Raw genomic sequence first — 72089 nt, forward strand, 5'->3', positions numbered from 1 at the left:
TGTTTTTGTTAGTTAGGAGACTTAACAAAGTGCTTTAATAACTACAGTAATAATAATATAAATGTTAGTAACAACAATAATAGCAATTTTAGTAATAATAATATCAATAATACTAACAATAATAGTAGCAATAGTAATAATAATAATTCAATCACATCTGAAATTAAGAAAAAAAACCATAACAAACAATCAGCCAAACTGTCAGCAAATTCTTCTCCATGATAAACTGTGAGGAAAGCTGCTGGCTAAAGCCTTAGTGGAATTAAATCCTGGTGCTATCTTGAGTCACTTTGGGATGTCAGCATCTTGTCCTTAGTAATTAAGCATGTAGAAGAGAGAAGCTGTTCTTGGCATCACCCAAAAATGCATGGAAGCACTTGGACACAGCAGAAAGTCAAGAGCAGTGCAAGCCTGATGTGTTCTAAATTCATTAGGCAGAGGAGGAAACTGAGGCAGAGATGAGTTATGCATTGTAATCACTCTGCAAATCCACAGAGCTCAGACCTACATGTTCTCCAATAGCACCCCTTACAACAGAAACATCACTTCTCATGCAGAGCAGTATTTCCAAGTAAAAGCGAGAGATCAAAAGTAAAAGAGAGGCTTTCAGATATTCCATTTCATCTGTAAAGGCAAGCGTAGGAAGATTGAAATGATTTTTTTTTTTTCTTCTTGCCCATTCAATTAACATATGTTTGTCTGTGTTTCAGTATTTTACCACATATTTGTATGAAATCCCTCCACCTGTTTTTTTCTTGGCCTCTCACAGGATTTCACTTATGCTAGACAACTCCGAGAAACTTACCCACAGTACACCATCCTCATCTACGCAACCCTGAACCAGTTCCTACATCTCAGTCGTGTAGCATCCAAGTGCATCTTGGTTGTCTCCAAGAGGAGCAGATGCTCCTACTTTAAACAACTCCCAGATAATCCCCAATCTACTCAATGAGTTCAGGAGTGTTAGAAAGCATGTACCACTCAGATCAAAAGTGAACCCAATTACAACCATGCCACTGCCTTTTTTTCCCTTTGGGAAGGTGGAGTGAGTCACAGCAGATGACACTCGGTTCTTCTGGCTAGTTCTCAGAATTGCGGTTTCCAGTGATAAATTCAGCCTCTGGGCAATTTACTGAGGAATTACATCGTGTGGTATAGGCCTCCTTCCACCAGTATTCAAGCCCCAGGATTTGATGAGATTCAGTGCAGAGCATTCAGATTTGGTTTCTTTTTAATAACACTTACTGAACGTGAACGATTTTAATAATCCCCAGCAGTCATTAAAAGCTTTTCATCTTCAAAGTGCTCTACATATGCTAATTAATGCTCACAACCATCCTGTGATGGTATTATTATCCCCATGTGGCAGCAAGAGAAATGGAAGCAATGAGGTTAAGCAATTTGCCTGAGGTCAGAGGGACCTGATGATGAAGCCACAAGCAGAACACCTCACCCTCTGTTCCACTACGCATCTTTCTCCTGCAGCACTGTCATCTGGTTCCCAAAGCCCTGGCTCTGTTTTGTCTTATGTGAGCATGGGACAGGTACCAAGAAAGGGGTGAAAAATCACATTTTGCCTTGCATCCACACAAGCTCTGACTATGCCACCAAGCCTACATGTGTGCCAACCTATATGCCACATTACCAATGCACAAAAACCAGCATAGACCAACTCTCGGAATAAAATTCCTGCTGCAGCTCCACATGCCAGCACAGGCCCAAGGCCCTCCACACCTAGCAGCCACAACCTCACAACCTCAGGCATCCTACAGCTCAACGCACCAGCAAATAACCCCAGGTCACATCTTTCTAACCACTCTATGAACATTTTGACCACATCAGTTCTAATAACTAAACAGTGTCAGGGCCCATTCCCCACCGTTGAGACCAACTGGGACAAGCATGGCTGTAGCTTTGCTCCAAGTCTCAGCTCTCTAAGTGTACTGAACAGGGTGACTGTATCCAAAATGCCTATGGGGAGCTGTCCCTGGCCTGGCATAACTCCTTGACCATGGCTGGAAATGCTAACAGCACTTTTGGTCTGGGCCAAAAGTTTGACAGAGACAATGAGAACAAATTAATGGCACAAATATCAAAGTCACAGTGCTCAGGCCAAGGCTTGATAACATTTGATTTTCTAGTCCAGATTTAGCCTCTGTGGCCAAACTACAGCTAGAGTCAGCAATGTGGATACTTTGTCCTCAAGAGTTTTCAAAGACAAGCATCACTGTCTCTCAATGGCCAGCATATAGAAGAAAACAAGATTGAGAGTCATGATTTACTCAGGATCATGCACTATGTTTGTGCCACAAACATGACCATCACTTTGGTCCTCTGGCTCAAAAGTCAATACCTTATTATTTCATCAGCTTTGACTTTCCAAAACATAGATACCTGACTATTAACCTAAGCACACTAGCTTGTTTCACAGCCAGCTCCTTTATGGTGGGTTCAGCTGCCAAGGATTCACTTTTAGCCCACATGATTAGGAGCTGATGAACTTCTCCTTCTATTCTCTACCCATTCAAATAAACACTGAGCTGTGTTTTATTTTTAAAATAAACAAAGGCAGGCTGGACTGAAACCATGGTAGGAATGGCCCTAATTCTGTTCTTGGCTGATCTGCCACTCGTAGAAGGTTGTAGTACGCTTATAGGGAGAAATGACTTATTACTATTAGAATAATAAACTCCTTCCTTTTATGCTTCAAATCAAACTGCAATCTGGTCTGTGCAGAACACATTTCCCACTCCTCCTCCTCATTCTCTTCTTCCTTTACCATGGGCTTCAAACACAGAATCCAGATGCAAGCTATTTTTCCCCCAGCCGAAGGATCTGACTTTTTGGCAAGCTGTGCAAGCTGTTGTGTGGGTGGTTTAAAACTTCCCTCTGGGCTTGTCATGTGGTTAGGGCTGTCTGGGTTGCTCTGAACTTCTGGACACCATTTTCCTTTGACTCACCTTTTATTCCAGCGGAAGCTGGGACCAAGTCTGCCTAGCAAGCGGGACTACACAGAACTGCACTCTGGAGCCAGGACTTTGACGCTTGTTTTCACTCATGTTAAGTCCTTTGGCTGGGTTCACTAGACAATGCTGTCAAAAGGCAATCCCTGCAAATAGCTGTCTCCCTGACTTTGCTTTGAGGCACTTCCTACTCATTTTCTGAGCAGCTATTCCATGAAAATTCACGCTCTGTCATGTGTTACTAGTTAAGTCAGCAGCAAAGTCTATTCTGAGTCTATCGGGAAGCCTAATCCCAGCCGTCAGGGTTGCAGCACTGCCTTTCCTCTGCTGCCAGGCTGCCTTTCTTCAGATGATGTGCAAGCAGTGTTTTGCTTCTGCATCTTAAAACATATGGTGATATGGCCCCAGTGTCTCCAGAGCATCATGAGTCAGATAACCATGCCAGAATTTTCCCCTTTTTTTTTTTTTTTTTTTTTTTAATTTAAATAAAGATGGTGTTTTGCATCTTCCTGGTTAAGAGAAGATTCAACTCTGGTAAAGCACCACATCTGCCTGAGTCTACAAGCAATGTGCTCCAAGTTGAGCAAACCACCCCATACATCTCATCTGGACTCCATTTAACGTTGGCAAGCCAGAACGTTGGGTAGGTTCTCATCAACTGCATTTCATCAAAGACCTCTGAGGACATACTGTGCGTATGGATTCCTTAGCTGCTGTCTTCCCTATCACAGCTTTACAAAGACAGGCTCTACAAAACGATCTCTCTACACTCGGGGTCATCTCCTTTTTAAGTCTAACTGCTTCTGAAGGTGGACGAGATTATTTCTGTGTAGGTAAGTTTTGCTATTTCCCAAAGAAAAGCCACTGGATAACCCAGGAGTGTAAGGACAGGATGAATGGCACTGCCCTGGGAGGGTGCCCTGCACCCTGTGACAGGGATGGGAATTGTGACCCAATGCAGGGCTACACGTGCTAATACGTTAACTGTGTATCTGACTGACTCAGCAGTGAGAGTCAGATACAGAGAGAGTCAGAGATAAAAGCAGGCACAGATTGTATTTCATGAAATATCTCTTCTCTACAGTGTCCTGCCTCTAGACCCTCACAAACCTCTTCAGAAGCAAGCATAGGCACTTTTGAGGGCACTTCAAGTCCTCCATTATTTTTGGTCCAAATTGATCAGAGCTGGTCCTTGTGGTGCTTCCTATGGGGAAATGACTTGGTTTAAAACCTTGAAACCAGAACCACGAGTGTTATATACCACTGAGGGAGCAACGTCTACCTGAGCCTGCAAGCAGCATGTTTGGATAGGGTGACCAATCCCCACATTTGAAATTCGTTCAGTATACTCTTGTCTGGCAGTCTTGCAAAAGTGCTAACAGAGTCATCATAAATATGACAATAGTAAAATATTTAATTCCTTGAGATGGATTAGTGCATTCATATGGAGACAGCTAATTTTCTGAGAGAGGCTGACAACGTGCACTACAGAAATGAAAGAATCAAATTTACCAGATCACACAATCATTATAGGATAAGGAAGCATTGTAAATACTGGCAAACAGGCCATGACAAGTTATTCCTGCAACATGCATAAGCAGGAAAAGTTGTTATACTTTGGAATATCTCAGAAATTGTGGAGGTCAACTCAGGACATGGAATACAGAAATGAGGAGCTTCAACTCAAGTTTTGTTCAAGTGGAGCAGATAACTAACCTCAAATCTTTGCCCAGGGCTACTTAACTGGTGCCAAAACACTTTTTTAGAACTCTGGAAGTGTTTTGATTAACTTCCCCTGATCTTCAGAAAATACTCTGCCTATTCTTGAGCTTTGGGCTTCCAGGAACATGGTTCTTCCCAGGGTATTTTTATGCAGTTCAGAAGCAAGGTGGGCTTCCAGGGAGGTTTTCATTTCACTAAAGAGGCTTGCATGGTTCAGAGAACGTTCAAGCATACACCTGTATATTAGGATTCAACTGCCTGGTGTCCGGTGCTTGTCTCCACTGATTGCACATTTTTTGTATGAAAGTCCATGCCAAAGTTTTCAGAACTAGGTTGCTCAACAGGGAGCCTGGTTTTGGCTAAGGACATAGCCATTCCCTTCATATCAGCATGACTTGATAGATTGTGAATGCTGATTTCAGTGACTTGTTTTGGATTTAGAAGCTTAACTGTAGGCATTCAGGTTTGAAATCCGGCCTCGGCTCCCTCAGTACTTCCATTTCATCACCTATAAACTGGAGGATACCATTTCCCTACAGGTGTTTTATAAGGCTTAACTCGTTCATGCGTGCAAAGTGTTGAGATACTTGAATGAGCAGCACCACACCAGAACAATGTCTTATTTTGTGAATGTAACCTCCAAAATTTTCACACCCTCTTAGGCCTTCCAATACTTCCTGCTTCCCGCCAGGCTGGGACAACTCCTTTCAGGACACTTTTGTGCCCTATCCTGGCTGTGGAAACAGCAGGTGGTGAAAGGAATAAAAATGAATAGAGGTGGGAGGAAAAGTTATCCAAATATAGTGGAACCTCAGAAAAAATTTCAGCCAGAAGCGGAGCAAGATTGCAGAGGGTTTTTTTGGGTTCCCCCCCCCCCCAAAGCTGTCTACCAGTTCCCTTTGACATCTCGTTCCCCGTTGACTGTATCACTTTACAACTTGTTTTGGAGCGAGGTATGCTGCAGGAAGAGTCATCGGGCACTGTCACCACATTTCAGAGCATGGGGGGAAGAGGAGCTGCAGAGCTACTGAGATGATTTTGAGCCTCTGCTCCCTCCCAGAGGCACTGCAGGGAAGAGGGAGGTAGAGGCTGAGGCCCTCCTGCCGCAAGTCTCTCTGTTTTAAAGTTGTGTTAGCTGGTGGAGGGCTAAAACAGCCAAAGGACAGATGAGGAATTTGAAAGGCACAAATGTGCTTTCAATCTGCTTCGTCCTTTCTGCTGCTTTTGCACCAAATGCTTCTGGGGCGCAACAGCATCATCCCCCCTAACACCTCCCCTCGCCCAGACAACTTCTGCTCCTCCCCACTCGAACAATGTACGAGCAAGTCCGGAGCGGGAGACAGTGAGTGAATATAAGTACTTTCCCTCACCCCCCTTCCCAGCCCTGACATAATAACAAACAGCTCTCCAAAAAGCACTTAAATTTACGAACAGTTTATAAATTCACAGACGTTGATTTATAGATGTTGGCTTGACCCAATATTAGACGCTTTGGTTTCTTTTCTGTTTTCAAAGTGCTGCTGTTATGGCTTGGGTTCTGAGTACCGTCACACACCAAAAACAGCCTTCAGGTCCTCCCCATGGGCTTTGCTTTGCCCACAAGGACAGGCTGGAGCTGGGGCTGGGCTCCCACTCTTCGAGGGGTGGCTCTTCCCCTTGCTCAGCAGGACGGCTTCCAGCTGGTTAGCGAGCCGCGATGACAGGCTTTCTAGGCAGCTTCATTTCAGCTTCCTTGTCTGCAGGAATGGTGGCTGCAACATGGGGCGTGAGGAGGAGGCTGAGCCTGTGTGTGTGGTATTCCCTGCCTATGAGCAAGTAGGAGAACGGAATTAACCAGAACCCACACCGCACCACCAAAAAAGGAAAAAAAAAAGAAAAGAAAAAAAAAAGGAAAAGAAAAAAAACCCAAAACCTACCTGGAGCTAGTGTTAATTGGCTAAAAGGAATACAAATGAGCAAATTTGTACTCTAGGAAAGTCAAAATTCCACCCTGAAAAATCGCAGACCTGATGTGTCCAGGCTTATCATCCTATGGCCACCCAGGATGAAAAGAAAACCCCCCCCAATGTCTGCAGGTGAGACGAGGGTTAGGGATAACCGCTTTCCACTCTGTGGAACTTTGTGGTCATGTCTGGCTTGGAAACCCAAAATTTGTCGTAACATAAGGAGCTGTGGGCTTTGATGGGAGCCATGAGAGCCTGGCTGGGGGATCGCAACGTGTTGAAAGGCAACTGTGACCAGTTCCTCCCCACCTCCTCTACATACACACGCACACACAAATAAAAGATATGTTATCTACCAATTGCTTCCATTTGCTCTTCTTCTGCCTCTGGGCAAGTCACCCAAGTTTCTCCAGCTGTGAAAAAAGAAATGATGGGTTCAGCTCACATCCTGATCTCAGAGCTACTGAACTAGCAGAAAGAATTGCCCTCTTTGGAGAGACGGCACTGGGCTTGCAGGAAATCCTAATGGTGGATAAACAGTCTGTTAATGTCTGGCAAAGAAATAGTGGTCCCTCATATAAACGGACATTTGCTAAAACAATGTCCCAGTGATGATCGAGTGTATGAGACATCAGCCCTTCTTGACTCACACTGCTGGTGAGTATCTTTTCTAAAGCTGCACCAGCAGCCAGCAGAAGATGTCAGAATAAGGGCACTAAGAACTTTGTGGCCAGGCTTTGTAGGCACTTGCCTGGGGTCCACCATTTTACCCCGCTCCTTACAGTACCTCAAGCTGCTTGCCTTGATAAATTTCCTCTCATTCACCCACCAACAGACACTTTGCCACCCAGAGGAAAACCTGGTGGAGTCACTTGAGAGGTAGTGCTGTACCATTTCATAACTTTATCTTTGGGTATGAGGTCCGTATTACTTTATTTTGATTTCTTTTTTTTTCTCATGCAGATCTTCTAAAAAAGACTTTTGCTAATAATAATTATTCTAAATATATAAAAGCCTGAAGTTTGTCATCAAAATAAATTTTTTACCATCAAAATGAAATTAAAGTTAAGAAATTAGTCTAAGTTCTTCTTTGAGGAGTGCACATGTCTTTTAGAAATGGAAAGTCAGAACTCTTTTTTTCTTTTGCTTTTAATGGAACAACAGACCAGTCTACAAGTCTTTTATATCTCAGGGACCTTTTTTCCTTGAGGGAAAAACTGCTGGGGAAACTGAACATTTAAGAACACTTGATAAGTTCATCCTGTACAGGCATGAGTTGTTTGCAGGCAATTCTGCCTCTGCATAGTCCTTCATTGCTAATCCAGCCCTAGCCGTGTTGTAAAGACAGTCTGCCATCATGCTGCGGTTTTGTAACCGTTAACAAACTAGAGAGTAGGCACCGGCCACCCAATGCATTTTAACTTGTAATTTAATACAGGATCTGAACTCCAGGCCACAGTTTCCTCAAGAGTCAACAGGCTTGAAACCTTCACGTTCATGGGCTTTGCCAACTAGAATTTAAATCAAATATCATCCAGCCCACCTCAGGAACAGGATGATGGATCTGTGGCCAAGACAACGGACTGGGATCCAAGAGACCTGAAGGTTAAATCCAAATGTGCTAGTTCCTCCAGACTAAATTTTAGACCTGCTTGAGCCCTGAGGAAGCCACCCATTGGGAAGCCCAGTCCTGCCTTTAACATCTATTCAGTGTGGGGAAGACGGTGGATTCACTAATGGGGCAGAATCCAACTCAGTGCAATTTGGAGATCCAGCAGACCCACAGCAAAGAGACGCAGACATCAGCAGGCAGGGGCAAAGGGGCTTACCCCAACGCTTATTCAGGTGGTATGCACCCATGTGCCTTCCAGAAGGGGGAAAAAAAATATCCTTGTGAAAAAGTGTACATAAAATAAAATACAGCAACCTCCATTCCTAATTGAAATAACTCAGCTCTTCTTTTCGTGTGTGCCTGTGTTTAAAGAGAAATCTGAAAGGCACAAGTTCACATTATGGACTAATAGCCTGGAAAATTTCAGTTTAAAAAACAAAGCTGGCTTTGAGTTACACAGGAGAGGCCTGAAAAAAGCATCTGAAACCACTAACTTCTATTTTTTCCTGCACTTTTTACAACATAATATGGCTGAACGGATTTTATTTTATTTTATTTTATTTTAAAAACTTGCTTTAAAAAAATAATCAACACAAAAATCCTCTCTCTGGCCTTCATGTGCCAAGTTTCAGCCCAGGGCAAATTTTTTACAGCTGAATTATACACCCTGAAAAATAAGGGGCTTATAATGACAACATTGAGAGTCCCCTAACTATAGTGGTATGAATGGGGAGGGAGGTATAATAAGAATGGTCCATAGTGTGTAGCAGCAGCAATAAGTGAAGGAGCCCTTACTCAGCATGAAGAATTCTATATATCTTGGAAGGCTTTCATGAACCTAAACATTATTGCTAAGAAAGGAATAAACAGTTTGAACTGCTGTTGCCATTCATCCAGCGCTCACACACTGAGGAATACACAGAGTTGTTCTCTCAAAGCTGGAGTGAAATATTCCAGACATAACTCTTTCTTACTTTGGGGCTGGAGAGGATTTTGAGCCGCTGTTTGAAGGCAAGCTGGAGAAATACTCTTGCTCTGGGAGAATTATGATTTTTTTTTTTTTATAGCAACGATGATAATTGAATGTGTGCCTGCAGCTCTTGGAGCTGAGCTTGAGCTCGCCAACGTGAGCAGCGTCGGCTGAGGACACAAAGGATCATTATTGGCTGGGGGTGGTATCTGTAGGTGAAGTGAAACCAAAATAAGGAGGTTAGGAAAATGACTGCTTGCTGGGGATGATTCACTCCTGAAGGTGGACCAAATCTGGCAGCCCAGAAAAGGTATGGATCACACTGCCATTTTTAAAACTACTACTTCTAAAATCAGATCTTCCAGCAATTGGAGGCAGAAGTGGGATTTAGGCAGATGCGGGAACCAGGGTGCCTACACCATCAGAGCCTGGCCATCTCCTTACAAACTGAGATCAAATGTCAAAATTTCCACAGGGAGTAAATCCCTTCTCTGCACTGCCATTTTCCCTTCTCCCCTCTGAATACATCAGGTCAATCAAAGCATCGGGCTTCTGTCATTCCATAAATCTTTCATTGTAACTTCAGGACATCTATGCATGAATAGGCACACATAATCACACTTATAAACAGCTGTACTTACACATACCTATCTATTACGCATCTCCCCATTTTTTATTTTTATTTTCTATTGCATCACATTTCCTATATGAGGAATCATGTCAACATTAATAACAGAAATTTGCCATTTTCTGAAAGGAAAATTCAACTGAAAAATTTTCAGCTACCTCAGTGACCCTGGTCCTATTTGACCAATGGACATGACTCTAGCTCATGATTCTCATCTGAAAGTGGGCACCTACACCAGGCTGGAGGAATCATGTCTTTAAAATACACTCCCATTTCTATTGATTTCCCAAGAGCCTATGCATTACTAGCTCAGCTCTACATGTCTTCTTTGTACCCACCTTTAAATAAGAAAATTTCCACTCCAAAATGGCTTACTAGGGTGCCCATACCCCAACACCGCTGCTAGCTTTCCCCTCTCCCTGAGAAGGCGATAAGATAAGAGCCACAATTATCAGTAACTGCCAGATCAAAGGACTGATCTGGATTTCACAACATTTTCATACCAGTACAATACAATTTCAGAGTTGCAAGACTGTAATGTAGATTAAACTTGTGTCTGTTAGCACAGAAATTAAGATTACATAAATTTTCAACCTCTCTACCATACTTCTTTCTGTATTAGTTAAAGAACTGTTTCTTTTTTTAATTACTTCTGCTGTAAATCTAGCCCATGAGTATAAATTGAACTTGCAAATAAGAATTTTAACAGAGAAAGTAGTTCATAGTCTTAAATTCACACTACTCAAGTAAACCCAGTCTTTAATCTCTGGAACCCATCTTGGACAAACGTTTCTAGAGTAAAGTGTCAAGTTTCTGGCAGTAAATTTGGAATAACAAACAAAAACCTCAGGTGAAGAAACTTTCTAAGTCCCAAAACTGCATGAGTTACAAAGTTAATGTTATTAAGAAAAATTCCTGAGCATGATATTTTTTCCATACCTGTGAAAGGACTAAAGTCTAATGAGTTTGCAGAAAGTTTGGACATGGAAATTAGTAAAAATTACGCATGTGTATAATACTCAAAGTTTGGACATGGAAATTAGTAAAAATGACATATGTGAATAATCCTAAAAGTAATTTCCTTGAAAGAGCAGTGAAAGAGTAGCCAAGTATTTCACTCTTAATTTTGAGATTTAACAAGACACTGAAAACCTAAAAACCAACATAACTCTCTTGAAAGTTTTGGGTTTTACTTTGTGTCTTGTATCTCCCTGCAAGACTGTTAAAAGAAAACAAGGCTGGAGGGGGAAAATAGGACTTTTAATGCACTAGTGCAAGTGGAGACCTCCTGCAGTTGGGCTGCAAAGATGCTCCATGTCTGTAGGGCAAGAGTTGCCCAAAACCTTTCCCAGCTTTCTCTGTATTACTTCATATTGCAGTCTAACAAGTCCCTGCTGCAATAATTTTTTAAAGCTGGTGCCCAGGTCAAACTATCTAACTTCCCAAGGCCTCCCTGAGTGACGGTTGCCTTCTATCCAGACTCCAGAAAGATGGCCAGCAGATCAAAGCCAGCTTTTATTCCTCCGTAGCAATAGTATGGAAAAGGGAGGTTAAATATATGTATCTGAGTGTGTCAACAATGAAAAGTTATTTTACTAAAAGTCATCCTTAGGGCTTTTGTGTTACAAACATTGTCAGTTTGGTTATCCACCTTACCCTGGTTTTCACATGGTGCTGAACATCTAATCCCTAAAAATCGGGTCTTCTCCAAGCTGCTGCAAGCTGAGGACCCAAAGGCACTGATTCTTTTTCACAGTCTTGGCCTCATTTTGGAGCAGTGCATGTCCACAGTAGCTCATAGGAGCTACTCAATTTCCTTCAGCTCCTTTTCTTTACATAGGGACTTTGACTAGTCTCCTTCCTCTCCTTCACAAGAAAAGTGATTTTCCTAACGACAGAGGTTAGACAGATGACAAATTGTCAGGACACACAGCACATGTTTTCTTTAAGTGAGATTTTTATTTGTTATTTTAAGGTTATTTCCAGATCCCTGACACTTATTCCAAAAACTCAGGTAACCAAGAAGGAGCTCAGAAACTGAAGTCATTTTTAGACTAATCAGCCAGTGATCTAAATCCACAACACTAATCTCATAATTTGGCATCACAAACCTTAACCAGTCACATCTGGATAAGGTACTCCATGCTAACACCCTTATTTAGCCCCGCTGTTTTCAACGTGTTTACACTGGGAAGTAAAACACTCAGGCTGTTTTATTTTGAGCTCACATTAGCGAGATCTGCTTGGGTGGAGAGAAGGAGAATAATGATATTCAATGAGATAGAGCTGAAGTCATAGCTGCCCTAAGAGCACACAGCTCCATACTATTTTATAGTTTCATACTATTTTGTAGGATTTTGTAGACTACACTTGTCTCTTACAACCTTTTACACCCTGCAAGGAGGTGATAAAAGACATGACTAGTATCCGACAACCTCTGTTGGGTTCTCAGGTTCAGCAGAGCTGTGCATGATGGTGTCACCAACGGGCTGCCATGGCAGAAGAAAGGAAGCTCCCTCCTTCTGATTGCATCCACCAAAGACCCTAAAAGAAACCCCTTTATACCCCCCGCTCTGTTCTTTCAACACATAATCTTGAGGGAAAACATTATTACTATTATTGTTGCCATTATAGTAGAGCAAGAAGGCTGTGCCGAGACCAGGTCCCAGTTGTGCTAAGTGCTGTGCAAACAAACACGTGGTGCATTCATGCTCTAGGCAGCACGAGAGACAAAGGCAATATTATTAGCATGCCCGTGAACGGAGGTACACTGAGATTATCCAACTTGCCCAAGGTCACGCAGGAAGTAAGTGGCAGAGCTGGAAATTGAACCCAGATTTCTTGAATTGCAGGCCAGGATTTTAACCACAAGGCCATCTTTCGTCTCTCTTTTTCTTTCCCCTCCGATCTTTCTATTTTAGCACACTTTTGAAAAAAATTACTCTTAAAAATCCATTCGGCAATACTTTAGGTATGCTGTGGCCTCCACAACCGTATTTAGCACAATTATAGGCTAAAAGGAACTCTTGCAAATTATGTGCAAATAGATACGTCTTTATGTAAATCCAAGTTCTTGGAAAAAGAATAAATCTACAGCCAAAATAATACAAAAGTTTAAGCCAGGGAGGAATTAAAGTCCAAATTTTTTCCTCTTCAAAGACTGGTAACTGAGGTACAACACTCCCCAGCTAAAGAAAGGAGAATACAGCCTAGATGCCTGGGGACTAGTTAGCTAGTCATGCCAGCTCTAATAAACCTATGATTTCGTCTATAGAAATGTGAAGGCAACAGACACTTGGTCATTGTTTTAGAGGATTCTGTCATATATATGACTGGTTTTATATACATGCATTTTCTAAATCAGTTACTGTACCATAAGTGCAAGAATACTGAAAGCCAGGCAACTTTCTGATAGTGCACAGCCTCACAGCAGATACGGAAGCCTGAGCACAGGAGGCTAATTTGATGTTTGGCTAGGGATGTTGTACAAATTTAACCATCTGTGGACATTGTTTACTGAAATAAATGTGTAGGCAGAGCAAGGATCCTCTCTCCCAGGTGTGCCAAATGCCTGGTTGCTCCCAGACCAAAATATGGCAGCTTCTTTGCTGCTGTAATCCCAGGCACAGACCAGGAGACAAGCTATGGTGTTGCTCAACACAAATGCAAAAAGCAGAGCCAGATTAAGCTTATTCACCAGGATACACAAACGTGATTACTGATTCCCATGACAATGATGTGATAGCTCATGTGAAACAAAAGGGAGCTGGGTTTTGTGCTCCTGCTGCCAAGGGGAGGGTGTTTATGCCGAGTGCCACACTCAATGCACAGTTGTGCCTTGGCTGCAGTCCTGTCTTGGATCTGCAGCACCAGCTTTGTGTAGGCAGTCATTTACAAAGTCAATTTTAGGCACAGAACCTTATTTTTTCTCAAGGAAAGTCTTACAGATTTTTTTCATGAACTAGGTTTGGTTAAAATGGTGTAACACCTCTTCTCCTTCCCTCCTCCAGAGTTCAAAAGGGAATTAACTGTATATGGATACATTGTGCTATTTTACATATTATGGTAAGAGAAAATGAATCCATACAAATTTTCTATAAGAATAAGCTGTGCTGCGATGTACATGCTTTCATTTACTATATAGCTAGAGAACCAAACAGTAAATGAATCTGTTCATTAGTTTGGAGTCTAAAGGGCACTGCCCAGGCACATCCACACTATTCAGCTTTTTTAGTTTCTCAAACAGGACAGCCACATTCAAGCTACATATCAGGAACAGTCTCTGGTTTGTGCAAACTTCAGGAGGTGTTAGGTATCACCTACAGATGCCAGGGACTGCACCTGAGTCTCCATGCCTGAACCTCTGTCTCGGCAGTGTTAGATTTACTAGCTAGAAAGGAAACTTCTCCAAGACTATATATAAATTCAATGTCTTCTACTCAAAATGCTCAAGCTTTCAGAGCAAAGGCTGGAACGCTTAGTCCAAATGCTGGCTGCCCTCAGCCTCCGAGAATGGTTTCATTGATTTGTTTGAATAGAGATGGGTATGATTGGGGTGGCACCAGGGGCAATGGGGAAAGAGGGATATCATGAGGTTAAGTGGGTTATCTTGTAGGTAGGAAACAAAGATGGAAGGGCCAATAGCTCAAAAGTGCCCAGAGCACTTTTAACAATAGACCTATACTTGAATATACTGATGATTTTCTGGATCGTGTTGGAAACTAAATGAACAGAGGGAGAATCTGGTTGGGAGCTGGGGGGCAATTTTATTTCAGGACCACTTACTGGGGCCAACACTGGTAGGAGTGCAGGATCAGCGCCCACCTATGCTATGGAGTAGATACACAATTGCCAGCTTTCCCAGTTACATAGCCAGTTCAACTGAGCATCATGAACCATGTTTCTGAAGGGAGACGCATGTGCTATTCTGTGCATGCTGCACATGGTACCAGCAAACAGGACCAAGTAAGCAATATCCAGTTCTCTTCTCAACAGGCATCATTCAGAAATGGCACCAGTGGCTTTAGTAGAGGAATCCAGGCCTGTAATATGGTAGCCATTGGCAGTACTTGGCCTCTGTGTGAACACAGTCAAAGGCTGTGGAGTTTAATTTCAGACTAATCCAGCAGCAGACAGGAGCACCAGCAGTGCTGGCTCAGCACTTCCACCAGGACTGGTGCAACTTGCTATAACTCATTCCTTCTGGGCTCTTTTTTAAAGTGCCGTCTGGGACTGTGCTGCTAAGCTGTCCTCCGAAAAACAACACTGTTAATAATAATAACAATATTCAGGTCTTACATAGCATTTTTCACCTTTAGATCTCAAAGTGATTTACTATGGAAAGCTTTGGAGGGCTTTAAGAACAGATTATACAGACATCTGTCAGGAATAAACCAGATTTCCTGACCCTGCCACAAAGCAGGGGAATAGCTCGATGTTCTTTCTAGCCCAGAATTTCTATGATTACCTCCATTTTGTACAAGAGGACTTTGACTCATGGAGTAGCAAGATGACTTCAGTGGGTCACACAGTTACTGCTTCGAAGCCTCTGTGGCAGCCCAAGACATTATAAATGGTAAAAGAAAAGAGCTGAAGCTCTCCCCATCATAACACTGTAACCAGCAGTTGTGGGTGGTCTTTGTGGAAGTGCACCAATATAGCTCAGATTGGATAATAATAAAAAGTGTTACATCATAGATAACATTTGCAATGGTAGGAAACCTTATGTTGTGTTGAAGCCTTGAAGAAGGTCATAAGTCAATGGCAAAGGTAGGATTCATCCTTCAAGATGGGAATGAGTAGCCCTCCACCTCCCTCCACTGACAAAGGGGAGCTGGAGCAAGTAACTAGACTAGACACCTGATTTTCTGTTTGCTGATGTTAGATGAGAGACATTGCAGCCAGCCTGGAAAGAAGGAGAAGGATATTCTCATGATTTCTGTGCAGAAAGAGAGTTCCTATGAGCACCCACACAGCTCAAAGGGCTCATTTCAAAGTCAGGCTTAAATGAGTCTGAAACAACACTTTATCTGCAGCTTCATAAACATCAGCACAGACCAAAACTTCTGTCAAAGAAATTAATTAGCAAAAGAGTTTAAAAAATGATCCTTGGCAATGGCAGAGTGGAGAGCATGGCATTGCTTGTGACGATTTTGTCGCAGTGACCCTCTGATGGTCTTCAGCTGCAAGTGGGATAAAAGAACCAGATCTGAGTGCACTCCTGAAAACTACATCTTCCAGGTGAGGGGCAGTTGGACTGACCTTTAGCTGTTGAGAAAGGGCCCCAGGGATTCCCTCAATGCACAGCAGTGAAGAGGCAAGTGTCAGATTTTAAGGCTTATAATATTCTGTTGCAGTTTTTCTTCCTTTTTTGTAACCAACAACTTAACTCTTTTGCTTGACTACAACAAAACTTGACTCTGGTTTAAGTTTATCTGGTGTCTAAAGTGGTCTCAAGTACATGACACAGCCACTGAGCCTCCTCAGGAGCAAGAGATCCAAGCACATTGGAGGTGCAAACCCACCCTGTGGAGACTCTGAAATGCAATACATATTTTGTGGCCCTCAGGGACTGGAATTTCTTTGCAAACATCAGTCTAAGAAGCAAAATCAGCAAGTGCCAAGAAAAAGAGGAGCCATTCTCAAGCCAGGCACGACCTCATGTTATTTTGCAAGGGACACAGAAAAGTGAAGGAAAATGAGAACATTCTGAACTGCAGGAATAAACTCCTCATTGTCACGGTTCACGGTTGGAGTTTAGTCATCAGAAATGCACTTTCATACCTGTATTCATAGAGCAGCGCGTAAAAGGCCCCTGTGACATGCAAACAGCAGCACAGACCTTAGCTGAGTGTCTGCTCCATGCAGATGCTACAATTTTAATAATAATTATTTGACATGGAAATAAATGTTTTAAATTATTTTTTCCTTATGAGTATTTTTATTAAATTTTTAGTTCTTATTCGAATTTGCTATGCTTTTTTTTTTTCTTGTTTTTCTCATTAAAGGAAATATAAAAAGAAGAAACACCAACCTCTTCCGTTCTGCAGGCTCTTCTTCTAGTTTTGGAAAAGTTTTTGATAAAAACATTCCATGCTCAATAAATATTTGATTTGGTGCATTTATATTTTTTTTTCCCAGGGAAAAATCTTGCATTTGTGATAAAAGCCCACCTTTGTGGAAATTGTGTTTTGGTGGAAAATTTTGACCACCTGCGGAAATGAAATCTGTGAACAGCATGTAATTTAGGAGTCGGATGAAGATAAATTCAGTGGACTGATTTTTAGTTTCTCATGTTTCGGCGTGAGGCAGGGATCCAGGTTCCACCATGCCAGCACGGCCGCAGGGTTGGCCGCTTATCAAAGCTGTTGCTTTCGGGGCTCTCACGAGATCAGGCTTTTACTCAGTGAGAGCTCTGCATCTTCAGAGGGATCAGCAAGGCCACAGGAACAGCCTCATTTCAGCATCTACCCCAAGGAAAACCAGGAATATGGAGGGACTTGAGAATTTTGAGAAACAGCAAACACAAAACTGATTCCGATTTTGCGCACAGATGCAGGAAAAAGATGTTCAGGCAGAGTTTAAAGTTTTATACGAGTTTAAAAAAAAATAAAAATCCACATGAACTTGTTCACTCATCACCCTGAATTAAAAAGGGCAAACCCTCTCCATTACATGAAGCTATTCTTGGCCACTGTGAGCTAAAAAGCAGGGAGGGCAGTTTAAAGGGGGCAAATACAATTAATGTTCCCGCTTTTGCCATATTTCTGGGCCCAGGGGACAAATCAGGAAACTTTATGTCAGCAGGAATGTGAACAATAAAGGCAAAGTGGGTTGCATGTTAGAAACCGTTTCACTCCCTTTTTATATTTTTTTATTTTATTTTTTTGCCCAGCAGTATGATGTGTTAACAATTTTGTTGGTTTAACAGTTCACACTTCCAGCACATTTATCCATTGGCACATGGGGGTTTTATGCATTTAACAGTTTTCTTCATTAAAGTGGGTTCCACTGTGTCTTAAAAATTGTTTTCCTTAGACTACGTGTTTGTTATTTTATATGGTGTGACTGAAAAGCAGGCCAAAATTTTGGCCTTGGAAAATGCGCACTGCAGAGAGCAGCCCGGTGCAGGCAGCAGGATTAGCCTCCCTCAAAGCCCAGCACATATTCTTTTAAGAACTGCTGATTGCACTTTGAAGCTTTTTCCCCTAATTACTGGGAGATTCTTAATTTGTCCTGTGCTTGGGAAAACGAATTGCAGATGTACATGCTGCAATCAAAACCCTCTCTGCACAGGATTTTTGCACGCTGTCATTGAGATGGCCTTCATCCCCTTCCGCAGCGCCCTCGAACCACCTGTTTTTTACAAAACCAGTGCCAGTATTTTTTTATTTATTTTTTTTTTATTATGAAGGGAGAGCAAGGGCTGGGGGAAGGGAGAGGGTGGCTGTTATTTCTACAGAAGCAGGACTGGTTCTTAGAGGCATAAGAGACACCCAGGTGTTTTCACAGTGAGCCCTGTGCAGGGCCCTTTTGGAGCTGAACTCGATTCCTGTTTGCCAAACTACACTTTCAAGAGGTGTCAGATATCGAGAACCTGTTTCAAATGCCAAGCCAAGCAATGGAGGGGAAAAAAAAACCAAGGGGAGGGAGGAGGGGAGAAGGGGGACGTGGGGAAAAAGGAAAAGGGGAAAATGTTCCTCCTCGAAGAAAAAGGCAGTTGTTCCAACTTGGCTGTTTCTTTATAAAATAATTAGTTAAGCAGTGCATAAAAACAGGTAAGTCTGTTCTGTATTGCTCATAGCCTTGGCAGGCCCTGTCCTTTCCCGTGTTAGAGGAATTTCTGTGAACCACCGCTGCACAGGAGAAGGGAGGGGAATTGTATCACTGTGACCTAAGGCAACCCAGCTTGTAAGGTTAACCATAATTTTTTAAACTAACATGACCTCTGTTAACCCCTCCACTCCAATCTTAAAAAAAAGAAAGAAAGGAAGAGAGAGAAACATGTTTAGAAAACCACCAGAAGGAGAAAGGAGGCAAGACACCGAGAGTCTTCTTCCTTCAATCTTCACCCACCCCTCACCTGCTCCTTTGTCCCCGTGCATCCCCACCAGTAACTGGTGTTTACTAGGTCTTGATGCAGCATGTCTAGGGACTTTGCTTTTTCTAATGAGTCACGGAATCATAAAATTAAGCCATTCTGCGAAGCCAAAAAAATTCGGTTCCATGTGTGCATTTGGGGCTTTGCAGGAATGTTCATGTCTGGATGTCTGAGTCACATGCTCTCACGGTAAACGTGATACATCCTCTTTTTAATGACACCATTGGCTTGCTTTATTTATTTTATTTCCCTCTACTCATCCGTCTCTCCTTATTCTGCAGAAGAACGCAGGCCATTTCCTCCAGCTGGGATGCCAGGTAAACCCACCTCAGGCACCCTTTGCCCTTCCCTCTTCTATAGCTGTCTCAAATCAAGTAACCAAAGCCAATGCCAGCACGGCCCTGGGCCAGCTGGAGGTGGCATGGGGCCATGGTATATGGTGTAGTCAGCTTTTGTGTCAACATTTGGATGCTGAGTTCATCTTAACCAGAATGTGCCAAGCTCAAAGGAATCCGAGTCTGCCTCAGAAAATATATATGCAATACGCAGCCCACACAAAGACACTGGCTCAGGGAAGGGACTTATTTCTGGGTCTCAAAATTTTTCCCTATGGCTTACTCCCACCTACATTCATTTCTGGTCACTCACAGACAGATGTGGCATGGGGAAAAAGGGTGTAGGTACAATATGTAGAGACCTGACCTCATGTCTCACCAATGCACAAGCTGTTAATACTGCCTAACTTCCCTTGAATATCCACCTCCGCTGTGCTCCACCACTTCACGTGGTAGACACAAACCTCTGATTTTATATGGGACCACAGTTAGGCCATTCTTAAAATGTCTTTTCTTTGAAACAGTTCCTTCCCTGCTTAAACAAGCATAAGAAAACACTCCTGCTTATATATTTATAATTATGAAGTGTGGAAAATCTACCAATTAAGTAAAGTTAATGTAAAAAATAAGGAGCAAGAGGCCAGATTCTCAAGTGGTATGAGCTGGCAGAGGTTCAAGACTTCATTGGAAAAATAGGCCTGAACTACCATTCATCTAATATGTAGTCCAGCCCTCCATCCTAGAATGAGCTCATGCACAATTAATTGTTTATATACATATATATTTGCAGTCCTGTTTGGCTGCAGTGAGCATGGGAAACACCAGATCTACCACAGACCGCTCACCAGCAGATGCACTGAGCTCAGCTTTCCCCGAACCCACCGTTTGGGCAGTATTTATACAGCACAGTGTAAAATGGCTACTGTGGCTGTCTATTCATGGTTGTCCTTCCTAAATGGTCCCTATAGTCCATGAGAAAACAGGCACCCTACTTCCAAGGATGAAGATGAGCATCCAGTTTCAGCACCTGCCACAGATGGTGCTTTCTGGAAGTAACTCCATCTACACTAACAGGGAGACCTGCATCCTTGTGAAGGCACTTAATCAATTTAAACATATTCCCCTTGCCCAGTAACTACAGTCAGTGATATAAGAGGGGAGTGCACATCTGAGAGCCTGCTTCTCAGCCAAGTGGAAATAGCCTGTGTAGCTATCATCTCAGAGAAAGGACAGGGGTTTAGGTGTGATGTCAGTATCTTGAGATATGAGGACCCATGGGCTTCAAGGAAGGCAGGTGGACTGTAAAGGCCTTGTAATTATCCTCACTACGCTGCTTCTGTATGTGTCAAGATGGTCCAATACTGGATGACTGAATGATCTGAAGGCAATTGCAGCTAGACATAGAGCAGCCAGCTGCGAGAGGGTTTTGGCCTTTGTCAAGTCTTGAGCTGTGTCTTGGGAATTGTCTGGGTGAGTAGTAGTTGTCCTAAGCCCTGCTGGGACTCTCCTAGCAGTTTAACAGTATAACCAGTCAAGTCTTAGTGAAAAGGACCAGGACTTAATACAGTAGTAGCGTGTCAGGTCACAGCTAAAATATCTCAGCAGGTCCCCCTGGACCACCTTGTAAGACAGTTCTAAGGATGGAGGTCCAGCCTGCTCATCTGTACTTGCATGTCAGCAACTCTTTTCATCGACCATGTGCTTATGATTTAATTGTCTGTTTTCTGGAAGAAAAGAAAACAAAACATTGGAGACTCATTTCCTAAACTAAGCAAGGAGGAAGAGAAACTGCTGATAGAGAAGAGCAAACTTGTCTCATGCTGAGAACTCTAGTTTCTCTAAAAAGGCATCGCTGGCACATGTGTATTTGTGCAAGTTTTTCTATTCCTACCCTTCCTCCAACCTGGTTTTTCCTATGCTAAAGCTGTTTGGAAAATACTGTAATTATGACTGTTCACAAATAATTAGTGTCTCCGAGTTTGAATGAACCTCTGCTACTTTTATGAATTAACTTTGAGTTGAAGAAAAATAAATAAATTTGTAACTTTTTTCTACCTCATTCCACTAGCTGACATCTAAGATTCACTTACAAAGTTAATTTAAAGTGGTCTTCTGTGGTAGGGAGTTGACTTCAGCATCTTAACCGATGATGAATCACAAGGCATCTCTGAGGCATCATGTTAACAGAGAAGAGTACTTCAGGCCACCTATCATCCAAAAAAACCGCAACAAACCTGGCCTCTGAAAGACGTAATGGAAAGAATACCAAAGTTCAGCATCTATCAGAACATGGCTCCCCAGTCTCCTCAAAAATAAAATTTCTGGTAATGATGTTTCACCCAGGCCTACCCAGATTTGCACTGGCTTTCAATGTTTATTTTTAGTTATTCCCAGACACTATTCACATTCTTATCCCTTAGTTTGCAGGCTCCATAGTATGGGCACATGTGTTCTATCACAGAAAATTTGCATTTAATTGCTTGCGCCAAGTAAGGGACTGGGAAAGCTGAGAAAGAACTTGCTGTCAGATTCCCATTTCTGGGCCACATCCTCTACCGCACTGTTTTCTGCCTTCTAACTTTCTCCTAAAATTTCTACTTAATTCGCATTCTTGTTTCTTGACATCATGTCTTGAGAAGGTTCTCTCAGCCAGAAGAGAGAGTAGTGCATGTTAAGAGATTCATTTGGTCTTAAAAGTATTGCTGTAATAAAAAAATATCTTCTTTTCCTGCCTGGCCTTGAACACCTTGAGATTACATCAGAGTCACAAGGGAAATGAGGAAGATCTGGGTCATGTTTCCTCATTCTCCCTTTTTCTAATTTTCTGGCTGATGAATTGAAGGCCTGATGATTTAGGTGAAACATCCAATATGAACGAGAAAACGTTGACATTCTCGTGCTTACTGCTCAGGCTCCAAATTGACAAGCAAAGAGTCCTGTAATATATACCAGGCCTTGATTTGGATTGGTACTGCATGTGCACATTTTGTAATTTCTTTATTTATGAAAAGGACATAAAATAAGATTTGGGTAACCTTAAAAGTACCCCAAACATTAACTATTCAAAACTTTAAGCTATTTTCTGAAGCTGCTGAAATTATTTCAAATTCCTAATACAATTTAAATCGGCCTCCTATAGTCCCTGCAAAAGCAGGCCACAGATAACAGGCGTCTGAAATGGCAGTCTACTTTGAGGCAGGTTTTTCTTTGCCCCAGTTTCTTCCCCCTCTTCACAGGAACCTTGTAGTCAGGACCTTAAAGTACTTCAATGTTAATGAAATATTTGGACACTAGTGTGATGGATATCACAGAAGGGGCTATAAGAGTGTGAAGTCTCTGACCCTGAAATAAATAAAACCTGATGTTATACGTCAGAGGAAACCAATCAGTTGGAGCAACTGAAGCACACAGAATAAATTGAGGACAATTATATCCATTACAGAGCTTTGTTTTCTTCTATAACACCAAGCATAGACCTTTCTACTGATCCCACTGGACTTTTTCACCCTAGTCACCTCCACCTTTCCTGGTTGCCACTCTTATCTGAAAGTCTGGAGCTCCATCCCTCTGTACTTCGCAGAACTTTTCTCCAAGTCCTGCAAGCGGTCCTTCCAGTCTCTTTCTTCATTATGTTGGCAGGATCCTCACCATTAGATTAAGGTGAATTACTGTGAGGCTGCTTCCTATCCTTGTGCTCTGTATGATAGTAGGATGGTGAGTATTTAAAGCATAGTAATTACAATCTTTCAGCTCTTCCACGTGTCACTGAAATGGACTCCATATGGGAGGTGTAACTTGTGAGAAAATCATGGTCATCCATTGTAGCTCTGGGCTGGATTATGGTCAATGCAGAGGCAGTCTGGAAAGACAAGTGCCTCAATTCTAATAAGCTTCTCCTGAACAGCTGAGCAGCCCCCAAATGCGATTTTCAGAGACATTTGCCAAACTTGGATGGATTTTCACCAGAACTGCCAAAGCCAAACTCTGACTTCAGGGCATCTCATTCCTCCCATTCCAAATCTTTGCTCTGCAAACCCAATCTACTAGATGGTTGACAAAATAGCTATTTAGATTCCCCCCCACCCACCCCCCCCAGGACACCATAACAATGTCTTTTTCCTCTGGCATTAAGAATAATTTTGGATAAAATTTGCAAAACAGCTCTGCTTATGGAGACAAACCAGTGATGTTATCTATACAACTGAGGGCAGGGTATTGTGTTAGAGCACATCAATCAAACTAAACTTCATTGGCCGATATTTCCATTTGAGTTTGTTTCAGTTCATACTTCATATTTCTGGATCATGATGCTTAATTTTAAATCTGAAATTTATCCACAGACACAAGAAAGGTTGAGGTCAGGTGCCATACTGAGACTTGGAAGATGTCCAGATGGGAGCTGTGCAGCAGACTTTCTGGGTGACATCGGCTTTATCAGTCAATCCAGGTCTCTGTGTCCACCTGTATTAAGGAGAATATACATTTTTTTCTCCGATTTCATATTTGACTTTTCTTTTGAAATTCTATTTTCTAAAGCAGAAATTGTATCTTTCAGTGTGTTGCCCTGTGAATACAGAGAGTTTCCAATCCCATTTGAGGTCCCAATATGCTGCTGTTAAAGAACTGGGAATAATAAAAATTCCTGAATTCACTGAATTAAGTGGTGGCAGGAGGAAGCAGACCCTATGAAAAACTAATAAAAATCAAGCTCTGATTCATCAGAGTGGAACTCCAATTTATGAAAAATGCAAAGGAGAGACATTGATCCCCCTGCACAGGAAAGGCAATTGGCAAAATCAAACATTTTGAGCTCACATTCAGCAGAAGCAAAGCAAAGAAATATATCTACATACCCACTAATGTGATTCCTCTGAATGAACTTGAGCCCAACAGTAGCATATAGGCAGAAGCCTACATCCAAAAATAGAAACCTCTTGGAATCCACAGCTCATCTGGACAGGATTAGGGAAACACTCCCTGAACATTTAGTGAGTGACACGTCAGAAAAGAATTGAACCAATTTACAGCAGTCCTGGAACGTCCCAAACACAGTAGCTCTGAAAACAATGGGATAAGAAGGAATTAATTGTCCACTGCAGCATAAAGCAACTATTTCAGGCAATAATATCAGTGACATTAATGACTGCAACACTATCTTTGGGTAGCTATGAAGGCTGTTAGAAACTGTGGCTGGTTCATGGGTACAATGCTGAAATTGTACCCAACTGAAATTTTTTTCACTGATTTCACAGTTTCAGGGGAGATTAGTCAGATTTGCCTCTGAATTGTTTTTTGGTCACCCTGAAGCAGAACAATGCATAACATGTTGACAGTGAGGTTTTCTGTGGGGAAATTAGGGTTTTCTTTCAATGGGGTAGCTGGAGGGGAAAGGAGAAAGAATTGTCAATACAGATGAGTAGCTTGAGTCAAAAAGCTCCTGAAAAAGTAGCTCAAATATTTTGGGGGCAAGATTTAAACACTGAGACAGACCAAAGTAACCAGTGCCTGTAAAGAATCTTAGACTTTGCCCTCTTTCCAAGGCATAAAGCAAGCTCGCTGCCCAGATCCTAGCTGACATGAATCAGGGACAGTGCATGGAGGAGCAGAGAAATGCTGTTCTATCAGTGTTATGCTTTCAGAAATTATCTTCTGTTTAAGTAGAGCGTACATGAAAAAGGGACTTTTCCTATGATATAAGTATTATTTCAATAAGGTGTTAATTGGCAGCTGTGCATCAAAATTAAATAATGAACTTCAACCCCTCTGTCCTCCAAACTTTGTCTCCAGGAGAAAGACAAGCATTACAGCCTTGCTTTTGAAGGAAACAAAACACACAGGAGGCACATTAGCAGCACTGGAAATGAATATGATATAAATGCTTAGAAAGGACAGATGAAAATATCTGGGATATATTTGATCCCAGGTGGCACAATAACATTCCAGATCATATCAAGTGGCCCAGTTGGGGTCTTAAGCCTCTGCCTTTTGGTGGGTTGACCCTGGCTGGAGGCCAGGTGCCCACCAAAGCCGCTCTATCACTGCCTTCCTCAGCTGGGCAAGGGAGAGAAAATAGAATGAAAGGCTCGTGGGTTGATATAAGGACAGGGAGAGATCACTCACCAGTTACCATCACAGGCAAAACAGACTCAACTCAGGAAAACTAATTTAATTTATTACCAATCAGATCAGAGTCAAGTAATGAGAAACAAAATCAAATCTTAAAAACACCTTCCCCCCACCCCTCCCTTCATCTCAGGCTCAGTTTCACTCCCGATTTCTCTACCTCCTCCCCTCTAGAGGACAGGGAATGAGGGTTGTGGTCAGTTCATCACATGATGTCTCTGCTGCTCCCTCCTCCTCAGAGGGAGGACTCCTCACACTCTTCCCCTGCTCCAGCATTGGGTCCCTCCCACAGGAGACAGTCCTCTGCCAACTTCTCCAATGTGAGTCCTTCCCATGAGAGACAGTCCTCCACGAACTGCTCCAGCGTGGGTCCTTTCCACAGGGTGAATCCTTCAGGAGCAGACTGCTCCAGCGTGGGTCCCCCATGGGGGCACAAGTCCTGCCAGCAAAACTGCTCCGGTGTGGGCTCCTCTCTCCGCGGGATCCCAGGTCTTGCCAGGACCCTGCTCTGGCTTGGGCTTCCCTCGGGTTCACAGCCTCCTTCAGGCATCCACCTGCTCTGGTGTGGGGTTCTCCACAGGCTGCAGGTGGAATCTCTGCTCCACCATCATCCTCCATGGACTGCAGGGGGACAGCCTGCCTCACCATGGTCTTCTCCACGGGCTGCAGGGTAATCTCTGCTCTGGCACCTAGAGCACCGCCTCCCCCTCCTTCTCCACTGCCCTTGGTGTCTGCAGAGTTGTTCCTCTCACATCTTCTCATTCCTCTCTCTGGCTGAATATTGCTCCTGGTTTTTTTCTCCTTCTTAACTTTGTTATCTCAGAGGCACTACCGCTCTTGCTGATTGGCTTGGCCTTAGCCAGCGGTTGGTCCATCTTGGAGCCGGCTGGCATTGGCTCTGTCGGACATGGGAGAAGCTTCTAGCAGCTTCTCACAGAAGCCACCCCTGTAGCTCCCCAGCTACCAAAACCTTGCCACACAAACCCAATACATGCCTCCATAACACTGGAGAGGTTAAAACCACTCCGCCCTGATCCCAGTTAAAATCTGTCCAGATTTATCTTGGTCCCTGGTGTTTTTAGATTGTATGTTCTTACCAAGAAGTCTTTGAAACAGACATTCAACAGAGTTACTCCTGGTTTATGTCAAAGCAGGGAAGATTCATCCCCTAAGAGATCCTCTTGCTCTTTTAAGCTTGTTTTGCTTAGGCTCTGGACAAGGAGCCAAATGCAGTGAGAGCAAGAGTTTAGTATGATAAAGAGAATATCCAGAGTTTGTATAATGGGCAATAGGAGCAACCAGAGACTTTTTAAGGGGATAAAATTAATTTAATTAGTAAAGGGGTTGAGAGCTTCCACATTTCAGATACCAAAAAGAAAATTGCAGTGCAAGGCAGTGCTTTGTAAGAGCTTCTACCTCAAAACTGGGGCTTGGATCCAGCTACCTGCAATTCTAGTAACAACCTTCCCGACTTAGACCTACCAGGCTGCAAAATGTCATAACTAACACCATGAGAGTTTTCCTCAGACAAAAACAATCCTTCCTTAGGGAAAGAGACTCACTCAGACACACTGAGTCATTGTCTGTGTTTCCCTACCCGACATTCTGCACATTGAGTTTTTTAACAATTTCAACCAAACTTTACAGCAAATTAAAGGTCTTAGATGTATTACATTCTTGCAATTTTTTAAAAATAAAAATAGGTGGCTAAGTGCAGAAGGAAAGGCCTCTTCACCTCCCAAAGAAGAAAAGAATGCATTGTAAGCTCAGCTTCTACTAGATACCTGAGACTCCATGCAGTGGATGGTAGATAGGGATGTCACAGCTGTGCAAAGGCTTCAGGCAGCACTCCTAACTCAGAAGACATCAGAAAACCTACATCCCACATCACTGGTTTGTTGTAGTATAGATTCTCTGATGTCTAATGCAGGATTAGATCATATGCATCCTCGGTGCAATTGAGTTTCAAAGTCAACATGAAATACAAACCCTTTGGGAACCAGGCTTAACTGGGGCAGGTAGCAGTGGAGTTGCTAACCTCAGTGCAAGTAATTGGACAAAGAGATGCAGGTTTTTGATCCTAGAAGGTTAACAGAAATTCCAGAAAAGCCCATCAAGTATACAGCAGATAGGAATAACATTCAAATCAAGCAAGATGTTTTTCAGGATTAGGTATTTCAATTACTGAACGCAATTATGGGGATAAATGCCACGGCTGATCTTATGCCTATTGACCCAAATACCCTTAAAAAATACAAATATGACTATAAAGTCAATATAATTCCACTGAATCACTGTGAGACTTTAAAGATACATGTAAGTCTCTGATGACCCAGATAAAGCAGCCACAGGAAACACAAAAGATCATTACAAACACATTACAGCTTTGAGTAATGCTTTCTCCCTAGCATGAATAAGAGGACACTAGATATCCATACAAAGGGTGCAATGCATCATTTCTCCTATGGAAGAAAGGCAGCCACCTCAGGGTTTAATTATGCATAACATTATTTAAAAAACAGTTGAAATATTTTGAAGTATAGTGTTTCTATGCAAAAATTTCAAGAGAGATGTTTTTATCTTCTTATTCTTTGTAGTCAGCTTAGAACTCAGAGTGGGAAAAGTATAACCTTCAGCGGAGACTGCAGGATTGATATAAATGACTAATGCAATGGATTATTTGTTACAGTTTTGCTTCATGCCCAAATCTCTTCCATGATTAGTGGATAATCCCTCAGATGTACACCGTATGGGAAAGGTATCCATCTTGTAAAAAAAAAACCCTACTCTGGTATTGATTTTGAGAGGGAGATTTAGTTTCCCAATTACAAGTACATCCGTTAGTATCCCAGTCTCAACAGGTCTTCAGCTCACCAGGCCCTACAATGCTTACCTCGCAAAATGTGATTTTTTTTCCCAAAAAAACAGCAGTCCGGAGATGGTCTCATCTTGGGACTTTCCATGTATCCTCTGCTCTGAGAGTCACATGAGCAGCTGTTTGTTTTAAGATGAATCATGTCATGTTTTTATGGTTTCTGACACTTAAAAATATTTTGTTTCCGCCTGGCGGTGAAGTCAACCACTTACTATTATTAAACATCATGCTGTGTTATTCCCCCTTATGGGTCATGATCTCAGTGGAGCCCTTACTGACTCCAGCTTTACACTCTCAGATCTTACATAGATGTTACTGGTACGTCTCCCGTTTGTAGTATCCCTGGTTACCAGCTGCAGTTGAAAGTCTATGCTAATATGTTGGATTTACTTGTCCTCTCTAGCTGATTCCAGCCTTGTGGTTTATGGGCTGCCTTTGTGGTTTGCTAAAGGTCAGGCCCTGGATGACTCTAAATTTTCTTAAGTGGAATTCAAACACCACAGATGAGTATGTGTTCAAAGTAGTTGTCTTGGGTGGTATGGATTCAGATTTGGTTACTTGTGCTCAGCATCGAAGCCTCTCCTCTTTGAGGCGATGATCAGACATAGGTGTCCCTACCTCTCAGCGCACTGTCCTCTATCATCTTTTGTTCAGACCCTGACTGTTTCCAAAATATCAGGCTCATGCTAGACCCCAAGTTGCATTTCAAATTGTGCACCCCCCACTTCCCCAAGCCAATGCCAAAGATGCTGATCCCTGCCTTTGGCTTGACTCAATAACTGTAATTCTCACTCTCCTTTTGCTGGCTTGCAGGCAGAGACTGCATCAGCCATAATTCAAAATTGCGAACAGATGACTAGATTACTTACTTGAACTGTACTCAATCATTACATCACCCTTGTACTGAAAATCGCAGCACTGGCTCCCCATATGATTTTGCATCCACTTTAGGGTTTGGCTCCAGAGCTACTGGACTTACTCACTTGCTCCAGCTTACCTAAAAGAGCTGCTTATGCTTCACAGACATCCTCAGACTCTGAGATCAGTCAGTGCCGATTTATTGATCATTCCAACGGGCTGACTAAAAACTGCTGGTATTGAAGTCTTGGCTCCTCCAAATGTATTTTGTGGAAATCTCTGCAACTTTCATCCAAGGAGGGGGAGGGAAAGGAGGGGGAAATAAATCTGTTAAACAGTCTAAACACAAAGAGAAAACATTTTCTTTAAGCTGACAACAGCTTGGCCTCAGCAAATGGAGAGCTCAATCTTTTTTTTTCTCTTTCTTTCATGAAACCCTTTAGGTGTAATCTTTGCATTCAGAAATTTTCCGGACTCAGGCATAGCTGTGCCTGCTAGACAGGGTGCAGATAAGAGTAGCGAGGAGCTGCAGGAGCATGGCAGGCAAGTCAGCATGCTCAGCTATGGGGGATAAGCCCCTGGGATGCCTGATGTGGCTCCTGCCTCCCCAAGACAGCTAGCCCCAGGTTGGGATGCTCAGATCCTTTCAACACCTCCTGCACAGACAAGAATTGGCACTGGGTAGTTTTTGCAGTGATCAAAACTGTGTTAGAAGTGCTGGCCTTTCCCCACACAGGGCCAGCACTGGCTGACTTAATTTGTCCCGCCGTCCATCAGCAGCTCTTTCGTTGCTGTTCACCCTGCGGTTGTCAGAGCGTTGGCCATGATCCCCGCCTGCCCTTCTCACCCTTGTGATGATGTTTGGAAGTGGAGCCTGAGCTACACTGAGCAGCATGTTTCCTCTCCCTTGGCAAAAAAAAAACAGCTCAGGACAAGATCAAGGTCATGCAAACCATGAGTCAGGGAACCAGCGAGGGCTTTCCAGCACTGTCATCGATGCACAGCCGTCCCTGCTGCAATGACAGAGCACTGCTGCCCACTCGATACTGGGTGAAATTATCCTATGAATTATCCTATGAAATGCTATGAGTTGGCAGCTTGAATCTCATTTCAAAAGAAGAAATACCCACATAATGAAAGCCAGCATTTATGACTAATTGGCCCCTTGCTAAGCAGGCTTACCAGCTGGGTCAAGGTCTGTCTGTGCAGGCACGGAGAAAGAGACAATTTTTCTGTCCACAAGTCAGGTCAGGTCAGTTCAGGACAATGGGTCAGCGTCTCATATGGTCCTCTCTTACTGTCAGACTCACATGCCATAAATTCTACAGCTTAAGGACCGCTAAGTTCAACAGAATGAAATGAAATGAAATGAAATGAAATGAAATGAAATGAAATGAAATGAAATGAAACGATGAAATTAAATGAGAGAAGACAGAAGAGAGGAGGAGAGAGAAGAGAGAAGAGAGAGAAGAGGGAGAAGAGAAGAGAAGAGAAGAGAAGAGAAGAGAAGAGAAGAGAAGAGAAGAGAAGAGAGAAGAGAGAAAAGAGAAGAGAGAAGAGAGAAAAGAGAAAAGAGAAAAGAGAAAAGAGAAAAGAGAAAAGAGAAAAGAGAAAAGAGAAAAGAAGAAAAGAACAGATTGCTTTCATGGGCAGATCTGAAAACATTCCCCAACCTTTTCTTTCCAGACTCCCACCACAAAAGAGGTGTCTTTCATCTTTGTAGTTGCAGTCAAGATTTTCTCTTTAGAAAAGCTTGCAAAAAGTACTTCCGGACACTATCAAATTCAGGAAAGGACACTGACATGCTGAAGACGCAAGGCCTCACTGACTGTGTGTAGCAATTCAGGCCAAACCTAGAGATTTCCTCTTGCAGTTGGGTGGTGCTATCCTTTTCTCTAATATATTAGATGTTAAAGGAGGAATCAAGCATACCTCCCGAGATGGAAACAGTTTCAAAGGGAAAAAAATATTGCAGCCACTTCTCCCACACAAATGCCCACCTATCATCTTTCCTGATCCCTGTGAGCAACATATGGCTGACAGCCATGGGACATATACCCATACATCAGAGAGCCGAGGGGGAGAGACCTCTGGCAGCAGTTCACAGGCAGAGGATGGCGGTGGCTTCCTAGCCATCATCTCACCACCCCCTGGGGACAAGGCTTGGCTTGGTCCTTGGTGGGGTCAGCGGTAGCAGCCTCAGCAGCCTGCCCTTTGCCTTGCTTCTTCCCAGGTGGGGTTTTGGGGCTTGCCAGCATCATACGCCAGCATGGTACAGCTTTGCCACAGGCTGCATGTGTCTCTGGACCAGCAGGTTGTCCACCCCGTTATTAGCTCTTCCCTCTTCTAAACACTGCCACATGTATTTTTGTATTCTCCCTTGAAGCTTTTATAATCACAGTAGGGCTACAGTGAAGCCTCAGGAATGGCTTCATAAGCTCAAGATGTCACACAATAAATGCCAAATGTTATTATCAAATGCAACTCATAGACACATGCTGGATTGGCAGAGGTGCCTAACTTTAGGGAGGGCCCCCAAACACACTCTAGACATGTTTGGCTACAAGACTCCAACACAATCCTGGCCAAAACTGCGATACCATCTCAGCCCATCCAGGGAAAGGCAGGTTTCGAGTTAACTGTTTGGGGCTTGCTGTGAGCATTCATGTGATCCCCAGCCCATCCAGATGTAGCTCTGTTCATTCCTACTCTACAGATGGCCAGAGCAATCAACTCCCTGTCATGTGTAATGAAGAGCAGGAAAGAGAGAGGATTTTTGACATGTTTAAATACTATCCAAAACAAAGAAATTGCTCAAAAGCCAGGGACACATTTAAATATATTAAATCTGCCAGCAAAATCCCGTATTTGTTACAGTTCATTCCATTTCATCCTCAGAGTCATCCTTCTGCAAAACATGGCAGATCCAGTAGTTTGGTGTCCAGATGTTCCCCGTCATATGCTCTGCACTGCGTCATGCTTTGTTTCTCTATGTGACTACTTAAAAAGAGTGAACTTGGATTCCAGGACAACCTGAGTACACTTTTCCATAATGAGGGGCGATTGAAAAAATATGGTTGTTGACTTGGCCAGTGAAACACGGGCTTTTTTGTTCTTCTCTTCATCACTCTCTCTCCCTCTCTTTTTTAATTCTCCAGCTGGCTGGTAATCCAACATCATCAACATCTTTTTGCATTTTATTCCTTAAGCCATTCATATTATACACATTCCAGTTTTTAAAATACAGATTTTAGGAGTGATTTGATGTGGCTTGGAATAGTGACATGCTTACATATTTATAAAAAATTCATTAACTTGGGGGGAGGAAAAAAAAAGATTGCATCTTTTATTTTATTTCCTTCCCTTCTCTTTTCTTCATTTCCAGCATATGAAATTATTTGCCGGTCATTTAGGAACCGCAATGTCAAAATGTGGTTGCCCCATAGGGAGGAAAAAAGACAGTTCATCTTTGCAGTTTTCAAGTCAGTTGTTAAGAAGTAGCTTTGGCAAAGGCCAAAGCCAATTTGATCTCTAAGCTGCGATGTTTAAAGGCACTGTTAGCAGTTCTGCTCGCTGTTATTGAGAACACCTCTTCCCACAGTCCTTAAATCTGCCAAATCATAACCAAAAGATGATGCTTTGTTCCAACCTTGTGAAATCCCAGTCTCCAAGTTACAATTGCCAATTACTCCTGTCTGTAGGCTCAGTCATTCCTGGACCTCCGGTGAGACCAGCAAAAAAAAAAAAAGCCAATTTGGAACCCTTCTCAGGAACACTGAAATATCTAATTCATCTAAGCTATAAGGTAATAACTTGGTGTCCAGTCCACAGAGGAATTTAAATGGCTAAACTCCCACTGAAGAACACTGTAGTTTAGGCACCTAAAGGGGAAATCTGTATTGTAGAAAAGAGTTGCAAAGAAGTCCTATGTTTCTTATGTAAGAGTTCCGCACAACTTTCTTTTGAAGTGTACTACATCCCTCTACCATCTCTTTCCTTGTGCTAAACTGTGCCTTATATGTAAATAAGATAAAATAGCATTTATGCTTTTTTTTGGGTGCAGGGACACTTTACAAATTGTCCACTATTTAACTTGAGAGAAAAAAGCAGTTCTTCTTAGAAGCCAAAAATATTAGTTCTGCTCAAATTATATTGTATACAGACATCTAGCAAAGACATCCCTCAAATGTGGGCCCATTTTCAGTATCAGTGGTGAAAACCCAATTCCAAGTTGCTGGTTTATGTGTAAAAGCTTTTAGCAGCTTATCTTATTACCACTATATTAAGTTCTATTCTCTCACCACTGCACACAAAGTAAGTATAAATTACTCCTCTCCCACAGCAGAGGAAATTGCTCTGATCGTGGAAGCAATGAGTGATGGAATCTTCTACTAGTTTCTTGATATGAAAATATTTTTTTATTTTCCAGGCTAATTCCAATTTCAGACAAAAAGTGCTAAATCCCAGATTTTTTCCTCCAGAAATATTTGAATCTGACAAATATTTTTAATTAAGTGTATTTTATTCATTATGACATAATTGCAATTCCCATGAGAGATTCGTATTTCTATCCAGAGTTATACTGAAAAGACAATCCATAGGACAAAAAAGAAATGCCATCTGAATTTTCCTGTTATTTGATCTCTTTTATTGGATTTCCTCTGTTCTCGATTTGTCATGACGCTGGATTTAAAGAGCTATGAAGTAGAAATTCAACCTCACCTCATTTTGATACCATGCTGCCTACAAATCTGGGGTACAAGCTTATGAGGAAGAGGGTTAAATCTGACTGCTTTGTCTCTGTGACATGAATTTCATACCAACATCAACTAAGAAGGCCAGGCAGACCATCACATTTAATAAAATACTTAAGCACATGCATCAGTTGAGACCTCAGGATCTCTAGATCATCCTTGTCTTCCACAAGACTTTAGCACATGCTTCAAGTTCTTTAGCAAATAATATAGCATAGGTAAAATGTTCCTTTTTCTCCTGCCTACATAGCAATCAAAATCAAAGGATTAAATATTACACTGTCCTGAACGAGCTGGAACTTTCCAGATTCAGGCCTGAACCAATGTTTTATGTAAAGATCTGATCTATAAGAGTTTGTCTTTAAAATTACAGGGATATTGCATGAAATACAACTTGCAGTCAAGCAATATTAAAGCTGAAAAAAAAGAATACAAACCAGTCCTAAAGTCTTATCCTTTTCATTTGCACACAAGACAGGATTTTCAGCAACTAGTTAGCACTAAAATGTATCATTTAATATCCAATATGTGTAATGATTTCAAGCTAACCTGAAGTACCAGAATCTGTCATTCACTATCTTTGAGCCCCCCAATCTATTGGGGAGAGTCCATTGATTTGCTTCCAGCCAGGATCTGTGGTTGTCTCACGCCTGTCTTTTAGTTCACAAGATGACAGTCTAAAGCCATAAGATTTTAATCTTTGAACTATCAAAAATGTGGAGCTGTCAATTTTTGTTTCAGCCTAAAATTGCCTTTGAGATTTTTATTTTTCAGTCCATCCAAAGATGACTTTGAAGATCACATGAAAGGGAAACTGAAAGGACCAACTTTGATCAGGATAATACAATGGAGCTATTAAGGACTGTGGACTGGGTGAATGACTCACATGCCCTGTAGTAGCGGTAACTAATACAAACAATTAATAATAATAAAGTCAGGGAGTCATGCAGCCAGTCAGTGGCTCATTGACCTCACATACGAGCAATCATCTGCTGGATTGATATTTTGGGCTGACTGGAGTATAAAGGCTGAAAAGAGATTATCACTAGATTCTTATAATTGTTTTATGAACCCCCTGGTGAATGCAAACAGGGACTAAACAAGAGCCTTTCTTACATAAGTTGACAATTAAAGCCTTGGCAGGCCAAACAGTAGTTTCTAGTCTTTCAGCAATGAAGTTTAATGCTCAAAGCAGATCTCTCTTTTTTTCACTATTTTGTCATGTTTTCTCCAGCTGGTAAACATGAGTCAAGAACAAAGTCTGGGGGAGGGGAGAACTGACTGCTAAGGAACCAGTTCACTCTAAAGTGGGACCTCTCCACACACATAAATGTCAAGAAATGTTCATGTTAGTTGGTGTTACCTCTGACTTTGCAGTACAGCTGGTCCTGGAATGGGATGCAGTCACCATCAGGCCAGCTCTGACAGCAATCAAGTAACACCCCAACAGTGACTTTTTCCACTTGATTAGCCCAGATGTTTGCAGCTACTGGAGCCTGGACTCCATTGTGGACCACACACCTACAGGAAAACTACCCCATCCCACCCACCTCCCTGTTTGCAACAAGTAGGAGCCTGGAATTGCAGTGGGGGCTGTATATGCTTCCTTCATCTTCACCTTCCTCCAAGTGAAGCACCTAAACTACTGAGCTTTTCTAATATGAAACCTTGAGTAACCTGGTTTTACCTCATAGCTGACCCTGCTTTGAGGAGACCTCTCGAAGTCCCTTCCAGCTGGAATTATTCTATGTTCCTATGATATTAAGCTAATTTGTCCTGGATAGCACTTTTCTTTTACTGTGCCAGACTAGAGAATACAAAATCCACCATGAACTCCTGTCTTACTCTTTCCTCCTGTAACTGTTGTACACCTTTCTTACAACATCATAGGAGAAATGAGTGTTTAGGCAGCATCTGAAATAGGAGAAGGTAAAGTAGCTGTACTACTTTAAGGGTCATCTGTTTGCCAGACAACAAATTTTCTGGGGTTCCCAAGGAACAGAATGAGGCCCTTCTGAAGGTTTCAGAGAAGGAGTTTGGCATAGGGATGGTCCCTCAGACCTTGGAGGAGTTTTCTGTCTTCATTAACTGTAGAAGCAGTGTGGAAAGACCTGTTGGCTGACTTGGGAGACTAAAGTTGGATATGGTAAACACCCTACTTGATTAAGTGTGCTGAGATCCCTTCCCAAACATTATCTGCAGGAAGGAAGAAGTGCTCAGAGGCAGGAGTGGGAGAAGGAAATGAAAAAATGCCTGAATAGGATGGCTGATGGAGGGAGGCTATGGAAAGCTATGACAAGAAAAGATATGGGAGATATGTAGATAAGAACCAGAGCTATGAAAGAGGAGATGGTAAGGTTGCTTATTTTCTTGAAGCAAGTGGAAAGTTTAGGAAGATATCAGACTTTTGTTATTAGCTGCTCCAGACTCTTGACTGGTGGATGACATATTCTGGAGGAAATTTCAAGTAAGAGCAGAAGCACTGAGACAGCTTGTACTTGCTAGGGTCTCCTAGATAAAGAGGAAATCTGGGGCTCTGCATCTTCTCCTGATCTGGTAAAGCTCACATTTGTACCACTGTGTTAGCATGAGCACCGATGCAGAGAATGGCCAAGAGGACACCTCACCTATTGGGTCAGCATCTCAAGACAAAGTCCACTGGTGGACAGGAAGCATGAGAGGGTCTGGGAACAACTACAGTCTACTGGGATAAAGAGAGGGAGCAAAAACCAGTCACAATGGGAGGAGAGAACTGTAACAGGGCAGGTTTGACCTTTCAAGAGGGAGAGAAGACCATCTAGGAGAGGACTAAGTCCTGCTCTTCATGCAGGTGCCAGATTTATAAAAATATCCGGTCAAGAAAGAAGAGAGTTTTAAATTCTTGTCACTCAGACAGCTCTGCCCCCAAAGGGACAGGTGGTTTTTGTGTCTGTTAATTGGGTGGAGTTGCTCTGCTCTTTTATTGGGTTGAAAATGAGATGGATTAAGAGGCTTTTACCCTGCCGTGCCTGTGGCACTCTTTGTCCTTCTCAGCAGGGGATGCAACTGGCTTGCAGGGAATTGGCAGGGAATGAGCATCTTTCTCGTCATTAGTTTTGTAAGCAGAACTGCAACTGATACAAACTCCCCAAGGGTGAGGTAACCTGGGCCAGAGTTACAGGAGGACGGTGAACGTGGAGACCTGTGAGGGAACTTTCCTGTTGCTCATTAATTACAGGAGTTGAAGATACTGTTTTTTTTCTCTTTCACTGAATGCTGAGTTACTAAAGCACACTGAAAAAACATTGCAAGGACTTGCCTTGAAGCAAGTGTTGGGGCAGGAGTAAGCGAAAGAAGCACACTACAAAACTAACAAGGAATTTATGCATCCACCATTTCAACGTGTAACATTCAAGTATTAACCATGTACCAAAAACGCCGGTCACTTACAGCCTTTCCCCAGCTATGATCACTCCAAGAAGCATTCAGTTAGGCTGAGCCAAACAAAAAACTTCATTCATTACAACCCGGTAGGATGCAAACACTTTCACAACTTGATAATCCCTTTCAGCCCTTATTAAATAAGCAACGCACTGCAGGTGGGAAGTCAGCCTGGAAAGGAGAGACGGCCCTTTACGCACTTTGCAATAAAGCATGGTTTTAGTCACCAAAAGAGATTTCCAGGGCTTTCCCTGCCTGCCTCCCCTCTCGGGAGGCAGATTCCCAGTGTCCCGCAGCAGATTACGAGAGCATCATGTTTGCATTATGTGGTGGTGATGATGTGTTTGTTCTTGGCACCGAGGGGCTCTGACTCCACAGAGCTCTAGCAGTGACAGTGGAAATCTTTCAAGCCTTGAGCTGGATTTGCAGCTTCCCCCCTTCCCGTTGCAAATCAGGCTCACAGCACAGAATACAAGACTCTTTTGTGTAAAAAAAAAAAAAAAAAAAAAAAAAAAAAAAAAAAAAAAAAGAAAAGAAAAAAGAAAGAAACCCGCTGAGATTTGTTTTCCATCAAAAAAGAATGGATTTACAGCCCTCAGGACATGGCTCTGCTTTTCAAACACAAGCCCCAAGCAGTGGTCAGATGCTTGTATCAGAAGTTAGACATGTATAGACTGACTTTATGTCCACATTTCTGGATTTGATGTTCCATTAATGAGCCCAGCATATGGGAAGGTAGGAAGCGAACAGCCCATGGATGGTTTTATTGACAGTGCAACTTTTCCCCAGTGCTGTGCAGCCCCTGGAGCCACCAACTTAGTATTGCCAGCCCCATCAGCTGTGCCTAGATGTTCTACTGTTTGATCAAAATATGGCAATTATTTTTAATTGAAGATATCATCATCTTTACATAAGCTTATTTTTTAATTTTCCCCACAAAGGTTTTCTAAGTTGATTCTACTTATCGCCTTGTAGTCTTTTCTTCCTTCCCAATTAAAACCTCTAAGAAACTTAAGCAGGTTCTTTTAAAAAATAAAGTTTCAGAGGGAAATATTTCATTTGAAAAAATCTCAAAAGGCTTTTTGATCTAAAGCCAGCATTTGTAGTGAGAATGTTTCCATGGTTGGTTTTTACCTTTTTTTTTTTTCCTAAAATAAATAAAATTTCAGATCGAATTAAAAATTTCCATTCTGGTTGAAAAGCCAGTCCTTTTCTGTTGGAAAAATACTTTGATGCATTAAAAGAAAAAGCCTTTTGAGAAACACCTGACTTCTATTTAGATGAAAACTACCCAGCTGAAAATCTCAAACCCCCAAAGCATAAGATACTAACCCTATATGCCGTTTGCATTCACACTGGCAGGCAGCAATATCTTTTTCTTCCAAAATGCCTTCAGCTTTCTGTCTGTTTGCAGACTTTCCTGCATATGGATTTAAGTTTCAGGGTTCCTAATTTATATATATACATACATACATACATGTGTCTATGTATATATAAAAGTCACTGTGGCTTCATATCCTCAGACTGTACGTAACTGTCTCCTCTCTTGTTCCTGGCCTTGATACTTAGGCCTTATTTGTATGGGGACATTGAGAAAAGTAGCTGGAACGAATTTGCCATAAAGTGTCTTGGGGCCTACAAACAACTACATATGTTTAAACTTGAATTATTTGTCATCTTAGGTCCAAAGAGGTAGCTCTGTCTGGAACAGAAGCAACTCTGTTTCTAAGTTGAAAAGGCACATTTGCACACCTTGTCGTTAATGTACCATGTTCAGTAAAGTTTATGTTTCGTGAGGTAAATCAGGAAACAATGACATTTCAAAGTCTACAGAGATTTGAAGAAGTGCTCATGTGCCCCAAAGCCCTTTTTCTCCTTCCCCACAACTTTATCAGCTGAAATCAGCTAATAGAAGATACCGTCCTTTCCTGCAGACTTTGCAGGCACTGAGATTTTAAGGACATTATGAAAGGATTTGGCTTTAAAGCAATTGCTTTAGCTTTCTATTACTGTTGTATCCTGTTTTCTCCCACCTTCAGATGTCATAAAAGAGAAGATAAAGCAAAAACACTACTCTCTTTTAACAGTGACAATGCAAGGTGAATCAACTCTTCTGGGAGTCCCATATCAGCGACCTTTTCTTTCCCTTTTCACACCAATGCAGGCAGGACACAGGTGTTTGTATTCCAATTTTCCTTTGGCTTTTTCAAACAGACCATTTTTGAAATCATCCTTTCCTTTGTGACCATGATTCAGATATAGACAAGGTCGGTGAGGCAGAGGGAGAAGAAAGCAAGTTGGAGGCTGATGTAGGTGTTGTCAAGAGTAGCTTGCCTTATGTCTGACGAGAGAGAAAAATATTGATAATACCAAGAATACCAGATAGGAAATGAAAATTGTGCAAGAGTAACTAAAAGTCTACCAGCAAGTAGAATAATCATGGGCAACTGTAGTCGCAAGACTGAGTGTCTTGCTCCAGTGTGAAGACCTCTCAGTGCTTTTCCGCCTCTGAGAACTAAGGGCAATGCTCTTACACCATGGCCCTGCTCAGTGACAGCTCCAACACAAACTGAAGTGAGGTGCAGCTTCACCGAAGCTCCAATACCTGCTGGGAAATTCTTTCTTTCCTGGATCAGACCTTCCATATTTGTTCTACATCCTAGAGGAAATAACTGTGGTAGGTTGTTGTGCCATTGACTTTTAGTTTCTCTCCCTCCATCTCTGATCTTCATGATAAGGGAACAAATTTTCCACTACTGCAGCTCTGCTGACTGTTGGTGATGAGTCGTGGAGAAATAATTCTGGTCGGAGTTTTTAGAGAGGAGTCTTTTCATGTGCTTTGCTCTCACACAAAAGCAGCATGCATAAAATGACGACTTATTGTCCCCATCTGGTCTGAGCTGCAATGGTCAAACTGTTTCTAAAACCCCATGGATGGCTTTCAAGCTGTGACAGAGGCTCTTCAGCTGGCATGGGAGCTGCTGCATAATCCAGATCACTGGCTGGGGAGAAAGCAATCAGCATGGGTCTTCCTCCAGTATGCAATGGTGGGATCAAATCCATCACTGAGCCCCTTCACAAGCCATCCATTACTCTCAGATGTCCAAGGTCATAGAATCATAGAATAGTTTAGGTTGGAAGGGACCTTTAAAGGTCGTCTAGTCCAACTCGCCTGCAATGACCAGGGACATCTTCAACTAGATCAGGTTGTTCAGACCCCAGTCCAATCTGACCTTGAACGTCTCCAGGTCCTATGGTCATGGTTCTCCATTTTCTCCTTTTGGCATTTGGACCACTCAGGGAGGCATGGTGTGAGATGATCCCACACCAAAAAGTGTTAGTCTTACTCTAGCTGCTCCAGGGGAAGACTCCCTGAGTGGTTCAGACCGGATGACCATGTTTTACTTGATTATAACTGGATGAGGCAAAAGTCAGTTCCAGACATGATGGTGATTCACCTGGCATAGAAACAGAGCAATGCCGACTTCTTACAGATGCTGCTCATAGTTTTTTGAGATTGCTTAGGAGCTGATTATAAAATTACTTTATTTAATTTTGGTTATCATTTTGTGGTTGGTTTTTTTTTTTTTTTTTTTTTTTTTAAAATTCTGTCTTTCTGGGAAATTGTACCTCCTTAGTTCTCAGCCAGCATCAAGTTTGTGCATCCATTGCCTCAGAAAGATCGAAGATATCTGAATGGATGCTGAAACAAAACTTGTCTCTTCTGTTTGTTCTCGGAAGAGAAGCTACATCAATATTGACAAGGTTTTCTAAAAACCACAATGCTTAGGGATTTGGGGTAGGGATTTTCTCAGCTGTTTTCTGCCTCTACTGCCATTCTGATGCTTTCCTCAGGGAGCGTAGGACATTTTGCCCAGTGAGGTTTGAACAACTTCTGCTTCTGTTGGGAGCCTCTCAGATGCTATTGCCCCTAGGCTGTTTGCTTAGAGCATTGAGTCAAGTTACTAGGAAAATGAAAGGCAGGAGCTGTGCTTTTGCTGAATTTTAGATGAAGATGAGCTGATTTTGTATGTGTGTAAAAAATTTGATCTGTTCCCCAGAAATAAATACTTTATTTTGTCAGGTTGGAGGGGAACCTCTATAAGTACATGCTGCACAAAAAAAGAAACAATGAAATTCAGACATTCCTCTAATAACTTGGGGGAGAATTTCTCCCATGCATAACCAGCTTAGCAAGTCTACAGAAATTATGGTAGGATTATGTAGGACTGCTGCATGGATCCTCAGCTGGGCAGATCAGCAGAGAACCCTCTTGAAATGTGTTTAGCAAGGTAGATATATACCAGCTGAGGACCTGCCCTGTTTTGTTCTCTTCCTCCATACAAATTTTGTTGATATGAGCTAAATTGGAATTGAGTGATTGGAAAAGGCATTTACAGTGGCAAGCAGAATGGAAAAATTCAAATTGGGGCCAACCACGGGAGGAAAAAATCACCTGCCAATAAAATTGACACACAATGGGAATAAGTGTGAGTTTGGGGAGAAAAATGCATTCTCACTCTGTTCTCCACAGCATGGTATCTTCTCTTAGAGCAGAACGAGTGAATTTATTGAGGTCATTCATCCCCTGGTAATTTGGCTACTGTAATATATTTCACAAGTGAGAGGGAAACAGCCTGAGGAGACAGCAGCATGCGAGAACCCAGAGCACTGGGGGAGGAGGCTTATCCAAATTTATAGCTGCCAGTAAGGATGTGGCTTTATAATTCACAGTCACTCTCTCTCCCTTTAGCATCGAGAAATCTGTCCTGTTAATGGCCTGTGCTAAACATCCCAGTGCAAATTCAAATCTCAGTGATGCTAGTGTAAAATCTTCTGAGATTGATGGACTTGGTCTGCATTAAAACCATGACCTTCTCTATATTCAAAAGCTATTCTGAGTGAGCTTGAACTTTCACAGGCTGTGACACTTTCTTCAAAATACCTAGAATATGAATGAGTATGGAGTAATTTAATCTGGACACGGACTAGCTCACGTTTGGATGAGTTGCTCCATGTAGAGAAGCAGGAATGGTAGCAATTTGGATAATCTGTTCTGTTTCTGACTCTTCCCCCAAGGGCTGCCCCACACTGCACTGCCCACACCAAGGTCACTCTCTTTTGGCTGTCTTTGCCTTCCGCTTTTCTGTGGGACATGAGATGGGATTTCTCTTCTCCACTTAAAACCTGATATAAATGAATCATTGTCTTCCTATTTATAGCTCTTTATGCAAGCTGGCCTACCATTCAACTTCCATGTGTGACAGAGGACGTTCTGCTGAAACTGTTTTTTCTTGATTCCTGGCGAAGAACATGTCTTACTGCCACATTAGACATTAAGATGCCGTGGTATTCTTTTAAGAGGTGCCACCACCCTCAAGACCCAGGCCAAGGCTAACACAAATGAAATGAGCTGGGATAAATGAGTTCTGACTTAAACTGTCAGAGACAATAAGAAAACTGATGGCAGAGATACTAATTTTTGCAGTATTTCATGTAGGTTGCAAAAGTTCCACAGTGTCAAAACACAACATTTTCTTTGCCCCAGGTTGAGAATACTCTTTTTAAAAGTTGGAGTCAATAACAGAAGAAAAAATAATTAAGAAGATGGAAGTCTAAGCCCTAAAGAGGATGCAGTCTTTGGGGTTTAGAAGACACTTAGAGTAGAAAATGTAAATGGAAGCCAATCAAGTGCAGGTAAGTTGGATTTTGCAAAATAAACCACTCAAAATTTTCTGTTGAGATTATTACCAAAAAATATCACATGAATAACACCTTCCCATTAAATCTATCTTTTTTTTAGTTGAAAAGGTCTACCTCTGATATCAATTATACAGGAAGTCAGACAAAATTACCCAACAGTGCATTCTGGTCTTAAAATATCTATTTATTAAAGCTTTGATTTCCAGCCTGCACATCCCTCCTGCATGGCAACCTCTGTTTGATAAGATTGTAACTATTAATTAAGTCATGCTAATGAGGACAGCAAGAAAGGGTTTTCCCATCTCTCCCACTGTATTTCAAATGTTGCCAATGACATATCTCTCTTGTATCTGCCTCCAGCTTTGCTGTCTGCTATGCTTCTTCAGTAGGGGGAGGAGGTTTAAAGCAGCAAGTCATAAATCGCCAGACATCCTCATTTTAACAGGATGATCCTCCGTTAGAAGAGGATTTCCCCTTGCCTTGTGAGTGGGAGTAATTGTACTCCAACTCCTGGTTTCCCTTTGAAGCACATGAGAGAGGAGCATCGTCTTTTGAAGCCCAGCTGTGTTACAGGACCAAGGGTAGAGGAGGGAGATGTTCAGCAGTGATGCTGGCTTGTGCTGGGGAAGCTGTGTGGGAGACCCCTGGCTGTCTGGTCTGTTGTTCCTCTCCTTGGACATCACCGTGCAAAAAAAAAAAAAAAAGGGGGCAAAAATATGTCCTGCAGTCCTTCTGGAAAGGAGATTTAATGGAACAAAGAAAATGTGAATACAAGGTAAACATCTGGTCATATAACAAGTCCCTCTGTTTCCCCAAAATTTCTAGGGCAACAGCATGGTCTAATGAGCCCCTCATTGAATGAAAAAACACAAGGTCTGACTTCATCCTATTCCTTTTTCTTCTCCATGATAGCAGGATAACCATTACATTTTTCTGCATTTCTGCCCTGTATTGCTACCCTGAGCCTGTCTGTTCAGTTTGGGTCTGAGGCTCCTCAGTCCCACTCTCATCTCTCTTCAGAAATGTGTGATGCAACTGCCAGCTACATGAGGTCCTCTAGGTGCTGTCACACTACCAATATATATATACAAATTCCCTTTTTTTTTTTTTTTTTTAGTTAGCCTGGTGGTCTGAAGTTTAATTCATTAACAAAAGAAACTTGGATCACAGCAATGGCAGGGCAGCAAGCCCCGTCCCTGTGGCAGGAAGCAACGCACACTTTTCCTTTCAAAAACAAACAAGAAAAACTCAGGAGAAAGTTCTCCTCGGCCGCGTCCCCGGGTAGCGGTGGAACATTTGAGCAAGGTCTGTGGGGATTGCTGTCTCTAGGCTTGAGGGGTGGAAATTCTCTGAGGACTTTCTGCTCTATTTTTCCCTGTTCTGGCCAACTTCCTATGTATAGGATAAAAATAAGCCCTGAATCCTCCTCCTTCCATCCACTTCATTAGAGACATCCCTCTGTGCAATAACAAAACAGGCCCAGAGGAAGCGACACAGACCAAAATACAAGAACGATAATTTTCCTAACACAAATAAGCAGGCAGAGGAACTCATCTAAGGAAACAAGTGAGTGAAGGCAAAGCCACAGATGAGCAAACGATGGAGCCAAGAACTATGCTTAGATTGATGCAAGCCTGCCTCCAGCACGTCTCCTGAGCCATCCCCACCTGGGAAAGGCTGAGTGGTCACCTCGAGTGGACCTCCCTGCAAGGGGCTGACTGCCCTGAGCCCACACCCCATGAGCACCCAGACCAGGAGCAATCCTCATCTTACTTCTGGGCAACGTGGCAATGGGAAGAGTCTCCTTTTTCTCAATGGGGACCTGGACTGACTTTTAACCAGCCCTAATTGTGTCTTTCACAGTGCTTCAGAAAAACCAAGCAAAGCCACGAAACAGAGAAGCACAGGTTAACAGGAGGGATAGCAGAAGTCCTCCAAAGTCCTCCAACTCCAGAAAAAAATTGTCTGGGCTCAGTTCACTCTATTATTTGCCATTTGGAGGCACTGAGACTGCTGTTCTTCCAAAATAACCTCGGCCCAAGTGTTTATTTATCTAGAAATTCATCGTGGATATTTGCTGTGTGTTGTAGTTCTGTTTGAAAAGCTTCAATCATCAAATCAAGGAGAGGGAAAACAAAAGCAGATCTCTCAGCTGGCCAGTCCCCCACTGCAAAAAGGAAGCAAAGAAAACAAACCATTTGTGAACAGACCGGAGGCTGAATGTTTCTTGCTGTAAATGATCAGTGAACATCTCTGAACACTAATTCAGTCCAAGGAAGCCAAGATCAGTTTGTGAATGACTTGTTAATTTAAAAAGAACCATATTCATAATAAACAGTCTTTGAAACCATTCTTTCATGCACGCTCCATTTTCACAAAGTCATTTTTATAGGTAAACAGCCAAGCTCTCACTACCCAGGAAGTCAATGGCAGAGATAAGAAGGAGACACGAGACTATGTCTGGTTTAGAAAATTAAACACGTCCAGGACTGCTCTCTAGCCTGGAGGCCAACTGGCACAGAAATGCCTGCATCCATTCATTAAACTCTTCTGCTTTCCAAAACAGAGCAGCTATATCCAAGCTGCCAACTGGGAATGGTCCCTGGCTGTGCTGGTTGCCGAACTGTGCCTGGAAACTGGAAGGATGCTAGTGAGCCAAGGTCAAAAGCATGCAAGGGACTGGTTTGAGGATCAAAGCAAACTAAAGCACCTGGGAATGCTCCTTTGCAATGTGCAATACCATAATGTAGACATTGCCTAAGAGTTTGTTGTCATGCCTTGAAGCAACGTCACTGGACCAATGTCATTTAGCCAGAAAGCTTTGCTCTTTCATTTGTATCTTGACTCCATATATCCACTTTGGGGAGGTGTGGAGAAACTGTTTAGAGTTTGACATGCTCTAACTGCATCCAAAGAAGTGTAACCACCAGGTCAAGGGAGGGGATCCTGCCCCTCTATTCTGCTCTTGTGAGATCCCACCTGCAGTCCTGCGTCCAGGTCTGGGGGCCCCAGTCCAGGAAAGACATGGAGCTGTTGGAGCAAGTCCAGAGGAGGCCACGAAGCTGATCAGAGGGCTGGAGCACCTCTCCTGTGAGGACAGGCTGAGAGAGCTGGGATTGTTCAGCCTGGAGAAGAGAAGGCTCCAGGGAGACCTAGTTGTGGCCTTCCAGTACCTGAAGGGCCCTACAGGAAAGATGGTGAGGGACTGTTTATCAGGGAGTGTAGTGACAGGACAAGGGGTAATGGGTTTAAATGAAAAGAGAGTCGATTTGGATTATATGTTAGAAAGAAATTCTTCCCTGTGAGGGTGGTGAGGCACCGGAACAGGTTGCCCAGAGAGGTTGTGGATGCCCCCTCCCTGGAAGTGTTCAAGACCAGGTTTGATGAGGCTTTGGGCACCCTGGTCTAGTGGAGGGTGTCCCTGCCCATGGCAGGGGGGTTGGAACTAGATGATCTTTGAGGTCCCTTCCAAGCCAAACCATTCTGTGATTCTATGCCTGAAGGTTTCAGGGCCCCTTTCACATCTGTATTTTCCTTTACCAGTGTCCCCACTACTGAAAAGGGACACTTGGGGCATGGGTGTTTGCAGATAGGGGTCCTCACCTGTGCTAGAAAGCAAAATTTATAATGCTTAAAAACCATGAAAATTTAGGCACCGCTTCTGGCAACCTAAGTCTGATGTCTCATCCTTGTTAGCCAGAATGTCAACAGGCAACAATGCTCATACTTGACATTAATGGTCCTCTTAAGGAACGTATTGGTGGCACAACCACCTATTAACAGGGGAAAGAATGGGAGGGGAATCAAAATGCTTAACATCTACACAAGCATTTCCCACGACGATCATTAAATTAAACGATTGAAAAGCCCCTCTGGGGCTGGCCAGGGCCTCAGCACACTTTGTGAGATCCCTGGTTTCCTCTGGCTTAATGAATTATGCAAGTCAAGAGGGGCTGGACAGAAAGGTGTGAATAAGAACCCTACTAATTCCCCACAGTAATCACCTGCAAAAGTGTTTAGGAGCAACATCTATCAGGCACTAAAAAGTAAGAAAAGAAGCCTGTAAGAGTAAAATATCTACAGCTCTTCAGTAAGAGACAAGGGGAGAGCTGAGCCAGGGAAGTGTCACCTTGATATGAATCTACTCCGGGCACTGAGCACACAGCAGTCATCAAATTGCTTGCTCATGGTCCCAGGGTTTCTTCTGCTCATATGGCATGCACCTGCGCTTTGCTGGAAACTCATTTCAATGCGTGTGAGAGAGTCCCAGCTTCAAAGCAAGCCTTGTGATTTTTGGTTCCTGTGTGTGAGAAGAGTATTAATAAATGTTGTATTAATAGATCATCCGCTTACATGCTTCCTGTCTTAAATAAAGACGATATTGGATCAACCCCCTTTTCCCAGTACATTCAGGCTTCTTGGAAGTTTACAGCATGAGGCAAGACGGCAATAGTAGAAATGGACTTTGTAATCCAAATAAATAGAAACTCAGGCCTTAATGCGAGGGGAGTTTGGAGACCAGTTCATAACTGAATTACAGAATGTGGATGGATAATTGCTCTCTAAACTGGCTGAATCCAAGCTCAAAAACTGAACATTCATCCTTGCAGTTTATGGAAGCTGGGAGTCAGAGCCAAGGTTTATTACTCTGGCTTGGGTTAACACGCAACATAAGCCATTTCAGTAGGATGGGAAACTTTCCTCATTTCCTATTTTGATAAACAGATCTCTGTCCTCATCACCCTCCATGTGTTACCGGCAGAGGACACGAGACAAGTGGTATCCGAAAAACTGAATCCAGTCATGTCTCCATGGATGATGTTCCCTTGTTTATGCCATCATCTGAAAGGCTAGTGACCATCTTTTCCAATATCCCTCTTTTTCACAAAGCTTCGTGTGAATAGATTGAATAAGGATGACACTGGACACTTTAACTTCATTTCACCATCCAGCCCTTATCTGCAATGTTGAACTCCTGCTGATGCTGTCTTTGCTTTAAGACTCCAGACACAAGATATTACTGTGAATCATTTTAGCATAAATACTAAAGTTGGTTGGAAATTTTTAAACCATTTTTCATAGGAAAAACACAATTCCTAGTAACCAAAACACTAAGGAAAAACATTGGTTTCAGTTAATCTCCTGACTCAAGCTATGTTGAAAAAAAGAAATTACTGAAATGCCATATTGTGACATAAAAGAAAAATTAACGTTATTGTTTTGAGAAAATTAGAGTAAGTAAAGTAAAAACCTGAAAATAGCTAAAATTAAAACTTTCGTAATTAGTGATATCAAACTTTTCATTTGGTGCAAATCAAACTTTAAAATATGAGTTTAAGTTTCTCATGGTTTGCGTTTTGGTTTTTTTTTTAAATCTTGGGTATTTGTATCTGTGTGTTAAGGGTTGTAATGCAGTATGTCAAATATTGTAACAGAACAGCAAAATTATTTTCTGCCCAGCTGTAATATGGACCTACTCCAGGGCAATGCTACCAATTCTGCATGTAACTATACCTCACGGAAAAGTACAGGGAAGGCTTCAATGGGAAGAAAAAATGGTCTCAGAGAAAATAAATCTGTTTAGCTGGCATTCAGCAGTGCAATCAGCGCTGTCTCACATTGAGGGAAACTGCAATTGTCATAACATGCTGACTTTTGGGGGCTTATTTCTATGCCTTGCCAGGAGGTCTAGCATCTTTTGAAGTCAGCCAGCTTTCTCTAATGTAGTAAAATTCATCACTAATCGCAGATATGCATGTCCTGCTGGCATCTTTGATCTTCAACTTTTCTATCCATTTTGCTCTCTCTGTTTATTGGTCATAATGAGTTATGGCAGCTGTATGCTACATATTGTCCAAAACTCTTCAGCCTTCCAGCACATCATGGAAAGTTCCCAGGAAAGCTCTCTAGCTGCAAAGTAACAACTCTGCAACATAACTCTCAGCACCATGTGCAGCAATTCATCAATAACACTTCTTCTGTAGAAACCAATGGACAGATCAGTTACAAGAGCAGAGCTGTAATGTGACCTGCCAGATAGATGGAGATCCCCACGGAGAATTCACTGACTGCACAAAAGAGAATAGAAACTCCTCTAGTGTTTCTGCAAAGAGGAAGAGCACAGCGCTTGGATTAGTCTGGGCTGAGTATAAGAGTCCCTCTCCACTCCACACCGCTCTGTTGCATAACCTGAGTTCCTAGAAATAAATGAGAAACAAAATGAAATAAAATTATGGGGGGAAAAAAAAAAACAAACCAAAAAACAAACCAGCTATCCTTTAGGAATTCCAGTGACATATTAAAAGAAATCATTTACACACGGCTGTTTCATGCCTTAGGTTTGTCTGTGCAATTACTCTTAGTGCTGTCCTAACAAGAGGCTACTTTATAACAGGGGAGTCTAGCCAGGATATAGCCTGACATCTGCCTGAGGATCTTTCTGAATAACACCCAAGACCCACCTTTTCTTTTATTTATGCATTCTCTGCCCAGTGTGCATGAATATTTTGCTGAAAAATCACGCCATTGTATTGAGGTACTGCCTATTTTTATTACAAGCCTTCATTTTAGAGGAGTTTTCTACTTTTTAAAATATTTTTTAAATTTTTTTCTTTTTATTTTTTTACTTCACACTGGCACATCTTGAATTTTAACAGGTTTAGGCCACGGCATGGTATGGCTGTGATGCCCAAGCCTACTTGGTAAGAAGATGCTTGCACTGATCCCAAAGTCATGAGTCAGAGAGGTACGTTGAGAAATATAAGACTTCTTTCTAATACTTTTGTTCTCATAATTTTCCAGTCATGAGGCTGAACCTAGATATGCAGAAGGAAGTCATAGCTCACATATCCTGTTGAGCATTTTGAAGGAAACAATGTGATACTAATATTGGTTAATGCAAAATACATAGATTACAAAAGGCTTAAAAAGAAACAGATCTCATCTCTCCTGCTTAATAACTGGCTAAAAAGATACAGAATTAAGAATCGATTTACGTAATAGAGGGAAGTCACATGAAGTTCCACGCAGATGCTGTTGTTCCACACATTCATGAAATCTGGGAAACAGTGACTCATGAAATAACAGAGTTTAGAGATTATAGGATCTCATTAGGATCTCATGACACTGAGTGATACTCATTGTTGATGAGATCTCATGGCACTGAAAGAAATTCAGTGTTGATAGATGCAAAATAATGAATATGAGATAAAAATAACCCTAATTGTACATATGTTACAATGCACTGAATTAGCTATGACTGTTCACAGAGATACTGGGTTTTGTGGATAATTCTCTGAAAACATTAATGCAGTACTCAACAGTCATCAAAAAGGCTGATAAAACACAAGGGATTATTAGGAAAAGAACAGAGAACAAAACATAAAACCTCATGATCTCATAGTAGAAATCTGTGTTTATTCCTGTTTGTCTTGACTTACGAATGCCTTCTAGACAGACCTCCTTGGAAGGGTACAAAAGAACAGCTAATTGTGCACAGAAAGAAGTGAATGCGCTCTCTCACTGGCCAGTTCTGCCTCTTCTTCTGCCCTGGATCAACAGGGCTCCCTGGACACAGTTCTGGACCAAAACTGGGCAGAGACACCAGAAAAAACAGGAGGTCTCAGGATGTTAACTCTGATGCCCTCCACCCCCAACACCTCTTGTACCAGCAGCCTTTGCAGGACACATTCCCATCCCAAGCAACGTAGCCAGCTCCCCCACAATTGTAGGTCCCACACTCAGTCACAGCACTGGGATTCACAAGGTTTGGGATTTCAGCTGATAACTTACATGACTTCTTTACTTACTTTGTGTTAGTATTTCTCCTGTGCTGAGACCACAATATGCACCAATCACTCCACAGGACACAGCAGAAAAAGTGACAAAATTTTGTGGCTGTTGGATGTTATTATACAGCAGACTGCCTGTTCAGTGTAAGACAGCTAAGGAACATTCAATCTCTCCCCCAAAGCTGAATAATTTCTTGAGAAAGCAGAATATTTGATAAAATGAAGAGCAGGTAAAGAATAGAATAGGATTTCACAGCCAGAGGGTAGAGCTATGTAAAGGAGAAATGTGAGGTTTAAAAAGAAAATTGTGAATGGGGAAAAACATTTGCCAGATGAGGGAACTAGTGGAAAGCAGATAAAGACTTTCATATAAACAAAAATGTTCACAAAAATGTTCACTATTTTTCCAATAGCTTTCATAGAAATCTTTTTTTTCCTGTAGATAGAAATCTCCAGATTTTTCAAATTAGCACATTTCTTCCATTCTGCTCCTTGCCACGATACTCCTTTATGCTGAATATGATAGACACTGAGGGTTTGTTAGTGTAAAAATATCTTCAATCAAAAATTTTGCTGACATTGGTTATAGAGAAGTTTTCTCTTCATCCAGTTAATCATGTAGCTCTTGCTCCCAGACAAGGAAGACTGTACACATATGTAAAACTTGCTTCCAATGAGTTCTTGCTTCCAACAAGTTTTGTGCTGGATTTGCCATATTTCCAGGGATTTATGGTAAACGCATCAGGACTGCATTAAAATCTAGAAACAAAAGATGCTGCAGAAAAGGTACATTCCTAAAAATCTTTAACATATGGTAAGGGAGAGAGTAGGAGAAGGGAAAAAATATCAGAGCACTCTATGCAATAAAGAATGAAAGAAAAATGAAAGGGATGGTCTCTCAGGGATGCCTTAAACCCTTTCAGGGATGAATGCCAAGACCAGAATTAACACTTGTGAGATCGTCTTTGGCACACTGCACTTGAAGAAATCTTCTTCAAGTGGATCTGACACGAGTCTGGTAATGAGAAGGTTCATCAGCCAACAACATGCCCAACATCAATGAGAGCTCCCAAAGTTCACAACTAGGCTGTTAGATCTGTGGTCCTACCAGTAGAATTGGTGCTACTGTAGGGTCCCAATCAGTGTGACCCCACTGGCAGTGCCAGGCTGACTATGCGATCTTGGGAACTATTTTCTACTCTCTGGTGCAACCTGTCCTACCAGTGCAATCCTACAGAAGCAAGGGCAGTATGCTAGGTCATCCATCATCTCTAGCAGGGTCATGCTTGCTGCTTGCACAGATCACTCCAGAACAGATGGGACAGGTTTCTGCCTGCATCCAGCAGCTCAGAGCAAGAGAGAAATATTCAGATTAACAGAAAATTTTGCAGTCAACATATTTCAACAATGATTTTCCTCCAGGGAAGCATGTGGTCCAATTCAGGGAAATGAGAAAGAGAGTAATATTTTTTTTTTTTTTTTTTGCTTTAATTTTACATTTCAAGTAACAACAATTTTCTGGCTTCTTGTGCAGGTCACTAGCAATGCTCCCCAGTGAAAAAAGTTAGCAGTTCCCACGTCTCTGACTCACTTGACTGTAATACAACCTGAGGCAAAAAAGCTCTAAGACCTGATGTGCATTTGTACTACAGCCTCTTTTTGCTTTTCCAGTAGTATGAACTAGCCTTACTGCAGGCATCAGTGTCAAACCCTGCACATTATAAAGGGGTGTGAGTGTAAATAAGATCCAGCTTCATCAATGTGCATGTCATCACTGTGGGAAAAGGACAGGAGACTATTGACTTTGGGTAAAAACAGCAAGACCTTTAAGGCAATAGAGGCAGAGAGGAGAACTGGGAGCAGGCAGAAATAAATCAATGCCAAAGCAGAGCTAGAACATGTGTGTTCCTGAGGCCACAGGATTGAAATCCTGATTTAAGATTAGCACAATGCAATACCAGTAGAGCATAGAGTGACTTAGGGACTGCCTGACTGACAGGGCCAGAAAGGGGCCGTTAATGAGGAGTTCCCACTCCACGGGGGGACCCACTGAGGCTCTGTAGGGAGGGCTCCAAGGTTTGGTACATTTCAGCATTTCTGTCAGTGACCGCTGGAAATAAAGTTAGCATCACTACTAAGAGGATGCCTTTAAGGATCAATGCAGGGCTAACTAAGAGGAGAACAGCAATATGACCAATAACTCACTTGATAAACCAGGTCAGTTCAGGGAAAGTCCTTAAAAATGAGCTGAATGTGAATGCACAGGTTCAGGAACAAAGAATACAGACTACATTTGCAAATGGGGATTGTCTCCTGCCCCAGGTAAAGGCTTCATTAAGATACTGCCTACAGGAATCGCAGGTGTTTTGCTCCTGGGCAGGGAGTGATGGTGAATGCCATCATGGCCTCAATTTCAAATGTGGTCGGGATGGAGAGAGCTACATGCCGCTGAGCACCTGCAAGGAATTATCCAGTCTGATTGCCTTTTTGTGCCTTGGTCTACCAGTGACATCAGGAATTTAAGCACTTTGCTCTGCTTAAGCTAAGTGCCAAGCTTTTCCACTTTCAGCATAGACACCCGGGAGGAAACGTAAGGCACAACTGCTCAGTTCTGCTCTGGGCAAGCAACAGCAGAGCATGAAAAACTCTCAGTGAAAACTGGAGGCCCTTCTCAGCTCAAGGCTTTTAGGAAAATAATCAGTTGAAGATCCTTGTATGGATAATGGTAGGAGGAATGGGTAATGGATATGAGGAAATGGTAGGAATTTTCATTGGGGAGGAGAGTAACCAGCGAGTGCCATAGAGACCTGTGATGGCAACAGATTCATAAATGATCTTAAAAAGGAAATTAATAGTGAGATGGTCACATTCATCGATGACAGTATTTCGGAACATACAAGCTTGTCTGTGAAGAACTGCAGGAGTTTATTACACTGAGAGACTTGGTGCTAAACTAGCAGATGAAGCTGAACACAGATGAAGGCAGTGATGCATAATGGGGAAAAACCACTCTAACTTCACATATAAAGTGATGGAATTGGAGTTTGCCATTACCATTCAGAAATGAGATCAGAAATTAACCCCATTAGACAGCTCAGAGGGCTGCTGAATTTTTAGTAACGTACAAAATGTAAATTGAATTTTTGGAATTATTAGTAGAGAAACTATTAGCTGACTCTCTTATAAGAGTAATACAAAACCACGACACACATCTTGAACACTGCGTGCAGTTCTCAGACATTATAACAGATGAGAGGACGATGGCAAGAACGATCAAAGAATTTGAGGAATCTTCGAACTTCGGCAGCTGAGGGGAGATTTATACAGTTGTATAAAATGAGTGACGTGGAGAAGGAAATGGGCCTAATTGTTCCCTGACTATTCCAATACAAAAATGATGGAATATCAAAGTTAGTGGTTGGCAAACCCAAAAGAAAAAAGAGGAGGCAGGCTTTTTTTCAGAGGACACATGCTTGCCAACAGGATGTTGTAGATGCTAAAAGTTCACATCAAGGAGAGATTAGATAATTTAATGGAAAAGAAATCCCATTTGTATTACTAAAAACAAAGGCAGCAACTTCTTGAGCCATAAATTGTTGGATTATGAAAGAGTAACCTGGGCAAGTGTCACTATGTGCTTAGCAGTCTGCTCTGCTTGCTCTCTGCCAGACCATACTCCCCTAGTTACTTATTCAAGAGAGGAACATTTATACCTGAGCTCCTCCACAGCCTGGTGCTTAGAGACATTCCCAGAACACGGGCGATCAGGTTTAGTCCCCTCAAGCCAAGCAACCTGGTTTTCCACTTTCAAGGTATGCGCTTTGCCCCTTAAACTGCAGTGCCAAAGGTGGGCACCAATCTCATATTTAACTGTTTTGGACTTCTCCAGCAGAGTGTAGAAATCCCACTGTTTAAACCTGGCATGGTGCCACATGCCAGAACAGGCACTTCTGAGCATATGTGTGACTGAAGTCTTGAAGAAACTCCAAGACAAACGCAGAGATGCCTTCAATGTTAGATGCCAAAGAACCAATCCACTTGGAGTGAATTCCACCCCAAGAGCCCAAGCTGTTGAGCTCAGTGACAAGGAGACTGAAAGAGATGATATGATTGTAGCACATTAGTAACTCTGAGTGAAGAAATACCAGATACTAAAACGCTCTGTAGTTGAAAATGGAAAGGCACAACAAGAACTGAAAGCCAGGGAAATTCCAATTAGAAATAAGGTACAAATTTCTAACAGTGCTTGTGGTTAACCACTGGAACAAACTACCAAAGGGAAGTGGTGGGTTCTCCATCTCTTAATGTCTTCAAACCAAAAGAGGATGTCTTCCTGGAAGACCTGATTTAATAAAGCACAATATATTGGGCTCAATAAAGGAGATCTGGATGTAATTCAAGGGCTTCAGATATTCCAAAACTTGGGTTAAGTGATCTTATTGTCCTTTCAGGCCTTTACCTTTACCAACTTTAACTCCTGCAGGAGTCTGTTATATGTAGAGGGACTACAGAGTGACCTGAAGGGGCTAAGGTATGAGCAGAGCTGGATTTAGTAGCCCTCCTCCAGGAAAATCCCCATAAAAATAGCTCAGAGAAAGTTAAGCTTTCAAAGACCACCCTATCAAAGTAATCATAATAAACCACTTTAGAACATTAAACTGGCAAGTCAGTTTATAGACATAGAAACACAGTTAATATTCCTCTAATGCCCATAGGTGAGAGCCATTTGTCCCCAACACTTATACAGTAAACCAGAGAGCTGCGATTTCATGTGCCATTTTAATTTCCAAAGCAAACGGGAAAAATACAGATGGCTTATACACGGCTAGGAAACCACTTCCCACCTCTTGCTTTCAGCCACTAACCAACACAAGTGCCTTCCCTCAAAAGTGTAGTGCCACAACTCACTTCTCTGTCTCCTTATATATTTCACAGCAGTGCTCTGTTGGGTTTTTCCATTGCAGATGTCACCACAAAACACGTAGCTACCACCATTCAAACCACACCAGAGCAGTACCACCTACGAGTACCTCTTGAGTTCACCTTATAGGAGGCTTCATGCTGTTCAGGCTAAAGGATTTACTGTAATTATATCTATGGTGAAGATCTGTGATGAATTATGCAATCCTTGTATCTACAGATGAATCACACCAATGGAGCAGAAGGATGTGGGGTCAGAGTCAGGCTTGGAAATGGAAAATGCATACTCCAGTGTTTTAAAACATTTAGTTTTAAAGCAGCCAAGATTTCAGAATTTCAAGCATTTTTTTTAATCTTTGTTTAAGCCTGGATTTGGGGAGGGGATTGGTTTTGGTATTTAGATTATTATTTTTGCTGTAACAGGATTATGCTTTTCAGTAACTGTTAAGTCGCCACAAGCTTGTTGCCTTTTCTGTGCAGGAATCAGTTAAGCTTCACAGATAGGGAAATATTATTATAACTGGTTTACAGCCCATTTTGGCCAAGAATAGGACCAGGAATGCTGACTCTCAGTCACCTGCTTTCACAGCTAAGCTAATAAATGAGGTAGAAAGCTAATAAATGAAGGCACTGTTGTGTACATTAACCCTCATATAATGGTACTTATCTCATTCTTGTGTTATATGCAGGAGGTCAGAGGAGATGATCAGAGCAGTCCCTTCTGGCCACAAATCCAAGGAACCTATTTTTAAGCATGAGGCAACATTCAATAACCTGCATCAGCTTTGATTAACTGTTCTGCAAGATTGAAAGCAACACAAGCAGAACTAACATGCACTGTGGGCAAAAAAAAGACGTCAAAGCACAGTTCATGATGGCAAGGTTTTTTAGTGCATAAATACTGGATGGGAATCTTGGCTGTATGGTTCATGCTGACCCTTTTGGAGCAGTTCATCATGTCCCCAGACCATTTTAGGTAAGGGTCTTACAGAAAGGCAGTATCAACTGGGCACTGTAGCTTCCTTGAAGCCTTTAGCTAACCCCAGTCTCTAGCTCTTAAATATATAAATACACATATATATAATCAGATACTATATATGAGCTGCTATTAAGCAACCAACTTTTTTAAACATGCAAACAAACTTAGTATAAGCTCCATAAAACAGCTCTGCTTTTTCTGGTATTGATTTTGCTTATTTTGAAGTTAAGCGTATCCATAAATATGCTCTATGGTCCCTTGAGGTAAGTCTCATAAGGTATATTAAAAAAAAAAAAGGAGGAGGAGGAATTTTTTGGCAGCAATTACCATCTCAGATAACCTGCCTGGGGTTGGGAAAGTGTGCCAGCAATCTGCTCAGAAATAGCTTTCATTTGGGCTGTTTATTTTCATATGCTTTGTCTGACACTTTACTGCTGTGGCTGGGTACTTAACTGTCAGCTTCCATTAAACGCTTTGTCAGCTGTTCCCACTCCAGGCAGAAACCAAAATTATCGTTCATCTCCCATTATTCATTAAAGTCAACCCACTGGCAGGAAGCAAGCAGGATGACAAAGGAAATCATCCTTGCGCCAAATGGTAAGATTTCTCCACATTCCTTTGCTCCAGTGTTCCTCCAGTTCCTTGTTCCTTCCTTCTCTTGACTGGTCCAGTCACTTTCCTTGCTTGTCCCAAATAAGTGGGGTCTTGGGGGCAGCTGATCCTCTTTAAAGCAAAGTTGGGGGGACTGAACTCCTCTACAGCAGCTCCAAAAATTTGGGATATTCTGAAAGAGAATAATGCATTTGCTTCACATTAGTTTAGACTATCACAGCATAATCATATGGGCAAGTATCCCTTCCTATGGCAAGACAGAATATCAAATATGCATGGCTTGCTGATAAAATAGCTTTGGTGATTTCTTGTTTTGCTGTTTTAGGGGCTGTGGATGCATTAATTTTTAAAAATATTTAAACCAAGTTTTCCAAGTTCTGATATATAAAGAGAAAGAAAAAGGGGTTAAACAATTCCAGAAAAGGCAAAACATGTCATTTCAGGTCAAGCAAAACATTTTAAGATGACCCAGACTGATCCTTCCTCTTCCAAATTTGGTCCTAGCCAAACCAATGCCCCTGTCCCCCCAACACTTTAGTTCACCCTTTGAACCAGAGAATCCATTACATGTATTGCTCTAATTATGGTATGGTTTCTTTTAATAAGCAGATGTGGAACAGTATAATCGTAGCCCCAGGCTACTGAAATGGTGGACTCCAATCTGGATCTGGACCTCACATAAATTTGCCCCGTGCCTTGCCAAGGTCCCAGACATATGACGCCTCACGCATTCCTGAAGGAGATCCCATGTTTTTTACCACTCTTTTTGGTTTCGTAGCAAGCAGCTGCAGGACCCTGCCAGGACTTCCAGCCACAGAGGTGGTATGCACCACCAAGCTGGCCTGGCACAGGTAAAGCCAGCGTACAGCTCCCTGCTGAGTACCCCCTGGTAAGAGTTAGCAGACCTCGATAAAATTAACCAGTGGGCCTTTATTAAAAATTGAGACCCTATTGCTGAAGATTGCAAAGTGCTTGCCTCTAGTGCAACAAAAGCCCCCTCCAAAAAACCACCACCAAATGTTCCTCAACAGAGGATCCCTATTGCTGGTCGTCTTCCCAAAGGAAAACATTCAGTCTTAACATATTTGTTCCCACTCACAGTCCTGGGGTTTTCAATGAAAGTCTTGAAGCTGTCCAAGTAGCTCATAAACCGGAGCCCCTTTCTGATTCAAGTGTGCCCTCCTGTTCAGATTTTGGGAAATGGGATGATTAATTGATTTCCATCATCGGTCTCCCTATAAGTCACAAGCCAAGCTGCTATTTCAAGTCTCCATTGACAAAGATTTCATTATAAGAAGCCATAATTTTTAACCGGCGCTGTGAAAACTTTTTAGTCTTCAACCTGAATTAGGCCCATATGTTTCAGAAAAATGTGGTGAGAGCAAGTTGGGGGGTGAAGTGGGGCGGGGAGGGGAAGGGAGCAACTGGTCTATCTCAGTGGCTGAACAAACTTCTACCCACATCACAGCATAAAGGGGCTCTGAATTGGTTGTCTTAACCCTTATCTAAACAAAATAAATCAAAAATACAATTTTCCGATTGACGCTGAAGGATTTGTTTTCTTAGCCAAAAAGCAATTTTAAACTCCCTTGCTGAGTAAGCTCTGCCCAGATATTGAACTCCACCGACAGCTCCTGCAGTCCAAGGTGGTATCGCTTAATTCACCTTCTCGTGTTCTGCTGCTGGGATGGAAATGCCCTCAAATAGCACCTGCCACAGGATGCAGTTGAAACCACAGCGAAGTGTTGTGTGTATACCTGCTGACTGGGAGAGCCTTCCTCCAGAGGGCTTGACAAGTCAGTTGAAAAGACAGGAAAAATGGGATAAAGGCAGTGTGGCAATCCTTACTTCACAGAGTCAAACAGGCAAGGTGTATTCCAGTAAATAAAACAGTGCTAAGTTATGAGTTCAAGAACTTGACAAGTTAATCTACAGTGTTTAAATGTTAGCTTAGTCCATGGCCATGAGCAAGGGACTATTAGTAATAACAATTAGCTAGAAATTAGTGATAACAATTAGCTAGCTAGAAATGCTGTAGCACTTTGTCATCTAGAGTGCCAGGGCAACACCTTGTACTCTCCAGTTGTCACACAGGAGGACTACAACAATCAATGGCTTGGAATATCAGGGGGTGGAAATGCAAATATTACATTTATATGATGACTGCTTCCAACATGACTGAACTATGGCAATAGCACAAGTCATGTTAGGATCTGGAAAGGCCAGAAGGTCACTCAAAATTTCTCCAAATAAAAATATTTAGTAGTCATTGAACAGAAGCAGGAATTCAATTGTCTTCTCTGGCTTTTGAATGATAAATTTAGTCAGAGCTCCAGGTCTTCCTTCTTCTATTTTTTTTTGCTTCCTTTTAGCTCAACCCAGCCTGGAGGTCTGGAGACCCAGATTCTAGCACAGATTCCTGCACTGTGAGGAATCTGTCTCAATGCAGGTTGGATTGGTCAAACAGATGATGTTGCAAGAAGGTAGTGATAGACCGAGACTAATATCCCATATCTGACTTGTTTCCTCTCCTTGCTGAGACTTTGCAGCCTGTGCACCCAGTTCTTGTCCTAGCAGCCTGTCATTTGCTGTCAAATCTCCAGTTAATCTCATTTCAGTTCTGCTATGAGATAGTGATATATTTGATGTCACAATAATGTCATCAGCTTCAGTGGTTCAGAGTCTTTTGCATAAAGTCATGCAAGTTGGACAACAGAAGAGCAGAGAGATTTTGCTACCCTCAGGATTTCAGAGAGCATGAAGGATGGAGAAATTACATCCTTCACACACATGTTTTGGTAAGAAATGCCAGGTTTATGTCTTTCAGGCTTCAGAAACAGCAGTAAATCCATACAATCGAAGCCCAGAAGAAACTATTTATTTGACACAGACCCTTAAAGACGACCCTCCACTCATCTTGCTGTGACTTCAATGCCTTGTGCTCAAGTAGATCCTTTTTTTAGGATGACACACAGTTCTGATTAAAAGTTCCAAAGAGATGAAAAATTCCCCACTTGCCTTGATAGTTGTTTGTAGTGGGTTGACCCTGGCTGAGGGCCAGGAGCCCACCAGAGCCGCTCTATCACTCCCCTCCTTCATTAGACAGGGGAGAAAAGGTGCAACGAAAAGCTTGTGGGTCGAGATAAGGACAGGGAGAGATCACTGACTAATTATCGTCACAAGCAAAACAGACTGAACTTAGGGAATTCATCTTATTTATTACTAAGCAAAACAGAGTAGAGGAGTGAGAAATAAAACCAAATCTTAAAACACCTTCCCCCACCCCTCCCATCTTCCCAGGCTCAACTTCACTCCTGGCTTCAACCTCCGCCCCCCTCAGCGGCACAGGGGGACGGGGAGTGGGGGTTACGGTCAGTTCATCACACGGTGTTTCTGTCGCTTCTTCATCCTCAGGGGGAGGACTCCTCTCATCGTTCCCCCGCTCCAGCGTGGGGTCCCTCTCACGGGAGACAGTCCTTCACGAACTTCTCCAACATGAGTCTCCTCCATGGGGTGCAGACCTTCAGGAGCAGACTGCTCCAGCGTGGGTCCCCCACAGGGTCACAAGTCCTGCCAGCAAACCTGCTCTGGCGTGGGCTCCTCTCTCCACGAATCCACAGGTCCTGCCAGGAGCTTGCTCCAGCGCGGGCTTCCCACAGGGTCACAGCCTCCTTCAGGTGCCTCCACCTGCTCTGGCGTGGGGTCCTCCATGGGCTGCAGGTGGAATCGCTACACCCCCTCATCCTCCCTCCATGGGCTGCAGGGGGACAGCCTGCTTCACCATGGTCTTCTCCATGGGCTGCAGGGGAATCTTGCTCCGGCGCCTGGAGCACCTCCTTCCCCTCCTTCTTCTTCACTGACCTGGGTGTCTGCAGAGTTTCTTACATCTTTTCACTCCTCTCTCTCGCTGCAAAAGCGCTCTCTAACTGTTTTTTTCTCTTTCTTAAATATGTTATCACAGAGGCGCTGATTGGCTTGGCCTTGGCCAGCGGCGGGTCCGTCTTGGAGCCGGCTGGCATTGGCTCTGTCAGACACAGGGGAAGCTTCTAGCAGCTTCTCACAGAAGCCACCCCTGTAGCCCCCCCGCTACCAAGACCTTGCCACGCAAAACCAACACATTGTTCCTAATAATTAATCGTCTCAACAGTTAAAAATGCGGGCCTTGTTTCTTGTGAGGATATTAGTTCAGGTGCAGCTTTTGTTCCCAACTTTTGTTACGTCTCTGTGTACTTGACCAGGAAATCTTCAGTACTGCTATTTTATCCCTATGAAGATACTTATCTGGCATAAACAAATCACATGACAACCTTGCTTCTCACAAGCTTAACAGACCAAGCTCTTTTAAGACTTCCACTGCACCTCATTTTCTCTGGCCCTTGAGTTACTTTTGTATTACTTTTTGCACCTTGTCTACATATCTTAAAATAAAAAGTGTGCCTGAAAGATGATCTTCTGTCTTGGAGCAAGGCACAAGCTGCTGCGCAGATCCATGATCTTGGGGACATTCAACTCAGGGTGCCAGTTCACATCCCATCTCATGGCTCACATGTGGATCTGCTCTCTCCAAAACATCCTGATGTAGGAATTGTGCTCAGACTACCTTCTCCAAATTGGTCTTTTCTCCAAATTTCCTTCAAGTTTCTCTTGAATTTTAGTTCACGGGCAGTTTCATCTAAAGGTACATCTGAGCCCAGGGTTCAGCAGCCCGACCGTGGCAGGCTCTGCGGTGATGTCTAAGTCTTGGGAATTGCAGTCAGTCAGTAGCAAAAGGTGAATTCAGCCAACCCTTTCAATTGTGGAGTCTGACCTTGCAGGACAAACCTCCACGGAGCTGTTTTTGCATCTCCGGTGCTGGCACACAGACATGTAATGTAGTATATGCCCTTCCCTATGGGACACTCCTCCATGAGTTCATTCCTGGCTTAGCTGGAGGAGCTGGATTTTACATTATTAGGTATTGAGTTGCAACATGAAATTACCAAAATGTAAAACATGGGAAAACATACTGTAAATCACTTATTGGCAGGTCTCTCACCTCTTTACAAGTGCATGACTGGATACATTTGAGTCTTTTGGAATTTCCAAATTAGAGCCCAGAAGACCTTCCCGAAGAAAGGTATTTTCTACTGGCACCAAAATAATTTTATCTGAGCTAAACAACAGAGTTAATGTTTCAGCATTCACACAGCCATTTGCAGACTACAAATCCAAATTTAATTTCACCTCCTTGTTGTACTGTAGCTCTATTATTATTACTTTTTTAATGAATGTTATTTTTCTTGTAACTCTCCTGCTTTGGCTTTTCAAAAGAAATATACAGAGACCCAAGGGACTGACAGTGAGAATGCAGAACCTTTCACCTTCAGGTGGAAACACTGATATCTTTAATGGACTTATCAGGAAGTGAATGTACCTAAACAGAGTAAACATATGTTATTTCTACTGTGACCTCCAGCTCTTCTACCCCCACTACTTGCTACCCTCAGCTTGTGTGACAAAGGATGTTCTGATGTGAGGAAGGGGTGATTTTGTGGTTAAGGCACTAAACTGGGAATCAGACTTGTGTGATTTATTCCTGGCTCTGCCACAGCCTTCCTGTATGACTTCAGGCAAGTCACTTAATCCTTCTGTGCCTCAGTTTCCCATTTGTAAGAGAAAACTTTTTTTCAGTCCCTTGCCATTCTTGTCTCTGGAGCAGAAAGCTGTCTCAGCTGAGCCACAGAACAGTTGAGTGTAGACTGTATTACATGGCTCTGTTTGAGCTTCCAAGGGAGTGGGTCATGTGTTTGGTTAGGTCAAGCTTTCAGATGGGCAGGGAAGAGGCATTATTTCTTGTTTCAGAATTTGTCCAAGACACGTTACTGTGTTTTGGTTGTGAAGACAGGGTCGAAAACTGAAGGGAAGTTTCTGGGAAAAATGAAGGGTTAGGTTTAGGATCAGAAATCCTACACTGAGTTTTCAGAAAGCAGAAATAAATAAATAACTTACTTATACCTGTAACATCCTTCAGATCCCAAAATGCATCTTACTTGGGGTCTGACCCTGACACCTCTTGCATGGAAGGAGTTCAGGGCGACTCCACCAAGAGCCAGCAGTTCACACGCACACAATGAGCAATCTTGGACCCTAAACCAAAATACGTCCATCTGCAAGAAGTTTGCTTGTTACCAAAACAGAGGGTAGGTCACAGCAGGACACACAGCAAACTTGCCTGAGGAGGAGTGAAGGTGTCACCAGGAGAACATCCCAAAAGCCATAACGTGGCTTGTCCTTTCATGTGCAAAGGCTGCAGCTCAGAACAGATAAGACGTAACAGATTTGTCAAATGCAGCTTCTGCCATGTGTGGAGACAGGGTTTGAAACTGCCACCTGGCACACAGCACTGAAAGTGTCTCTGTTGGTAATGATTCTTCATAGCCCGTGGGAATGACAGGGGATTAGAGCTTCCCACGTTTTCATTTATCTGGACACCAGTTTAATTTTTCTCTATTTCTTTTAGAATTTGTGGAATTGGTGGCATGCAACCTGGGTGTGAGTTCTTCTTACATTCCTGGTTTCTGCTTTCAATGTGTCAAAGATCCCTCATGAGCAGACGTTTCCTGTAGGGAGGAATTACAGCATCTAGAGAGACGGGCTGCAAAATAACAATGAATACAGCCTGCTGGAGAGAGGTGGCAAATATCCATTATCACAATCTGCACTTTTCACTTCTGATCATCTCCAATAGCTACTAATTTTAAATTAGTAGATTTTTGTTGAAGGTTATTTAAAATAAACGATGTTACCAGATATCTGCATAGAGCTGGTTGCTTTCTTGCTGTTGCTACAACCAGTTATTTTCTCCCTAAGCAAGAAAGACATATCTGCTGGCCTTGCAGAGAGCACATCAGATCCTCTGGATTAGCAGGTCTTTCCATGGATAACTTGATGTGAGGCTGGTGTCCCGCAGGAGCTCCCAGATCACAGTGCTCGTTATGGAGAACACTGCACTTTAGTGCTCAACTTGGATGATGCTCCGGGAGATAAAATACAGAGTTATCCATAAACCATCAAATGTTTCAGACCTTTCAGAATACTATTCGCTGATTCCCTCAGAAATTTATTAGCTCTACCAATATTTTCTTTCTTAGTTTTGTAAAGCAAGCTCCAAGTCAGCTAGTACTGACTATGCAGAGCCCTGAAACCACATGTTTATTTTCCTAAGTTATAAAAAGTTTATAAGGGTAGCTGGTATCCTTATGGGCCACTGTACAGTGATTTGCTACTGCATTCCACACTGATACAGAAGAGCTCTGTGTTTTATACCAGAGGGAAATCCTTGTGATACAGCTGTCCAGCAGCCAACAAGAGTACAGACACCTTCAAAAATATAACCCTGATAAAAAATGAATAGCTGAAAAGGCAGAAAACATCCCTTCTGAGAAAAATCAGTTTGAACAGTGCGATGACCCTGGGTATTGCAAGATCTGTATTGCGATACCCCAGTGAACATTACCAGCAAAGTCCTTTCATCCCAGCCATAGGGGTTTTTTTAACTAGATCACCACTTCTACCTGAAAATGCTGTATGTTCACAATAATTTTAGAAGTACTATGTAATGGCTACCTTTTCTTTTTGCAGCTAATGTCTAGCCTCAGGCTTTCAGTTTGCACAACTTCATGTTGCTTCGTTGACTTGAAGAGGCTTTGGTTGATTTACACCAGAGAATGGAGAGACTGTTATTCATTTATCTCTTAAAATAGTGAGTACACAGCTGTACAACCTGAAGAATTAGGTCGGTATGTTGCTATGACTGTCCAGGAAGAACAAATTCAGAGCAAACAAGGTAGATTTCAGGAGGGACCCTGGAATGTGTGAAGAGTTAGCAAAATTGACATAGATGCAAAAGCAAAAAATAAGTAATTTTGCAAATCCCTAAACCACAATGGTTGGATTAGGGCCCTTGTTGTACAATTCTTGGGCATGTGAACAATCCCTTTTTCACTTGAGTTCATTTCATTAGCTTTTCTCAGCTACATAAATACTCATACTCTCAATAGGACTACTCACATCAATAAAGTTCCTCAAGCGAGCGAGGATTGCAACCCAATTTTAGTGGAACAAACCCAACCTATGAGTTTGATTGCATCCCTCACTTTTCTAAAAAAACTTAATTTCCAGCTAGAACGAGCCCACAATCCCTGTGGAGCTTTCTTTCGCCACTTCCAAGCACACCCCAGTTATTTGTCTTGTCAAATAAGAAGGTAAACAGGACTCTTCTAATCTCCCCAACTTCACCTCCCTTCATAAAAACACTGCTGGGCCTCAAGCAGGCTGACTTGGATGTCTTTTGTAACTCCTGGGCATTGCTCTGCTCTGACTGATAGATCCCCAATGGGGTTATCATGCTCACATCAAATCCCAGCATGCCTCAGCCAGCCAGCAACCCTCTGAAGTCAAAATACTGCTCAGTGTAATATCACGAGTAATGACGATAGTATCAAGGCAATAACTACTCTGCTTGATTACTCAGCTATAAACTGTCTTCCGATTAGGCTTTTAGCCAATAGTCTTTGACACTTGCACAGTGTTGACTGTGATTAATTCACTTCTAGTTAATACAAACACCATGGAAAATTGCCCCTTTACCTACCAGTTGCTATCATAATTCTGATGGAGTTCTTATTTTAAGGTCTGCTGCAAGGGAGACAGGATGGGCAGGGCTGGATTGAGAAGTGCATTGCACTGCTTGTGGAAGATCACTAAGAGCAGCAAAACATAATTTTTGCCCCCATCTAGCAGCAACCACCCCCCGGGATCCCTAAGTACAAAGGACAGATATTGAGTTAGGTGTTTCCTGCGTATTTTGCAGGCAAGTTTTTATTTATTTCCATTCTGCAGAAAGCATGGGAGGAATTTCTCTTTTGCCTCCAACTCTCCCTGTTCATCCGAGAACACACATTAACAGCTGAACATAGCAACAAACAGAATTGAAACCAACAAATCTGCTTAAAAAAAAAATAGGCCTGGGGATCGAATAGCATTTTTCTAGCAACACATTTCTTATAATTTGATGCTGCTTTGAACTAGGTAAGGCAGTTTAGACTGTGGGTGAGACAGAGGACCCCATCCTGAAAGAAACCAAGCAACCAACTGATACATACAAAAATTTTTACTAAAAGTACCCAACATCTGTTTTTAAGTCATGCTTAGATGTATCAATTTTTCATTGTAAATTCAGCCATTTTGGTCCCCCGAGACACAGAAAGATCTTGATTTTAGAGTTCTCTCTCTCTCTCTCTTTTTTTTTTTTTCAATTTACAAAAATGCACACATATAGAAATAAATATAAACCCTCTATAAGAGCTGAAACAGTTTAGCCTGATTTTCATGACATGTCTACCATGAATAAGCTCAGGTCTCATCTGGTTCACCTCTTCCCAGCCCACATCCTACTACAGGGAGAAGAAAAGTGCAAGTGACACTTCTTTTCTCCCCGAGGAGAAGGCACGAAAAGTTGAATTCAACACAAACCACTCCCGGCCTGGCTGAACTTCATCATTTACACTAAACACCTTCTGCTTTTCTACAATGCATCTGAAAACTTTTCTTAACAAAAAAGTGGATAATAGTTTGGTTTGTATAACCTCATCCGAAAGGGTTACACAGAGAGAACTGTAGAGAGAAAGATTAAGGTAAGTCTGCCTGGGAAGGATTAGATCAGAGGATACAAATATTTCAGCCTGATGCTTCAGTTACTGGCTTCTTATGTCAGTATTTCTCATCTTATCCAAGAATACACAATAAATTCAGGACATCTAAACTCGGCCATTTCCTCTCAGGACTGTGGTCATGAAAACTCTGCTGACGTGCTTTGCTTCCACAAATACCCATCGAATACAGCACATATCAGGTGAAGGCTTCATAGTGGGAGGCGTGAACTCTTCATTTAGTGTCCTCTCTTACCTTCAAGGTGGAAAAAAAGAAGTGGGAAGGCAATGAGGATGAAGTTGAAGCAAAATCAAGTCCTTTCCCTCCCCTGCCATTATGTTCAAGGACTACAAGATATCCACAAAGACTGTCATAGAAAATAAATACACAAAGCTATTTCTGTTCCAGTGTTATCAGACACAAACCAGTAAATAAGCTCTTACTCCTATGAAGAGAGACAGGTGGATAGACCTGGTCTCTAAGTGTGGTTGTGTTACAGCAAGTAAAGGTTGCTGCGAGTAATAGCAGGTTTGCAAAGTGCAGGAAAATAAGACTTGGTAAAGTAGAATAGGCAATGGATTGTTGGGTTTTTTGTTTTGTTTTGGGGTATTTTCTGTTGTTTTTTAAGTACAGTGACAGGAACATATAAAAATTTTTTTATGGAGCAAAAGGACATGGACACATGGAGTACTGAGAACTCTGACTCACTGATTCCCTCAACGGGACTCGAGTTCAGCATTGATGCATTTCTTTCAATGAAAAGGACATATTTTATCCAGAGCTAGGAGTCACAGAATCCATCTGCAGGGTAAGAAAATTCAAGTAACATCCAAAACAACTTGCTCTCTAAGATCCTGTGTATGTACAGGCTTGTTGTACATGAGTACATGAATGTTAAGACTATTTTTTCTGGGGAAGGGAGAGACCTTTTACATTGTAATATAAATGTAATGAAATGTAATATAATATATAAAATGTGAAACCAGTCTCTGCTGCAACTTTCTTGCACAGAACAGCATCTTACCATTCATACATTCAGATACATTTGCAGTATATATATATTCACATACATAAGCACACTGTATTATTTAACTTAAAGCATAAACATGTGCTTAAGAGAGACAAGTCTGACAGCCCAGAGACTTAATCTTTCCATTAGCAGCCTTCCATCTCTATTACCTTGTCTCGCTGGATTTCCTTCTGTGTCACAGTGAGAATGGCTTTTGCAGTAGAGCAAGCAGAACACTGAGATTTATGTAAAGACCATGCTCGATGGTTCAAGATGCAGCCATGCCGTTGGAGAAAGGATGGTTTTCTCATGCAGGAGGAATCTCAGCTGTAATCATCAGCCTTTTCACAACACATTGCTCGGAGTCTTTTACTTTCTTCAATTGCAATTTGTCCAGCTCAGCGATTTACATGAAAGAGACGAATTAAATATTGAACTTCAGGTGAAAGTGCATTGCATGATCTGGGAAATCAAGGGGTGTCTCTGGAGTGCAACAATTTTGCACATGGTAAAAGGATGCCGTAGACAGGTGATAACCTTTTCCTCACCCAAAATGCCATCAATAAGGCCACTTAAGTAGTTTACCATTATGATGTCTTGTTCTTCATCCCATATTTACTTCAAATGCCTTCAGGACAGTTAATATAAATGGTACTTTAAGCATTTTAGGAAGTGCTGTGCTAACTAATACAGAGTCCTCATTAGTGAATTCTACTCTACTGAGTTTCATTGTCAGGACTGAAAACTAATTGCATTGCCAAGGCTGAAATTGTATCATCAACCTTGACTATTTGGTGTTAATAGACTGCTCATGAGAAACAGAACAGAATGCCAATACCTATAGATTAGTAATCAAGTAATGCAGGAATAAAGTGAGAACTGGAAGTGAGAACTGGAAGTGATCATCTCAAGTGACTAATAATGCAAATAATAAAAATGTTTGTCTTTAGCCAAATGGATGGAAAGAGAACAATGACAGATGAAGCAGAGCCAATATGAAGTACATACAGGCCTGAGAACTACTGAAGTAAGGGTTTGCTTTTTGTTTTCAATGATGATGATGAAGAACATTCTTGGACCCCATGACAGCAGCATCAGCCCAGGCAAAAGCACATCCAGTGTGGGTGAAATCAAAGTCTCCTCTGGGCCTTTCACCTTGCAGCTTGTCAAAGGTTGGACACTTGAGCAAGTTTGGGATTCTGTGAGTTTTCATATAGACTTTCAATGCATTTTCATCCTTGACACAAAGGTCAGTCTGTTTGCCAGATGTCAGGCCCTTCCTGCAAAGTACAGGGGGCAACAGAACTGTTCACATAAAAGTTGTCAGAATTTTTATGCATTTTTCTGATTTTGGCTGACGTTTTCTAAAATTATTCAGCCTGAGGCAGACACTCAGCATGAAGAATTTAAATCCAAATGGTTAAAGCTTGGCAAAGCTCTGAGCAACTGAAAACAGAGTCTTGTAATGGGAAGTGTCAGACAACCTCAATAATGGGCGACCAGCCCCGTCTGTAGTATGCCTTGTAATATACTGATGATTGATGATATCAGACTTGAAATTTCACAGTTAAGTAGCTGCAGTACCGTTAATCTTCCCTTGCGAAGATCAGTATTATAGTCCATCTGGTATGCACGTACAACGTATGATTATGCTCTGCAAGAAACATAAGTTTATACTCATCACAACAAAATGAATTAAGAATAGAATTCACCTTACTTTTTAAAGTAAAGAGTAAAATTTAGACATCAGTGACTGAGCTGACATTGCATACCTTTATTTAATGACAAGTATAGGGTAAGGCAGCTTCCACTTACTTATATATAAGTTACTGAGTTTTGCAATTTTTTTCTTCATTAAGTGAATATTTATTACAATTTACTTCTTAATTACTTGGCTTCAGCTTCCATCTGGGCATTCCTATAATTGAACTTCACAGGTCTTAATGGGCCAGGACAGACCATTTCAGAGTTGAATGGAAGAGCGTCAAGAGGAACAGAATCTTAAATGTGTGCACCTGGATATTTGTACTGGAAGCAGTTGCAGCAATATTTCAATGAAGTCAGCAGGAATAGCAACATGTGACTGGCTTGACCAACACGTCTCAAATTTTGTTATTCGTGAATAAGCCAGAGGGCAAAAAAGTTCATAATGATATTTGTCCAAGCAAGTACTGTGTAGGAAGTTGCGCTTAGCTCAGAGCTATTCCCTCAGCAGGAAAAAAGGCTACATTTGAATAAATTATTTGTGGTGAATTATTCCATTAGCTGTAGTCATCAAAATTCTATCCTGATTTTTATGTAGCATACATAAGAATTTTCTCCTTTCCATATTTTATCTTCACTTAATTTGTTGCGGCTGGAAACAACAATTAAACATCCCTTTTAACAAATCTGATTATCTGACAAAAACACATCTTAGCTAATGTTTGCTACAGAGATGCTACAAACAAAAGCAAAGCTTACTGTGAGCTTGAATAATGAAAAAGATTTTCAAAAAGTTATGCATGAATAGATCTGCAGACAAAACCAGAAATACAAGGAGTAGCACTATGCTGAGTGAGCCTCATCATTGTTAGCAGAGTTTTGATTTGTTATTTTGTGGAATGTAAGGGCTTCTTAAATTAGCATCAGTCTGCAGCAGTTTTATTTCTGAGTTCTCTAGAGAAGGCTTTGTGAAAGTTTTGACACAAATGCCTTTGTCTTGTGCTGGCACCAGCAATGTCGAGAGAGTGCGAGAACATTTCTGCAGCTTACGGCTGCTTGACTGTGTGGGACCAAATTCAAGCACTCAAGTGCTACAAAGATCAGAGCAGCAGAGTAAGGAGAAACAGAGATATGGATAGAGAAAAAGGAAAATAAAAAGTCTGTTTCATCTCTGGAGAAGACAGTTGTATTATTTTATCCTACTGAATGAAAGACCAAAGCAGGGAAAACTCCTAGGCACCATCAGGAAAAGAGCCAAATGCCTCTGCAGCACCACCAGCCACCACCAGACTCTGAACACCCAAGCTGCTGTGAGGTGAGGCATGGAGCAACTCACCCAACTGTGCAGGTTCAATTTGTGGGCATTCATGCAAATCACTCCTTTTTGCTTTGGTTTGTGTGGGCTTATCCCCTTCTGAGTTTTGGTTTCCTACAAACTCCATAACTCAAAGCAAAGCCAGCCAAAACCAATCTGTTTTGCCCAGTTTCAGGTTTAAATCACTCCATTTCGCAGTGTTCATCTGTAAGCATAAATTGGCCCAGGTGCGCTCAAATCTTGGCCTACATCTTTTTAAAAAAAATTACAATTTTTTCATCACAGCAGACCCAAATGCCTGGGATTGCTACAGCTCCAAACCAGATCGTAATGGGTTCATCACAAGGGGAATAACTGGAAATAGCATGTCCATTACCTTGGCACTGACAATGGCTGGCATAGTCTTCTAGAGAGAAAGGTACAATAGGTTTCCCCTATATGCACAGTTGCAATTTGGGCTAATCTACCTCATATTACAGGGTAGAATTATCCCCCGTTTCTTCTGCACAAACCTGGATGTCTAGAAGGGAAGGATAAATCTGGTGATGACCCTTGGTTAGTGTTAAATGTTTACTCTTCCCCCCACTCTTCATTCCACCCATTCTTCATTCTTCTTATGACTATGATGATAATGCCCCTGGATGAAAAATTCTGTAAATTATAAAAAGTTCACAGATTCTATTTGGTAACATACTGACTTCACAACCTCCTTCATGAGTATTGGCTCTGTGAAATAAATCTTATGAGTAGGGGGATAAGGAATATTGTTTTCTCAATTTTTTTTTTTAAATTTTAGTATTAATGCCAAAAATATATGAGGCAAGGAAAGAAGAAAAAAAAAAAAATTATTGAAATCTGAGATTTTCTAGCACAAGTGCCCAGGTTGACTCCTGAATCAATCTTTATACATGCAAACAAGCAACATGTTATTCCATCATGCTTGATGCCCACTGGTCTCAAAGAGAGTTGTGGGATGCTCTGCACTATAAAAAAGTCAGGTGTCTTTCGTTGGGATGGATTTAGTCTCATGTGACTTTTTATAGGTATATATATCAACCGCAGAA

The sequence above is a fragment of the Balearica regulorum genome, chromosome 3, assembly GCF_011004875.1.
Source record: "Balearica regulorum gibbericeps isolate bBalReg1 chromosome 3, bBalReg1.pri, whole genome shotgun sequence".
NCBI classification, from domain to species: Eukaryota; Metazoa; Chordata; class Aves; order Gruiformes; family Gruidae; genus Balearica; species Balearica regulorum.